We start from the raw sequence: 60,948 nt of genomic DNA on the forward strand, positions 1-60,948 counted from the left end.
AATTCACCACAAACTTGCAGCAGCACATTTACAATTCCACAATTCTATTATCTGCTATACAATTCCACGGCAGCAGCACATGTACATGTATTTGTAGTCACAAAACTAGCTAAAAACACAATTAAAGCACTGCCCCAGACTGTCCAGCTGTATTTCCAATCACCAAAACAAGTCATAACCATAATTAAAACACTGACCAGCTGCCCAGTTGTATTTCCACTCACAAAACCAGCCCAGAACCACAATATTATGCACAAATTACAATCTGCCTAATATACTACATCGAGTTATCAAAGTGCAAGGGGTGGGTGGCAACTTCAAATTAATAGCTCCTCTTTTAAAACCAAAGATACTTTCAAATTTGTACAAAAGCACTTCCATACCCACATCTCATAACAGAGTAAACCATTTCTCCCCACTCAAAACTCCTTCACCAACGAGATTACCATGTCTATCTCCACAATAATATCAACCATGCTTCCCATACAGGACTCTTAGAAATTAGAACGATTCTTCTTAATGAATCCACCAGCATATATAATCTTTTTAAACAGTAGCGGGCATAAACCATGTCTAAGACTCTAAACCACGATGTCATGAAGCTATAGTGGGCACAAACCAGTACTAAACCACAACCAATACTGTCAAGTGGAGTTTTAAAGCACAAACCACAACCAGAAGAACAAAGAAGCACAAACCACAAGCACACAGTGAGTATGAAAAACCACCAATCACGACCCAGCCACAACGCACAAACCACAAAGCACAAACCAGAAATCATTGAGCAGCCAGTAGTCTATCAAAATCACTAAATCGAAACTTCCCAAAACACACGGTGAGTATCAAAAAGAAGGAGCACGAAATTTTACCCAAGGGTTTTCGGTTTCAACAATCTCGCGACGGGTAGGGACTCTAGGGGGAAAACCAGAAAAGGAAGGCCGTTGCGTAGACAAGTTTTGTTGATGTCGGATCTGTGAATATGAAGATGAGAACACTATGGCGTGCGATGGACCACCAAACTGAGAGAGAATCAGCCCAAAATGGTTCAGCTTGCAAAATAATCACGCAAATCACATAGATTGCAGTGACATTGTGTGAGAGGGATAATCTCACAAATTTCTGGTTTAAGATCAGAGTGAAAATGCTGAGAAGAGGGATTTGGTGGCTGGAGCGAAAATGGTGAGAAAGAGAGAGAAGAACAGACAAATTTCAGCAAGATAGAGGGATTTGGTGGAGGGAGAGGAGGGAGAGGAGCTCGGTTGGGAAAGAAAGAGAAGCATCTAAAAAAGGCCTCCTTCCTCTAGAGAGAGAAGCTTTCACTTCTCGATAGATACCTAAACAGAAAGCCTCCCAAGATTTATTTTGGCTTGTTTGTTTGGTGTTTGAAAATAAGGCTCTCGGTGATGGTTTTGTTTTGGTAGCAGTAAAGCCGTGGCTCAAGACCGTGTGGTTGGGTTGCGTGGAGGGTATGCAGGGGAGGAGGAGGTGAAGGTGGCAGCGAAGCAGCTGGGCTCGTGCTGTCGGTAGCTGGGTTGTGACCTGCGTATGCCTGGCGTGCTCAACCAGTGGTAGTTCTCGGCGTGCTCAACCTGGAATGGAGGTGTTGAACAGGTGACCGGAGCGCACCTCAGAAACCTAGGAAAGCCCACCCCTGAAGCATCGATGAGATGCAACGGTCAAACAGAGCTGACCAGGTGCTCAAAACACTTTCTGGTTTTGGCTTGAGTGCATTCGAGAAGGTGGAGTCTTCTTGGGTGTGGTTCTGGGCTGGGGTGATGGGCTGTCGGCGTGTACACGTAGTGTTTTCTGCGCAATACACGCATGTGCAGGGATTCGGCGCAGTACACGCATGCGCAGCTCTGTTTCGGCGCAATAGCAGGAGGCAAGCATGGTTCTTGCAGGAGAAGGTGCAGGAAAATGCAGATGGGTTGGGCTGGCTAAAAGTCCATCACGACGGCTATTTGAGTGTGTTTTTTGTTTTAGAGCAAGTTTGAATTTTCCACCTATTTTATTTAATTATTATAATTTTTTAAAATTTTAATATAAAATATAATTAATTAATTAATTTTTTAAAATTTAAAATAATAATAATATTAAAAAATAATATTTTATCAATATTTTATTTAATTTTTAATTTTCATTTCAACTCAACTCAACATCTAAATTCAATCTTAATATTAATGTATACCTTGTTATTTATGCTTTCATTAATGTTTTGTTTAGAAAAATTAAAGAAAACCCAAAAAACTTGGTCGCTTGGACCATAGTCCATGGAGTTTGTCCTCTATCCGACTGTATATGAGGTTTGTCATATTGTCCCTAGACAGAATTGTGATGTCTCTCAACTGTTGGGTTTGTAGAGATTTGCAATAGGAACTAGATCATATCAATCACAGTTGTGTACTGGGACACTACTAATATTTGTAGTTAATTTGTAATGTATGTTTCGGGACTAGTGTAACGTTCCATTATCAATGAATGCACTATGTTTTTTATCCAAAAAAAAGTCATTATTTTCCATTTGGCTAATCCAATGTAGACATTTGTATCTAAAATGAGGTAAATTTTGCATTTTATTGGCACAGTGCACTTAAAAAGCCAAATTTTGCATCAGCACTGGAATATCCAAATGCAAATGCAAAAGGTCAAATAGCTAACAAAAGATGAAAATGTTCTACATTGGATTAGGCAAATGTAAAACCAAATGACTTTTAGCTACAGTAATTCAACTCCTCCAGCCATATTTGATTGAACACTATAGCTCAATCAAATATTTATTTATTATTTTCTTCCTCTAGAAGTGCTCTCTCTCTTCGCTCGATTTTTTCTCTGTCTATCGAAGTAGTTACTTTTCCCTCTATTTGCTGCTCCCACATTAGATTGTCTTAGTTTCCTTCACAATTTTCTCTCTATTTTCCATCTCGTGAAACTGCATATCTGTTTCTCCATCATTTCCATACATACCTTTTGCTCTCCCATTGTTTCCAACCCAAAATCTGAGATCACTTCGCCAGGTTTCCTTTGCACGGAAGCCACTCAAGTCATTTAGTCCAGATCTTTGCCCTAAAGTGTCTGTTTCCTTCACACAAAAGCCATTCCAATCGTTTCCTGTCAACCCAGCACCACTCAAGCCATCTGGTAAGTATGTGACCAATTTACAGGCTTCTCTTCTCACAATAGAAAAAGTTAAACAAATTTATGGTTCCAATTCTCTCTTTCAAACTAGGTTCCTATTGGTTCTCTTTTTCCTTTTTCTTAATTTCATTGTCTTCAATTTCTGTAAATACAGTGAATTTTTAGCCTCTAGTATATATTAGTAACAATTACTATAAGATTTGGCATGTCTTTGTTGTTCTGGTGCTATTACTTATTGTCGATCAGATGTTTGTAATAATTCACTCACATCAGTCGGTGAGAAGAAGGGATGATAGAAGACAATATTAATGGAAAAAAAAATATGGAGAAGGTTACCGAGGATAAAAATAGGAAGAAATTATTTAAACAACAGCAGGTGACGCTTAGTAATATAAAGAGATATATATATAAATCCACCAAATAAGAAGTCAGCTTTGATTCAAGTATGCTTATACAAGGATGAGTTATATGGAAAAATCATTTTGGTTATGCAAAAGTGGAGTGAAAACATTGGAGTCTTTCCTAGGTATTTTGTGCAATGATTCTTCAATATGCGGTGTGCGTATTGGGCCAACAATCAACCATGCTTATGTTGTTGCTATAATATTAATATTTTTTATCTTATTAATTATTATGTAATTAAAACTAATTATATAAACACTAAATATTATTGTCATGAGATTATCAAATAATTACCCACTTTCTAAACTTACAATTGAGGAGGGAGCGTCATGATAGACTTTAATTTATAGAAGCAGCTTTATGATAGACTTTAATCGTACGATAGGACCTTTCCACTATTGTTTTATGTGGACACACTACTTTGAGTAAAACTATGTAGAAGCTATTGTAGTAGTGCACACAATACACACAATACGTGTCATTTTTTTTCTCCTTCTAAAATGCTAGTTTCAATTACTCCTACACCATTTCAAAATTTACTTGAACCCATCCCGCGTTCACCCCTCTCTCAACCCAATGCCTTCCCTCTACCCAGCTATCTTGTGCCCCACAGTCTCCAGCTTGTGGATTTTTTTCCACGTTCGCCCCTCTTTCCCATTGCCTAACGCTTTTTCTTTCCCGTTTGGTGAGATCTCTTTGGCCGCCCCTCTACCAAGCTTCCCAAGTAACGTTGGAGATATTTTGGAACCCTTCTATTATGGTTTCTGGTTATGTATTGAGGAAGATTAAAGTTTGTTTATGTTATGAATTTTGTGAGACGGGGGGCTTAGGGTATTTTCCCTTATGTATTCTGTGAGGTGTGCATGGATGTTGGGGCTTAGGGGCTTTGGGTAGTATGGATTTTGTGAGATTTGCATGATGTAAAGAACTATAAATGCACCACTTTTGTGGCCACTGAAGCCTAAGTTATCTTCATTCCTTAAAAGGAAATATGAACAGCTTCTGTCTCTAATTCCATCTAGGACCCTATTGGTGGCAAACGAAAGTTGTGTTTTCTATAAAATTCTCTGTGGTGTTGGAGTGGGCAAGTTTTGAAATTTAATGTTTCTTTCATTTTGGTCTCCATGTTTTTTATTAAATCAATTATTTTTTTAGATTTTCTTTTGGTAGTGTTTTCAGAGTTCATGGCGGAACTTCTTCTTCTTTTAGAATTAAATTTTTTTTTTTATATTTTCTTCCTTTTTAATTTTAAAAATCACATTTGCTTGAAGCTTACTAAACTCAAAAAAATTCTAAACAACTAGAAGTCCATGTCTTGAAGCTTAATATCAGGTGAATTTGGTTTTGAAAATTGCGATCATAGGAGATTAATAATTATCGTTTATTTTCAAGTTCTTTTTTATGAGTAATGCATGTATTTGCTTGAGAATTATGAAGACAAATAGTTTTTGATGTTTTGAAATTTGTTAGCTAACTAGCAGGCTTACTGCATCCTTACTCGCTAGCTCCTATTTATAGATGGAGAACTGGGGTTGGCTTCTTCTAGTGCCTCTAAGATTCTTGCTTCTGAATTCTCGTTTGAATAACTAGCAAAGAGGAAATAAATTAATGTAAGAAACAAAACATAACCAAACATTGCCATATCCATGCAACTTGCTAATTTAGACTAACAAAAGCTAGCTATAGAAATCTATGACCTATTTAGGCAAGTTGAGGATTCATTCCAGGTATAGAAAAATACAAGCGTTATTTAACATTTATTGTGCTATCTCAAAATATATAAATGGTGTTTGATTTTATCTTTGAATTGATTCTATAATTATCTTTTTGATAATTAATTGCTTATGTGATTTTTAATTGTGTATGTTTACATATCTTCACTTGGTTGTCATGTTCTATGCATCTTGATCCAATAGTGATATAGAAAGCATTTGATTGGTGCACTTAATCAATAAGGCTAAATCTCATTTTATAGGCTTTGGGTCTTGCTATTCCTTTATTCCCAACCAATGTGGGACTAAGACAAATCAGCAAAACCTCAATAATCTCCAGTTTATAATTTTGGCTGGTATCACAATCAAGCTCTACCTCAATGAAGATCTTTATAACTTCCGCTATTATATTCCACCATAAAAGTATACACACTCAGAATAAATCAATTCCAAACATTTCACTTTAGCCCATGTCGAAAATAATCTTACTGAAAATTATGGTATAACTTTCACATTTGATTTTTCTGAAAGTTTATCGTCCATCGACATAAATTTTCATCACATACCCTACATCAATGTCAAACCAATGTCTGTGTGCAAACTCGTGGACCCGATAACATTAACACATCCTTTATTATGGTAACTTTGAAAATTAGCAACATGCCATAAGGATATACATGTCTATTTTTCTATGGAGAGAGACGCAACGTTGGCATCAATACTAGTATCTTCATTTATTGACTTGAAACTATTTGCCGAATCTGCTCCTTGTACTAGTTGTTTCACCAGTCACTAGTATCACTTCTGAATTCAGGGGTTGATATGCTCTGCAACTCCTTGTGTAATCCAATTTTTCCACCTCATTTCTGATATCGTCTTGATGAATTTTTACTGTAGAAATGAATATTACCTCACTAAGTAAGTTTTTAGGAAATGTTGGAGGGTCACAATGGTCCTGCTTAAATTTCAATCTTCTAGACAAAACCTCTTTAGACAGTACTTATCTACACTACCACACCAAAAGTTTTACCCCTACTAAAAGTACCTCTAAGCTCTGATACTACTTGTTGAAAATTTAGACCTTCCAAATTTACCCCCTAAGATCCACCATTTGCAGGAATATAAAAAAATAGAGAAATAATAATAACACAAGATTTTACAAGAAAAACTCTCAAAACAAGAGAAAAATTACAAGACTGAAAGAAAAAAATCTACTATGTGAAAAATTATTACAATCACACAATTTATCTCCTCACTACAAACACACTGACAAAACTTTTCCTACTAATAAAATTTTAACTTATACCCTTTTCTATTTTACAAAATTGACAACAAAGAAATTTAATTAGAGTAAGAAGTTACTAGTTCAATATTTGACTAGTGCACTTAATCAAGAAGACTAAACCTCATTTTATAGGTCTTGGTCCTTGCTCCTCTTTTATTCCTAACCAATGTAGGACTAAAACAAATGAGCAAAACCCTAATAGTTCTAGATTGGAACGGCCCCAACAACGTGATACCTCGTGTTCTTGTTTGTTATCCATGATAACCATATAACCTAAATTAGAAGCTCTAGGTGGTCGTGCTAAGAGATTTCTTGGGGCATTTTTGTACTCCGAAAGGTGCCTTGTCATGTACATCTCTCTACGTCTCATTTGCTAGCTATTGGCCGTTTGTCATGGGATGCGTGTATATATATGGACAAAAATCTTGTACGCATGCAAGATCATGCTGATAAACACAATGAAACGATGGCCAACCCAATATTGCACATCACTTGAAGCAGCTTCCAACCTTTGATGATAAGTTACTTTTTTCCAGGTTTTTTGGGAAAACGGGTTGGAATTTCGTTTGTTAACGCCGGATTGAACAGATGAGTGATGTAGAAATAATAAATAGATTTAAAAGATAAAAAGATAAAAAGGGTAACTTCTACTCTTGAGAGTATGCCTTATTTGCATATTAGATTGAGTTGAGATGAGTTAAAATTTTTATAAATAATAATTAGTTAAAATAGTAAAGTGAGTTTTGTGAAGTCTATCTAAGATAAGTTTATATGTATTTAAATGTTAAAATATATTTAGATGTATTTATAGAAAATTAAAAAATGTAATAGGTTCCGCATGTAAAGAGATTTTAAATTTAGTGATTTGAGAATTATGTGCCTAAATATTATATTCGACTTAAAATTAGACTAAATTAAGACTCAGATCATCTCAATGATGTAAATCTCAATTAACTTCCAAACGGAGCCTTAATTTTGTGGTTGGTTTTCTTGTTGCTGTCCTTACCCGATCTGTTCCGGCCATTTCCATCTTTTCGCATTACATTACATAGGAAAGATTTGATCAATACCAAAGCGTAAGATAATACACAAATGAAAAGTAAGAAAATGCCAACACATCTAAGTTCTCTACACCCACAACACATTACCGCCATGAACTGGGTCTGGAACGAAGTCATGACCAAGTATCTGCATGTTCATCAATGAAGTCATCCCAGCTGTATCCCCATAATCAACGGCAAATCTACATATATATATATATATAGCTTCCCTAGGCTCCCCTACCCTCACTTCTTCTTCTTCTTCTTCTTCTTCTTCAAAATTCAAAATAGTTTCTAAATTTTATTCATAAAGGATAATCATACACCATGCACCAACTATTCTATAATTCCAAATTTCAAATTATTTCTTTTTACTTTAATTCAAAATGATTGTCCTAGTAACAGTCTAAAGTACAAGAAAGAAAAAAATAAAAAAATAATTATTTAATACTTAGTTGTGAACCAATTGTAATATAGATGTAATTATATCATTTTCCCCCCAAAAAATTTATAATTTCCTTATTCCCATATGCTTTCTAAAATTTTGTAAAATTTCATATATATAGCAATGTCTCTTTCTAATTTGTTTCCTATAACCTCTAGATTTTGTATAATTTCTATATATTATTTATTTTCAAGTATGTGGCCACATTAAAATTTAATTAAAACTAAGATTAAGAGAAATAATAAACTATTAACATTGACCCTAAAGTTTTTTAACATACAATTTTAAGTTTCTTAATATAGAATTCAAAGTGAATATACTAGAAAAAATATTTAAGATTGATGATTTATAGGAAAAATAATAGAGATGATTTATCCTTTAAACTTTATTGAGCAATAAAAAGTTTATTTAAGATCTCAATTGTAGTATTCTATGTTTAATGTGACATCAAAATAGATAGATTTTATATAAAATTTGATAAACTAGCTTAGATATTAGATTTACATATGGCATTTTAAAAGATCATGTGATACTTTATACAAAGAAAATATTTTCTAAATATTTCATATTTACAAAAATAATAATGGATAAATATTATTCTATAAAATATTATTATAAAAATCTGAAACAGGCATTAAGTTATGTTTTTAAAATTTTATTTCTACATTATTTGACAACTTATTGAGATTTAATTTTATATATGCTTTATGATTTTGTAATATTTTTTTTTTATTTTACATAAATTCGCCACTGCCCATAATCATATACATAAACACCTTTGGTCAAGGAATTAGGACATTCGATCTGCGGTCTCAACTGCGGATGATAAGGACTTGCGGCATTACTCTGAAGCATGCTCAGATCCGAATTTCAAAGGTGTACTTTCACAGACCCACTAACATGATCAGCTTTTCCTCCTTTTACAGTAGTTGCTGATCAGGGAGGGAGTGCCAGAAGAAAGAGGAACTCTACCTCGATAATTTCCTCTTCTTCCCGAAATCGTGAATAATTATTTTTTATTTACCTGTTCATGTGTATCATGTTCTTGATTTTATTAAGGCATCTAATAATAAAAGACGTACCATCTGTCATATGTTTCGATAATCACAATCATTGAAGCATAATTTGCAATTGGATTGCAATGTTGTCTATTTTTTATTGCAATAGGTAGGAATTTCTAACTGTTAATACAGCACATTAGGAAACATTAATGTGCATGAACTTCTCCAAAACAGTACTCTATAAAAGAGCTCCCTTCGTAATCCAAATTAGGACAAATTAACAACCACATCATTGACAGCAAGATCAAAAGAAAATGCGAAGAGAAAGAAAATGGAAGTGAAGTCAATGGCATGAGATTTTATTTGGGGAGGGCTGGATCGATGAGCACCAAGATAGATTATTAGTTGCATTATTTGTTCGCTCCCACTGTACTCTTAGCAGCATCAACAGCCCCTTGCGCCTTGGCCTTCACCTCCTGAGTAGCCTGAAAAAGAACTCCATTCTTCAGCAAATATATATCACTGATGCGAGCCTCAAGCATGAGATTAAACAGGCTAGGCAGTTGTCTCAGATAATTAAGCATTTAATTTGATGGCTTATAAAAGGAAAATCATCTTGATTTGATTTCATGATGTGTTTATATATAAATTCCAACGTAGCAAAAACTTTGGCAAACCTCTTGGCATGATTCTTTGGCACTTTGGGCAGCATTGCCAGCCTTTTCCATCATACCGCTTGCCTTTTCCTGAACCAAACAGGAAAAACGCATCATAAGTACCATCGCTTTAGATGCATCGCGATCATGCATGCAGGTTTAAATGGCTCGAGTGGACTCGAAATATGGACAATAAGATATGCATGTATATATGCATACAAGTGTACAACTCACCTGACATTGGCCCTTGGTCTGCCCAGCTTCGTAACTTACCTTCTGGGATTGGTCCATGATCAGTAAATTTAAATGCTCTCTTTGGAATGCAAACACTCTGTATTGTAAATGAAACGAAACTCTGAGATTTCAACTTGGTACTGTAGCTCACAAAATGTGTGAAAATTTATAGGGTTTTCAGACCAACCCATTGCTTGACACGTACGTGATTCGTCAAATATATATTTTGTTCACAACCTCACGTGGCATCCTATGATTGAAAAACGGGCACCTTGGCCTTAGGACCAGGAACGGCTTTTGATGATACTTGCTATTCAGTTCAAAGCTGGTTACGACTTTAGAGGGATACATGGACTTTATCTTAATTAGTCAGTTTTGTGTTTTCAGAAATGCTAAAGGCACGCATGGGTTTTTCGACTATTATTTTTTTCTCTAATGATTAAAGAAATGTTTTTTAATAATATTGTATTTTTTTTAAATATTTAAAATCATTAAAAATATATCTTTATATATATAAAGTAGCTATCTAATATAATTTTATTGGTTTAACGATTTTTATTATTTTATCGTTAAAATTAACGCCGTTAGTTACATAAATAAATTAAAATGACATCTTTTCTTAAAAGTTCTTATTTTTTTATTCTCTTGCTCCCCAATCCTTTATGAATAAATTCATAATTATTTAAGTTTATGCAGCTAGCACGCATCGATCATATAAACCATACATTAATGATCATTTATTTAGGAGGTATATTAGATATATATCTTCTATTATATATATATATATATCTATATAAATATATATTCTATACAATAATTAAGTTTAAATTTATTTACCAACTATATTTACGAATTCAATTATTTTAATAAAATATTATTTATTTATCAATTTAAATTCATTATGAAACATTAAAATCAAATAATAATATTTTATAAAAACCTTAGTATTTTATTTCTTTACGAAAATTATATCATTTTTTAAAAAATAATCACTTTATTAAACTAAGAAACGGTTTTGGTTAAGGTTTTTTTTTTTAATGTATTTATTGTTTCTAGTCGTATTTAAGAATACATACAGTAGTAAATAATAAGATTTTAATTCTAAATATTTTAAAACCGATTTAAATCTATCTTACTATTTGATATTAAAAATTATATATTTTTTTTAAAATATTACATTATTAATTAAATTTTTTTAAATAAAAATAATATTTTTGTTTCTACGTTATCCAACGACTAATATATAGAAAAGAAGCAAAAGAATAAAAAAGTTTTTTACACTGTCTCGATCCCAGTCGGCATCTCCGTGGCTGAATAGCTACTCTTTATTAGACAACATCAAAGTAAGATATTATTCCTGACCATCGATCTGCCTACTCAGTTGCAATTTGCAACATTTAGAAGGTGGCATGGTCGGCGATAGGATTTTCTTCCTCTTGAGGTGGATCCACGTAAGCTGGACATACACACACCGACAAAATCTTCTGTACTTCTGACATTAATGAGTTGTGAATCGAAACTTTCTACTTTAAGTTTAATATATATATCTTTATATATGAAGAACATTAATGAGTTGTGAATTATAACTTTCTACTTTAATATATATATATGAAAAAAGATTTGTACGTTATATTATTATTTCATTTCTATTTTACTATATAAGGTGTAGAAAATTTATTATTATTTAATAATTTTTTATTATATAATTTTTTATTATCTAATAATAATAAATATAACATCTTATATAATAAAATAAAAATAAAATGAGAGTATAAAATTTATATATATATTTCTTTCGAACAAGAAAAGAAATATTTCAAGTTACTATTTTAAAGCTTATAATTTCTTGTAACATCGTAAGCATCATAAGTGTTGTCCAGATGACTAACATAAGAAGAGAGTGAATTGAATTATATTTAAAAAAATAATAATTATAAATCAAATATATAATATAAAATATAAACAAAATACGAAACAGTAATAAATATAAAGAGTAAGGGTAAGAGAGAAGCAAACTCAGTATGTTAACGAGGTTCGGCCCCACTGCCTACGTCCTCGCCTCAAGCTACCCCTTGAGGATCCTCAAATTCACTATTCAACCTCCTTCAGGTGGAGATAGAAATCTATTATACTTTTGAACAACACCGCTACAAAAGATCCGTGTAGAACACCCTCTACACTTGCAATCACCTTACATGTGGTGATTCAACTATTCTCTGTGTAGAACACTTTCTACACGCACAAGAGTTATACACACCATTTTTCTAATACAAGAGCTGATAGTGGGTAGATTATCAGAAAACACTCATCAATGAGTAAAACAAGAACAATATAGCACAAACTATATCTCTCAAAAAGAAAAAGAATTAAGGCTCAATGCTTAGAGAAGAGAAAATAAAAGTTTTGAATGAATGTTGTATGCTCTTGGTATTGTAAATGTGAAGCTCTCAAATGATTTATTTATAGGCATATGAGACTTCATATTCAAATTAAAAAAGATTCACATGTCAAAGACAATATCATTCACTTTTTCAAAAAATTCAAATAAAAGATTCTTCTTTTTCAATTGTCAAAGACAACATCATTCATTTTTCAAAAATTTCAAATCTAATCTTTTACTTTTGGCATATGACAAAAGGAGCACATTTTTTTTTTCAAACAAATCAAACCTAATCTTTTACTTTTTGCATATGACAAAAAGAGCACACTTTACTTTTCAAAAAATTCAAACCTAATCTTTTACTTTTTACATATGACAAAAGGAGCACACTTTACTTTTCAAATATTTCAAACAAAATCATCTACCTTTTGCATAAGTCGAAAAAAAGCATCAATCACTTTTGAAAAAATTCAAACAAAACATGCACATGCGAAAGATGACAATCAATCATTTTTAATATTTTCAAAGTTCAACCCTTTAATCAAGGTATGCACATTTGAAAGATGACAATCAATTATTTTTCAAAATTTTCAAATTTAATTTTCAAAATATTCATGCACATGAAGAAAATGTATTTTAATGCTTTATGATAAAATATTAATTTTGAGCATTAATCCTAATTTTGAATTTTGAAGAGATTTACAACATTACTCTATAACTTTAATGTGAATTTATTCCTTTCTTCCTCATGCTTGTTTCCTTGATGTGCTTGACTCCATTGTGTAGATAACTTGGACTTGAGACTTCTTTATTCTTCGAATTAATTTGTTATCATCAAAATTCATGTGTAGATATATAATTACACAAAATTTAAAACTTTGAATTCAACAATAAGTACTGCATGACTAAATAAAAATTGACAGATACTAAAGTATAATGTTAAGTATTAGGTAATTTTAAAATACATATACAATTATCGTTTGATCTTTTAATGACGCGGTGACATTTTGTAATAATCAAATGGACTCATATTTCAAAAACTTATAAAATCAATACTCAGTTAATGCATACATAGATATATAATAAATGATATTTGCAGCCGTGATTATGTAATCGGTGTGCAGTCACTTTTTTTTAAAGTAAATTAATATGAGATCTACATGAAAAAAAATTATTTTTATAATTTTTTTTTATTCATTCCGTACAATCGTTTACATCTCGCTTACATGTGCCGACTGTATCTAATAGTTCTGTATATATATATATATATATATATTTATATATGAGTTATAATTACATTTGGAGGGGGACCATACAAAATAATAAATAATTAATGACGTAGAAACTTTAAAGATTGTCGGGGCCATACTGCCCCTGGTCAAAGGTCAACAATATTCCTACACATGACCATGTTATGACAGTGCAGAAATTGTTTGGACGCAAAGATACTATCTAATTAAGAGTACGTAGTGAGGAATAAAATGTTCAAAATAGAAAGTTAGTATATATCTGAGATGATTTAATTATTAATATTTGTTATTGAGAAATTAAGTAAGAAGAAGATGATCCGCGTGGAGCCACGTAATGGTTTGACTACTCCATCTGCCAAAGTGCAGCTGTGGACCAGGTCACCCTCCAATTAATGAACGTAGATTTCACCGCCCCAATTATAACACGATCCTCCTTTGCCAACCACGTACTCTACCAAAAGCATTTTAAATTTTAATCCATCTTTTTCCACCCTGTATTTTCCATCTCTTTAATTTCTCACCGTTTTTTTCAGGAAACGCTAGCTCCCAAGTATCTCTGATTGTTGTGATTTCCATAATTATTAATAATATCCATTCCTTTCCTTAATCCTAGTGCTTAAATTCTGTTCTCAATGCATATAAGAAAGGTTCATAGGTTATTTTATTGTATTCATATATTGTATATATAGAGCCTCCCTCTCCGCCAAAGCCTCAAGAACGCACACATAACAAAGACAGTACTACCGGATCAGTGTTCGGTCCAAATTTTTTTGAGAGAGAGATACAAAGAGAGAGAATCATCCTTTCAATTGTTTTTTTTTTGGCAATTGGAAGGCTTTTATTTTGATGGCAAGCCGTGTAATAGTCTCTCCTCCGAAGCTCCTCAGAACTCTAAGCCACTTCACGAGGCCACTCAACTCCTCCTCCTCCTCCTCATCCATCGCCGTTCATCTCACCGATAATTCTGAACCCAACAGACCACCATCCGCAACAGCCTCCTCCGTCCTCAACCTCGACGATGCCGAGAAGCTCTTCTCTTCCGTACCCACCATGAAGCTCTTCCGCGCCTCTGCCAACCTCCACGCCGCTGCCATCGAGCCCATGGTCGATTTCGGGACGTGGCTCATGAAGTCCAAGCTCATGGACGTGGACGTGGTGCGAGGTGCCATATTGGGCGCCATACGACACACTTTTTACGAGCACTTCTGTGCTGGCGAGGACGCCGTCTCGGCTGGACGGACAGTGCGGAGGCTCGACCATGCCGGCCTCAGAGCCATGCTTACCTACGCCGTCGAATACGCCGCCGACAACGACTCTTGTGATCGCAACTTGGACGCCTTCCTTCATACCGTTGAGTCCTCCAAGTCTCTTCCACCATCTGTAAGCTTTCATTTTCACACCCTCCTTCCCCACTTGTTTCATTTGCTTCTAGAATCTCTTCTTCTTCTTCTTCTTCATCATTCATAAATAACTTACTTTATGCTACTCATCTATGTATAGATAAATATAACATATTCATTCAGGTTGGATTGGATCAGTACTGGATTGAATTCATTAAGAAATATATAACAGTGTTTCCAAGAAATTTATTCTCTCAAAAAAGGAAAGAAAATACAAACAACAAAGATCTCGTGACTTGTGAGGTAGAAATATTGAATTTCTTCTTTTCCTTTTTAGTTTTTTTATCATGTTTATTATGATCATAATTTGTCTTGGGTCTCCTACCAATTTGGGTAGGTTAGATGCAACCGATCCTACCTAGAACCGAATAGGCGTTAAACATTTTGGTTCAAGTTATGCTATAAAGGCGGATGAAACAGGGGAGAGCGGCCCTTTCTGGGTTAGAAGTTGGAACATATTTCGGCAAGTTTACGGTGCTGATTAGTTATCTAGCTAATAGTTTTTAGTGTACAACGTTTCCTTCGTTTTTTTTCAGAAAAAAATAAAAAGGTTAAAACTACATTTTAAGTTTGGCAAAAGCTATTAGCTCAAGAATGGTCTTAACTACATTGGATGACTCGAAAATTCTATATACGACTACTAAAACCGTATGAGTGTACAATTGTGCTACTTTTTCCTGCGAAGCTTGTGTTTTGAAAAAAAAGAAAAGTTCACACGACAATACTTTGACGTAACTATTTTTATTTCCTCTACTTTTCACCTTGGGAACGTGTACAAATTCGCAAGCTTGTCTAGCTTGGAGAAAGCTCTACTCCAATTTCACCATGCTATCCGTTGGATGCTATAGAAAATCCCTATTGACTTGTCAAAAGGATGGCTTGATTTGAGTTCTTCATTTCTTTCTCCGTGACTTTGGGCAGTTTGGTCTAACTTCGATAATAGAGGAATAATTGAGTTTTTTCTTTCAAAAGGTGAGCTTTGTCATTGTCAAGATCACTGCTATTTGCCCCAAGAAGCTGCTTGAGCGGGTCAGTGACTTGTTGAGATGGCAACACAAAGACCCTTCTTTCAATCTGCCATGGAAGCTGGATACCCTCCCAATTTTCTCTGATTCAAGCCCTACCTATCACACCCTCAGAAAGCCAGAACCATTAACCCCACAAGAAGAGCATGATCTCCAATTAGGCCACCAGAGACTGCAAAAGATATGCCAAAAATGCGTCGAAGCAAATATTCGTTTGACGGTTGATGCAGAGCATTCATTCGTTCAGCCTGCCATTGATTACTTTACTTACTCTTCGGCCATCTTGTACAACAGAGATGATAATCCAATAATGTTTGGGACTATTCAATGCTACTTGAAAGATGCAAAAGAAAGATTGTTGCTCGCATCAAAGGCTGCAGACAAAATGAGTGTTCCCATGGGGTTCAAATTGGTGAGAGGAGCTTACATGTCAAGTGAAAGTAAACTAGCTTCTTCTTTAGGCTTTGAATCTCCTATTCACAATGGCATAGAAGAAACACATGAGTGCTACAATGACTGTGCTTCTATCATGCTCGAAAAGATTGCCAATGGCCCTGGTGCACTTGTTCTTGCAACTCATAATGTTGAATCGGGTAAAGAATCTGAACTTTTAGTTTTTGCCGATGTATAAGTCATGCATAATGGGTTTTGAGTGGCATATCTAATTCAAGATGTTGATGGCAATAGGGAGAGTGGCAGTGGCAAAAGCTCACGATTTGGGTATTGGGAAGGTACACCAGAAACTACAATTTGCACAGCTATACGGTATGGCAGACGTGCTTTCCTTTAGCTTGAGAAATGCAGGGTTTCAAGTTAGCAAGTACATGCCATTTGGGCCTGTAGAGATGGTTATCCCATACCTTCTACGGAGGGCTGAAGAGAACAGAGGTCTTTTATCTGCTTCAACCCTTGACAGGCAACTCATTAGGTAAACTGTAGTTTTAAGAGCGAACTGAAAATTCTTTTATGGCTCGGAAGTTTGATCCGATGTTAATTCCTATACATGCAGGAAAGAGTTAAAAAGGAGACTAATGGCAGCTGTTTTCTGAGGAGCACAGCGTGGCTTTGAGCAATCGGTACAAAAACAAGAATTGTTATCATGCCAAACACTAAGCAGTCATTTTTCCCTGGAAGAAAGACTTCTAGGCACGAAGGAAGTTATTGAGAGTAAGGTTGATAGCATACTCTGTTTGGATACATACCTCGAAGCAATACCTTTTGCCTGTTCTGCCTCCACAAGTCAACACAATCTATTGATGCTTAATCGTGGTGTTTTTTCCCCGAGATTTATTGTCTATGAAAGTTCATTTTGATAGTTTGCTTGAAAGTTCTAGTTACTTCTAAATTTAGCAGGAATTAAACCAAGAAATGCATTCCGTATCGCCTTCAGTTAGCCTGTTCAATGGTCTATAAAATTAAAGTCTGTCCCATTGGTGGTGTAATCGTTATAAAATGTAGAGTATGGTCAATAGGAAAGTGCATGCTGTCATTTTATAAGAACTCGAAGTCTCAATCTCATACATTGATAGTGTATATCCTGTAGTTGTTTTAAAATAGGTGCGTGGTAGTATATCATAAATAAACCAAGAAGAAATGAAGAATGCTATTTGCGCAAGGGATAAGCACATACGTTAGAATGATGTGGCATCGAATTGTCTTTTTCTGCTACTGGTGCAAGCCATTGAAGATTTCAGAACAACGTGATCCATGCATGAAACTTCACAATCTTTGCAACTGAACTAGTTCAAACATTCATCCTTGTCTTATTTTATTCGCAATGATCTTTATTAATTTATAATGGTAGAACAACGATGTCATGGATTTGATATTTTGCTCTATCAAGACTAAAGAGATGGAACGTGTCTGTCTCACCCGCCACCCCAGTTCATGCATGTCTGACTCAAGCACACGTGATTTTCTAAAAAAAAATAAAAACCCTAAAGGAGAAACATTAAATTAAACAACATGCGGAGAACATAAAGGAACATGAAGCAACGATGTGCAAATTTTATAGATAATAGTCCACCAACTTGATCCAAAACTTCTTGTGGCAAAGCAGGTCCTTGTCGTGCTAAGCTCTCCCAATAATAACATCATGAGTCCATTATTGGCAAACACACTTATTCCACTTTGTGTGCAAAGGTTTACAAATAGTAAGCAAAGCACAAGTCTGGACGTTTCCGATTACCATTTCTTTGACGTGTACGTTTGTAAAAAGTATGATGCAATCATGCAGAGACTCTGAGCCTACGAAGGAGAAGAGTTATAGGCATTCAACCACGACATGGGGTGTAGAACATAACCATTTTGTATTTATCATCGCTATTGATATTTCTTGTGTAGAAGAATATAAATCGGCATTTAGTAGACATTCAAAAATTATAATTTCAAGAATGTTATGGTAGATAACTCTCAGTAAAAACAACAGGCGAACATACTTATCAGCTGAGAGTTTGATAGCCCAACGGACCTTGCAGTCCATCCTGTCTGGTGTCATTTCTTCCCACCAGAGAGGGAATCCACGGGAACAGTTTCCCAAGCTCCTTGTTTAATGTACTCGTTCTCAGTTGCTTATCATTGATGCCAAATTTTGCTCTTTCAATGGCTTCCATTATATCTGCCATTGATACATTTTCACCACCTGCGAAATCCAGAAATTTATATCTACATTTACAGTTTCATTATCCACTAAGAAGACAAATTTAAAAAATAAAAGAGAGAGAGAGAGAGAATGGGGAGGGATGGGCCACTTGAATGATACTGAAGATGTTTATTTTGACCGCACCTCTACGAGCAGCAAGCAAAGCAGCTTCATTGACAATGTCAGCAAGATCTGCACCTACAAAACCTGGAGTATGAGAAGCAACTAGATCACAGATAAGATGCGTGTCTTCTTCTAACGGAACTCCTCTCAAATGCACAGCCAAGATCTTTTTCCTTCCTTCAGCATCTGGTTCTCCTACAAGCACTTTTCTGGAGAAGCGGCCAGGCCTACAGAGAGCTGGATCCAATGCTTCAGGCCTATTAGTGGCTGCAATAACAATCACTTTCATCTCCGACTCAAATCCATCCATTTCTGTCAACAGCTACAAAAGCAGAAATGTTCTAAAAAGAATGAAACTTCCATTGTGAACAGTTGAAAAGTTCACTCTTGGGATCACGAAAGGAAATGATTAATAGTTCCTGATGTGCAGAAAAAAATGTATATACTAAAAAAAGCAGAGCAAGACTTCTGAGGATGACCAGGGATACTTATGTTTCTCTACCAAAAGAAAAATCAGAATAGTGATTTGACATAATAGTCATTTTTTGGATCATTCAGAAGGTTTGACAATAATTCAAATTTTCTGGATAATACAGAATCACGCCCTACAAAACTGAATTACAGCGTAATAATGCAACATGCCACTTGAAATAAGACATATAGTGATTTTAAATCAAATAAACAAGAACAACACAAGAGATGCTAGTACATTTGAATTCTTACCTGATTTAGTGTTTGGTCACGTTCATCATTGAAACTTCTACCACGCTTCCCTCCAACTGCATCAAGTTCATCAATGAATATGATTGAAGGAGCACACTTCCTTGCCACATTAAAAAGGTCTCGAATATGGGCTGCTCCTCTTCCAACAAACAACTCCACAAATTCACTAGCAGAAACAGTGAAAAATGGTACTCCTGCTTCTCCAGCAACCGCACGGGCCAGTAACGTTTTCCCTGTTCCGGGAGGGCCTACCAGCAATACACCTCTAGGTAACTTTGCTCCTAGCTTGTTATAGATAACATCTCCTTGCAGACATGAAACTATCTATAAACAAGAACTGCGTCAATAAACATTGAAGGAAGAAAATTACATGGCTAATCACAAATCAGATCCGGTGCGCTTAGTGCACTCAGTTCACGTTTCACCAGTCCATACATCAGGGAGAGACTGCCTGATATCTACCCCATCATTCTTTTTCTTGCTATATATTTTCATACAAATTAAGAAGCTTCCACAAGAATAAAAGAGAGCCAAAGGGAATGTAACATGAACATGAACTGAGTGCACTGTTCAGCAATTCCCACAATTCTTCTCATTAAAAATAGATTGAAGAACAGAACAGTTGATGAAGAAAAACAAAAGAAGAATCCCTTTCAACTCAATCTTTGACTGTTTTTTTTTTTTTTTTTAACTCAAACTTTATCTTCAATTGCTGAAGAATCATTCCTTGTATCCTTTACATGCCAAGAAAACTTACAAATCATTTAGAAGCTACAAAAGAAGAATCCTGTTCAACTCAAACTTTAAGTGTTTTTTTTTTTTTTTAACTCGAAGTTTTAACTTTATCTTCAATTGCTGGAGGCCTTTTTTGCAGTCCACATATATTCAGTCACTAGTCTAGACTTCACAGCAAAAGGATAGTAAGGCATTCCCATTCCGTTCTCTACAAAAAAATAGTCCATATCAATAATGCCACAACTTCTAAAGGTCCAAAAAGCAAATTATGAGTTAGAGCTTATCTGCCAAGGGTTTCCCTAGCTTTCCTGGAGTATATAATAGTTTTAACAGTGTTCTACCTCCTCTTATCAGCTGTGTTACAGTTATCAATGCAACTATGCCTTTTCAAATTCAAAATAGAATAGTCTCATGAATTTGATGTAACTTCATGGACGAAATATTACCTCCATAAGCTCCACCTTAGCAGCATCAACACCCTCGACTTCATCAAACCCAACCATCTGATTATTAGATTGCCGCTTTCTTGCTGGGCTATTAGCAGCAGAAAGTTGCCGATAAAGAAGCCACATCAAAGGAATCAGAGGAATCCACAGAGATATCACAGTTATCAATGTACTCCTCAAAGACATCAACATTGATTGAGGAGCCGAGCTATATGTAATTCCCTTCTCTCTCATCAAACTAAGGAGAAATTTTTCATCATGATCGATTTTTCTCGTGGAATACTGCCACTCCGGGTTAGAAGCTCGAGCTCTCAAAAATCTTTTCAATACCCTCAAATTTCGTGCTTGTCTACCGCTTGAACCATCATCTGTTGCAACCTTAGCAGATCCATTCATAGTAGCAACACTTACTGATGGGGATTCCTCATGCGATGTTCCAGTATTCACAACACTCTGCAAGTTTGTATTGTAAAATATCTGACGAGATCCCTCTTCGAGTAAAACGTTCGTAACTGACCCATTTTGAAGGCTCAATATCAAGTCTGAATATGGAACAACCTTTGGAGCCGGCAATGCAGATAACTTCAAACACAAATAGCAGACCCCCAATGCAATAGAAATTGAAGTTGAAATCGCCACTTGTCTTATATTCTTCCGCAAAAAGGTTCCAATATCATTTAAAATTGACTTAATCGAAACCATTTTCGGTCTTCTGCTTGATAACCTTAACCTCGGGCGTAATCTTAATGAGAACCTCTTTCTTAATCTTTTACCTAAGTGGGTCTGCTTATCTCCAGTGTTTCCACTTTTCAGTGGCTCAATTCCATGCTCAAAAGAAAACCCACGTTGATATTTACAACTATAAAACCCAAAGCTACATTTCTTATCAATCGGTGAACTAAGTTCATTGTTCCAGGACAATCCATGCTGATATTTGCAACTAAGACGCAATGCTAAACACTTGGTTTTTCCACGACGAACTCCAAATTTTTCCAGAGAAATAAGAAATCCATTGTTGCAAGTGACAGAAAAACAAGCCATGTATCATGTATGTCTGTTAGACAGCAACAGCTATCAATCAAACTAGCATTGCAAACTAACTGTCTGAATTTATTATACGAGATGCTATTGCCATTGAAACCAAAAGGCCAGACAGACGGTTGAATATTGGCAAAACAAGAAACACTTGCTAGAGTTGTGACAGACCCAATAAAGTGAATAGCTTTTGGGTATTACCTGGTTCTTTCGGCATCTGAGAACGGAGATAGAGCTGATAAGCGTGACATGATTGTTTAGTCGGATCAGTCGGAGAAGAGAAGAAACAATGTGGGCTTTCAGATTAGAAGATCTTCAGGCTTTGTAAATTGTAATTCATGGGCTAAGGGAAAGAGATACCCACGTGTTAAGCCGAGGACGGGGCTTTTGGATTCTCTTGGGCTTGCCTCCGCAGAAAAGTTGCTCAAAACGAAGGTGGAAACTGAATGGTATTCTCAACTTCTGAGTATTAAAATTCTCAAATAAAATTTCAAAGATACGAATTCGTAAAATTGAAAGCAAAATTAAAATTCTCAACTTCTGATGTTGACGGGATTCTGTGTCTTACATCCAAAATTGATCAATTTTGAAAAAAGTGAGACGATGGTCTTAATTGGTAGGGCTGGCGGTATCTACAATGAAGTTCTGAAAGTCTGGAAATCTATAATTGCATGCTGTTGTTTCTTCATATATTTTATGGTTTGTCTGTTGATATCATTGGTGTTTCAAACAGCAAGAAAATAAGTTCCCATTGTCAATGCTCAACAGCCAACATTATATCTAACTTGAATACATGTTTTCTTTTGTACGTTTCATTGATAACAGCTCTAGGCTGTGTTTGGGCAGTAGAGATCACTTTACTATTTAATATTTTATTATTATTTTTTACTAATTTTTATTACTATTTAATATTTTATCATTATTATTTTTTTATATTATTCACAGACAATTTGAGATCACATTACTATTCAAACGTAGCCTTAATTTCTTTCCCACTAAGCAGATGATAAGAGGTCAAATGAAATCAATTACCTTCGACTGTATATATATACACATACACATACAAACCAGCTCATGATCAGAACTATTTCAATTGATATATCATCTAATTAATTTTAATGGAATGATTATTTTCAACTAAAATTAATTATAAACAGTCTTTTGATTGAAATAAATTAGTTATAAAAGTCTATTTTTCCTCGTCCCACTTTCGTTATGCGTAAGAAATATAAATATAAATAATGATAGAATCATCAGTTGTACGTGACTACGTACGTACGTACGTACGTACATGCATCACAAAGATTAGAGGCATTAATAACGAACATGATGTCGTGAGGATGAAGATCATGATCATGCGTATCAACTTCATATATAAGTTCGAATCCTCGTAGAAACATGCAATACCAATCGAATAATATATTCTTCTTGACACGATCTCATTAAGAACATGAAATTAATTATCCTATTTTTCCTTCCAAAACTAAAAAGAATTGTATTCGATTCTCAACGCACTAACATCATGTGTTTCATTACAGATGAAGACAGCTAGCTGTTGATCAGGATACAAATATTCAAGCTACATATATATATATAATTATTTAATTTAGCTTTTTATCCCCAAATTAACTGATTATTAATTAATGTCGGTCGACTGAGAGCTCTTAATTAATTAAATTAGAGGCAGGCAAATATAATATATATATATATCCAAGAGGATGCATATATGCATATGCTGGCCGACATTTTAAGTGGACTACTACATCATCACTACCTACATGAACGATTGCATATATATATGCTGGCCGACATTTTAAGTGGACTACTGCATCATCACTACCTACTTGAACGATCGATATATATATATATATATATATATATATATATATATATATATATGTGGAATTACGTGTTGAATTCGTACAACATATAATTGGCCGATCGAACCATAAGATATCACCCATCCATCCAGCCAATAATTGCATGCATGTGGCCATGATCATGACTAGATCAACAAATATTATCTTAATATATTACACGTTGGCCTTTAATTTTAACACGTTGCTGCATGCATGCGCTTTCATTTCTCTGATCTACATGCATGATGATGCATCATGTATTTATATTATATATATATTAGCATGCATGCATGCATGGGTTGGGGTTGAAAACCACATTAATTCTTGCATGAAACGATCGATGTTAATCACGACAAGTACAGTAGTACTACTGCTGACATGATTAATTAGTTGGTAATTATAATTTGGATGTGATCAAACGAATTGATAACACAATCATATGTATATATATAGATATCTTTACAACATATGAGATATGCATATATAGATGATGATGATGATGCGAATCTGATTCCAATACATGCTGGCAGCTCCAGTCCTAATTAAGATAAGCCACATTTTTTTTAATATATATAAATAAAAGCATTATTTTTTATATCTGTCCGTGCATCAAAGAAACCAACACCAACATAAAATAATAAAAGCATTTTTATAGCTAATCGTGTGAATAAAAGGAAGTTGCATGAAGAAAAGTTAAAAAAAGAGGGGAGGAAGGAAGGTATGGGGACCATCATATATACTTTATACTTTGATAGCTAGGGTACTGGTGGAGGAACTTTTATTATTATTATTATTATTATGAAAAATAAAATATGGGCAGGCAGGTCAGCCATGGAAATGAAGCGTGGAAAGGAACAGAAGAGGGAGGAAGAGCCAACAAAGAAACAGCTCACACACATCTGTCCATACATATCCAAAGCCCTTTAAAATCGCATCTTATCTTAATATCTTCAACGAGGCCCACTCATCTTTTATATAATTACATATATTCACTCAAAAAACTCTGAAAATCTCACCTTTGTCTCCGTTTGCTTAAATTATTAGATGATTGAGTTTGGTGGGTATATGGGTAAAGGTAGGAATGATGCCTTTCGTGGCTATCACTCTTTACGTGACCCAATCACCACTTCTTTAGCTACCAAATCTGACCTTTTATTCCACCTTCGAATCTCTCTGTTTTTTTTAACGGATAAAAAAAAAAAAAATCAAACCCTAAATTTCGAATATTGACAATTTCAAAACAAAATCATAACTAAAAAAAAAAATGACTAACCTATACCTAAAAATATAATAATTTTCTTTTTAAATATAATTTTATTATTGATCCAATATTGAGTGTAAAAGAATATAACTACAAAATCAATCTTCTAATACTTAGATCCCGTTTAGAATTTAAACCGAATCTAACATCTAAATACATAATTCTCAAATTATTAAACTCATTTCAACTCAACTTATTTACACGTAGAACATACAATTTGTTTAACTTAACATCTATTTACACTTGAGACCTATAATCTTTTTTAACTTCCTATAAATACATATAAACTCATTTTAATATCTAAATATATTTTAAGTGAATCCCACAAAACTCACTCAATAATCTCAATTCAATACTTTTCTTAAATAATTTAACTCAATTCAACATCTAAATGAAGTCTTATTAGAATTAAAAATAATAAAGAAATAATAACAATTTTTTAAATAAATATATATATATATATATATATAATATTGTGACATACACTATTGATTATATATCTCTATTTTCCTCCTAATTTAGATCTCAAATAAAAGCCGTTCAAACTTCAAAGTTTCCTAAATTATAGTAGACGAGTAAAATAAGGAAGGTTACTATCGTCGTTTTCAAATTTATCAACGGCCGCAAATTTCCGAGAAAATCCCGAAACCATGTGCACTGCACAAAAGGAAGGGTGGTACTGTAATTCTATCTCCTCATCCCCCTATTTAAATTTCCCTCACCACGCTTCCCAATCGTATCGAAACTCTCAAGGCTATCGCAACAATTTTCCGTCTCTCAGTCTCTCTCTTCCGCTTTCGTTTCTAGCCTCAGAATTCTAGGGTTTCGTTCTCATTCCAAAGCGCCGAAACTTTGGTTCGTTTGGCTTTTCTCAGACTTTTCTTTGGCTAGATCTGATTTTCATAGTTAATTTATATTTTCGTGCCGTACGTTTCTTCGAGACTTAGTGTTTTCGTTCTGTTATTGATTTGACTCCCTTTGGTACCTAGGTTTTGATCGGTATTTCGGAAGAAGAGGGGTTCCGAGGAGTATATACCTATTGTTTACAATCTTTATATTATTGTAAGTATTCCATTCTTGATTTGTTCTATGTCATATATTGTTTAGGATTGATTATTTTTGTCTTTTTCCTTTAGTATACGATTTGAGTTAATTTTTGGTAATGGATGCGAATTTGACATATGGCTTTTTTGTTTCTGTGAAAGCATGGAACTTTGCCTATAATTAAAATCATTTGCGGGTTCTATCCGATTTTTAATCTGTCAAGCAATTCTTATTGACTTTTTTTTTTCGTCATGATTTCATTTGTATTTGGCGCTATCTTTCTTTCAAAGGAAGATTTCTTTCCTGGTCTTCTGAATCATGTTTTTTCCCTAGAATTTATGTTTTGGGGAAGTTTGTTTATTGATTTAAGGAGTTCTAGTTATTGTTGAGAGACGTTTGTAAGAATGGTTATTTTTGTTATATTCGGAATGTGTTATTACTTTTGCAGTTACATTTTAGCTTTCGGCAAACACTATTATCTTCTATTTGTTTGGAATTGTATAGTTTTTCATCGTATTGGATATGGATATCTCATTTACATATTATTATTCCTGGAATAGTTCAGCCCGCTCTGTGCAGATATGGCTGCTGCTAATGTCTGTTCCGAATGGTTTTCTCAGGAAAGACTGAATGAACTAATGGAGTCCAAAGGTGGTAAAAAGAAGTCTAGTAGTAGTAGGTCCTTATTCTACGAAGCTCCCCTTGGTTACAGCATTGAAGACATCCGTCCTGCTGGTGGAATCAAGAAATTCAGATCTGCTGCCTACTCCAACGTAAGTAGCATATTGATTGATGTTCATAATTCCTCGTTTTTTGCCCAAATGATTCTTTCCTGATTCTACTGTATGTTGCATTATTTGTTTGCAGTGCGTGCGCAAACCATCCTGACTCTACCGACAGGAGATAACCCCCTTAGGATCTTAATATAGCAAAATACCTGTAGTCAGTTTTATTTTCTTCTTCACTTGTTCCCTCGTCCTTGCTTGGAAGGTTTCTTTTTGTTTTGCCCTTGACACAAGATGGCCTTGCCGGTTTCTGCCATTGGATTTGAAGGCTATGAAAAGAGACTTGAAGTATCATTCACTGAGCCAGGCATCTTTGCTGACCCCGAGGGCAAGGGCCTCCGATCTTTGTCCAAAGCCCAATTGGACGAGATCCTAGAACCAGCTCAGTGCACTATTGTTGCTTCATTATCGAACGATGATGTTGATTCTTATGTCCTTTCTGAATCGAGCCTTTTTGTGTACCCTTACAAAGTTATCATCAAAACTTGTGGGACAACAAAATTGCTTCTCTCTATCCCGGCCATCCTTAGACTAGCCGATGCCCTATCCCTTGCTGTGAAATCTGTGAGATACACTCGTGGAAGTTTTATATTTCCTGGGGCTCAGGCATTTCCACATCGTAGCTTCTCAGAGGAAGTAACTGTCCTTGATAGTCATTTTGGCAAACTCGGTTTGGTCAGCAAGGCATATGTGATGGGTAGCCCTGACAAATCTCAAAAATGGCATGTTTACTCGGCTTCGGCAGAGTTGGCTGGTCGGTCAAGCCCTGTTTACACTCTAGAGATGTGCATGACTGGTTTGGACAGAAAGAGGGCATCAGTTTTCTATAAAACTCATGCAAGTTCAGCTGCTCTCATGACTGAAGATTCTGGTATTAAGAAGATCCTTCCTCAATCTGAGATATGTGACTTCGAGTTTGATCCGTGTGGGTACTCCATGAATGCTATCGAAGGTGCTGCAATTTCTACAATCCACGTTACCCCAGAAGATGGTTTCAGTTATGCAAGCTTTGAAGCAGTCGGCTATGATTATGAAGTTGTGAATTTGACCCAGCTAATTGAGAGGGCTTTGGCTTGCTTCCAACCTATGGAGTTCTCTGTAGCTCTGCATGCTGACAATGCCGAAATAGAACTTGGAAGCAAGATCCACCTGGACTTAAAAGGATACCATTGTGGAGAAAGGAGCCATGAAGTGCTTGGGTTGGGCGGGTCTGTCATTTACCATAGCTTTACCATGGCGGAAAGCACTGGATCTCCTAGATCGATCCTGAAATGCTGTTGGAGCGAGGACGAGGACAACGAAGTTGAAGAATATAAATAAGTTCTATTTTTAGTTGTTGTAGCCGAATAAAAGTTGTGGGTTTATGTTGCCTGACTTAAGTCTCTCGAGTTTTTTTTCTGTATTGTTGCTGCATACATATTCTGTCATTGGATTGGCAATGTATGTCGATTTCCGGATGCTAAAACTTTGAATGAGCGTCTTAATAATAAAAGTTTGCTTGTTTTTGGTCTTATAATATGATATTTGATGCAATTATATTGTAATGTTTTCAACTTTATTTTTTTGAATTCGACCAGATATCGGATTTGTAACATCTGATAATCGTCATCAAAGCTTTTATTCTGCTCTGTCTCTCAAATAGTCTCTCTTGCTCGGATGTTACGACCGCCAACAGTGGTGGGTGGCAAATCGCTTTGTATCTCTATTTTTAAACATATCTCGTAAGTTTTGTCAAAATATAAGCAAACATTTTCGGTTACGTTGCTTATGTATTTTTTATTTTTTGAGTAATGATATTTATCATTCTAATTCTATTTAATTAAGAATTATTTATTATATTTTATTTATAAATTTATTATTTAATAAATAATGAGAATTAAGATTGAATAAATTTTTTTTATTTTTATTTTATATTCTATCAACAATAATAATACAGCTTTTAAATGTCATGTAAACGAAAAGAGATCACGTCTCCCACTCTCCTTCGAGAATCGAGATATCTGTGTTTCGCATGTATTGGTAGGTGATCCATCCATAAAAGCACACGTTACTCGTTAGTTGAAGCGGGGAATCCGTCTCTCTTGCAGTTTCCACACCCTTTGCGGCAAACACGACTTATGCCTCCCTTTTTTTTTTGTCTCTCCATTTTAATACACTTTTATTTTTTGAAGGAAAATTTATGAATAATGATAGCCTTACCACTCTTTTACCACTCTTTTACCACATTTTTTAATTTTTTATTTTTTTAATTTTTTATTTTTTTACTTAATAATTAAGCAAGTGACTATCATTAAAATTATATATTTTTAAAATTTTTTCTTAATGGTTAAGGATGTTAAAAAAATACTTAAAAGAAAATGATAAAAAAATAAATACACTACAAGTAGTAAAATAGTAGTAAGAAGGTGGTAAGTGTATCATTACCCAAAATTTATATGAGATGACGTCAGATGAATTATTTTCCTTTTTCTTTTTTGGTTGTTGTAGTTTTTATAACAGGCATGGCATCTCTTGCCTTTTCTTTTCTAGGAAAAAAGTGTTAGGCCCTTTTGTCCTGATTCCAATGAAATGCTTTTGAAATTTGAAGTGGAGGAAAAGAGTCAAGCTGCCGAACTTGAACTAAGGGCACGACGAGCGTGAGCTGGATTTGAAAAGTACAATAATGATTCAACGAAAAAGAAGGATGTATGCCACACGCAAGAAAATAAATAGGAAAGCATTTAAAGCACTTTTCATAGCCTTGATGCTCACGCTTTCTGCACAGGAAGATGCCTGTGAGGACTGCGGCACAATTTACATGGACAAACCAGAGCCACAAATGACACCAAGCAAGCACAACCACAAAATCAATGAGTGGCTACAACACCACTCAAGACAATCTCCACGGTGAAAAGGATTGTGTACATGACACGTTTGATGAGGCAGTTGACATGATATAAAATGTTTTAAATAATAATAAATAAAATATTATTATAATATAATTTTTTAATATTAATTTTATATTAAAATTTAAATAAATTAAATTATTTTTTATATTTTATATAAAAAATTTTAATAAATAAATGATATAAAATGAAATTATTTAATTTTTAATCATCAATCGGGTCCAAATGGCCGACATGACCTCCCATAAAACAATTTGACTTTCTACATATGTTTTCTTCCCCTCAATCATTGTCCGTTCATATAGTTTTCATTGAACGTGTTCAACTGATGTAACTGCAATGAAAAAATCTTCACAACTTTACAACAATCCACACTTCACATTTTTTAATTTTTATTATTTTATTTTTTATCAAATATTTAATATATAAATAATAAATAAAAAATTAAATTAATTTTAAAAAAATAAATTTAAAAAAAATATTAAAAAATTAAAAAAAATAAAGTATGAAATATTGAAAGGTTGTATAGCACTCCTCAAGTGCAATATTACACAAAATTCGTACTTCAAATCACCTCCTGTAAAAGTAAGTTTGTTTATTCAAAACATTTCATTTTTATTTCACTTTATTTTATTATTATAATTTTTATATAAAATATAATAAAAATTTAATTTTTTTAAATCTAAAAATAATATTAACATTAAAAAATTATGTTATAATAATATTTTTTCAATTTTTTTTAAAAAATCTCATATCATCTTCTTTCATCTCATTTTTATAACTAAACAAGGAGGTTCGATATTCAACTCAAATCAATTCAATTCAATCTAATTTTAAATTAAATCTAACATCCACATATCTAATTTTTAAATTACTAAACTCATTTTAACTTAAAACCTCCTTACACATAGTCTTACAACTTTTCTTAACTCAACATATCTTTATATGTGAGACCCACAACATTTTTTAATTTTTCATAAATAGTACTAAACTCATTTTAATATCCAAACACATTTAAACTCATTTTACATGGGTCTCACATAACTCACTCCACTCATTATTATTCATAAAAAACTTAGCTTAACTCAATTCAGCTCAATATCTAAAAGGAATCTTATTTTCTTGTGCTTCAATACTCTTTTTTTTTTCTAGGCAAATTAATATCATATTAATAAAGGTAGAGAATACAGGTCATAAATTCATGCAAGTGTTTAGAGTTGGTTTGAATTCAGAGATAAAGTGAGATGCGACGGTTTTAAATAAAAGATAAAAGTTGAATAATATATTATTAAAATATTATTTTTTAATATTATTATTATTATTTTAAAATTTAAAAAAATTAAATTGTTTATTATATTTTGTGTAAGAATTTGAAAAAGTTATAATAATAAGATGAGATGAGATGAGATGAAATAATTTTCAAATCCATTGTGAAAGTCTAGTAGATATTGAGGTATTTTGATAAGGGGTATGCTACCAAATATATTGTTCGTAGCGGCTCATTGCACCATTTGATGCCCCCATCTATTCTAATATCTAAGAATTTTTTGTGCTAACTAACTTCTAAATGACTTTAGAGGGTATGTGATATCAGTGAGGATGTTGTGGATGGACCAATTTAGTGAAGATGAAGGGCATGTTATAGCATTGGTTAGCACCTGACTGTCTCCTTTGATAATTATGTTTGTTAAGATGGATTGCTTCTTTAATGGCTAGCTTGGCAGCCATAGCTTCTCCGAAGTTGGGGTCGACAGAATCAATTCTTTGAGTAGTTGCAAAAATGATTTCACCAGTGCTTGATTTGTAGATAGCTGCTATTATGGAGTAATTATTTCTGGTAGCTACATCATAAGATAGTGAAAAATGTTCATCTAGAGGGGGTATCCACTCTGGTATTGTGGGTAGAGGTTGGATTTTTGTACTCCACGTCAAATGGTGTTTTTTGAAAATTTTTGTCACAAAATTTGAAAACATGATAGGTGGTTGACATGGATGGTTGTGAACGATCTGGGTTCTAAGATACCATAAAGAGTCCATTACTATGATAGCAAATAGTTAAAAGATGTGGGACATTTCTCTATTGACACATTGTCTATTGACATATATGGTTTGACATATTATCTACGTCTACGAGATGTTTGGAGAGGAAAAATCTATTATAATATGCTTGTTTTACAATCTCTCGAATTTATTGTATAATGAAGTTCTAGATAATGTGCTGGAGTGAGTCATTTCTTTGGATCCCCTGTTGCAAGGTTGAAGTAGTTGCTAAAGGAGAAGTCAAAGTCCTATTTTATCTTACCTCTCTTTCTATATATTTGTTTATAGTGACAGTCATGGTCACCTTTTTATTTGCATGTTTGACACCCTTTCCTCTTTTTCACTTTTTGTCTCATCTTCTCTCATTTTCCTTGTCTCTGTTTCCTCTCTCTTTCTTTATCGTCTAGTGATGGGCGTTTGGTAAGTTGGGTTTAGTCTACCTGGGCCAAAATATTTTATCCCCTTCAGGAATCATTATGAGAAATGGCCAAGTGAAGATTTAATTTGGACCTTGTTGTGTGATTACTTGTAAATGTATAAATAGTAATAAAATAATTTAAGTTAAAATGTTTTTTAGATTTTAAAAAATGAAATATAAAAAGTGGAATGAAAATATTATAATGTTAAAATATTATTTAAATATAATTTTTATTTTAAATTTTGAAAAAATATTATTATTTTTTGTGTTTTTTTTAAGAATTTGAAAAATAAATTGTAATTATTAGATTTGAAATAAAAATATTTTATATTTGAGTAAAATTTAGAAAAAAAATATCTAAAATTCCTTGAGAATAATTGTTTTGTCATACAGATCCTAAACCTCAATAAATATTGTAAAACAAACTCATTTTAGATCTTAAAATTTATTAAATGCAAACCTGCCTAATTTGGTTATATAGTTTAGATGAGATAAGATGTTTTATTAATAATTAAATAAAATATTATTATAATATAACTTTTTAATATTAATTTTATTTTTAAAATTTAAAAAAATTGAATTGTTTATTATATTTTATATAAAAATTTAAAAAAATTGTAATGATTATATAAGATAAGACGAGGTTGTGATTTTTGTTAACTAAACCAGCCTAAAAGACAAATGAGAAAAGAAGTCCAACTAAAGAACCCGATATTCTACACACGGGGTGTAAATTTCTAACGAGTGAGAGTATTGACAATAGTTTCTTTATCTTCATATATAAAATTACATGTTTTGAAAATTGATTTTGAATATGAAAAAAATTTTCTACATTGGATTATGTATTTTTTGATCAAATAATAATAAAATAATAAAGAGAGGAGAAAAAAGAAAAGAGAGAAAAAGAGAGAGTTGGGAGGAAAGAGAAAAAATAATAAAATAATGTTTGAAGAAGGAAAAGGACATCTTCAAACATGAATAACAACTATTCATGTTATTTAAAATTATGAAGATAAATAAACCAATGTAGATGAAATTGTGACAAGTTTATTCAAATTTGACTTCAAAAATAAAGATGAATAAATCATTGCTAGTGCTATGAACGAGTCAATTTTCAAAGTGGCAAATATAAACTAATTCCATGTTAGTGCCATGAAACCCTGTTACCTCGAACTTCCTTAAACTCAAACTGCAAAGTTCGATCGGCATTAAATTCTGGCATGACAAAGATTACTGAAACTGTATGCTCATCAAATAATCACAACATGTCACGCTAGCTGATTTCTCCAGAAGGGGCCACAAAATAGAATAGATATTCGGGGCAAAATTTCTAATGGTTCGGCGGCTGGCTGTTCTTTCAACCGTGCAGTGTTTAGTAAGGTCGAAATTTCCTCGAAGCTCTTAACTGTTGTATCCTTTTTTTATCCTGCTCAAACTTGCTCTGCAACATCATAATCTCTGCAATGAAACAACTTCATGCATCAGTATCTGCACCACCCCAATCAACAAAGGGAACTATAGCTTAATTATACAAGAATCATCCATTACTTCTTGCGAAAACTGAGGAATGGAGAAGAAACTAATATGAAAAATGTGCATCACTGGCCTAGACCATAGTTATTTCGCCAAGTAAAAAGAAAATAAACGCTCCAACCAATTAGTATATACACCTATATATATACATATATATATACACACATGTATGAATGCACTCAGTGGGTGATATAACTTCCTCCCTTGCCTGCAACAACCAATTAGTCGCATAATCAGGAACCATAGCCTTGCAATGACATATTCAGAAGGAGTGTTTGTACTGAGTCCGTATATAGAGTGAATTTTCCCAGAAACCACCTTTAGATACTTCTTCAAGAAAAGCAAGAATGGTCTAAGAAGGGATTAAACCTTAATGTAAAAGTCGGACTCACTTATAAAAAAAAAATGTAAAAGTTGGACTCAGTATATTCTATATCACACACATACAAACTGGTACAAGGACACTCTGGGGCCTAAAAGGCTAAAAGACAATTGAAACACAGTTTGCAGGTCTTAGATGGCATGCGGCTGCCACAAACAACTAAAATTTGTCCCTCGAATTCACTTACAAAGAGAAACATGACATCCATTTGATGTCCAATCAGAAACCACAATTAAATTTACAAGCTCTAACCATATGGTTTCTGTACTTGATCCCTACAAGAAATTGTTGCACAGATATTTTTTTAAAAACACTATGTTTTTTTTTTTTTAAAAAAAAAAGGAAACTAACAAGCCGAAACAGAATAACCATAAATGAAGTGAGAAAAAATTCCTTAAACATAATAAACTTATAGACGCCAATGTACAGACTTCTAAATTCTATTTTCGTTTATCAAATTCTCAATCACATGTCATAGCACATATGCAAAAATTGGTTTTCAGGAAAATAAAATGAAAATAATTTTTTCCAAAAAAGATTTATCATACCATTCCTCTGGGCTTCTCTTCTTTGAAAGCGGTAGAAATTTAAGCCAACTTCTTTATGCTTCTTCTTGACCATCTTATCCTCCACAGCAGCCTGTGCTATTGAGCCCACAGTAGTTCCACTTTCAGCATCTGTTGTCTTTTTCCTTCCTTTATGATGTACAACAACTGTCCAACCCCCTTCAGCAGCTTGGGCTTCTCTTTCTTTCCTTTCCTGTATATAACATAACATGATATATATATATATTTTTAATAAGGGTGACATAACAAGATAATCACAACACAACAACTAAACTAGTGAGCCTCTTAGATAATATCTGGGAAAAGGATGGCCGCAAATTTTTTGCAAGTGCTCAAGACCAATTTTATCAGGACTAGTCATGCACCTGCACGATGTGTAGCTAAATGGAGTAATCTGAATGTGGCATTTGCACGATGAAGGTAAGAACTACAGACGTTACCTGTTCTAGTTGTGCCTCATGTGAAGTTATAAACTCATCAATTTTTTGCTGCAATATCATCAGTCCTGGTCTACTTTGGTGGTATTCTGTAATCCATTCTGCAATTAAGAAGCTTTCAGTAAGAAAAACCATAACATGAACCATGCCCTTCAATTGAAGCAAACTATTCTTAGAAATATCCACAAAATAAAATAAACTATGTCTTAACTTCAGTCAATAGACTGTTCCAAGATTTTTTCTTGTGTTTTTGGTTGGGGGGAGGAGGGACCAAAAAGTCAATATACATGTCTGAAGTTAAAGGACAGTCCTACACATTATTCAAGAGACATTCATGACGGAGATATGCAGCCAAGCAAAAGATGCTGAACAGTACAGGTTCTCATGCATGCATATTGGCATCATGGTAATGAATGGTGGAACCAGTTATTGTGGATACCCCTAATATCTGATATAGGTAGATGCTGGCAATCTGTTATTATAATCTTCATTCTTAGGGGTTTAATCTTCTGTTACATTTCTGCCAGTATTTTAAATCTGGCACATTGACCTTTTCTCTCTCCACAGGAGTAATTATTTTTTTTCACATTGTTTTTCTCAAATAGGGGCAAATATCCTTATTCGGTAGTGTATTTCTTTCCACTAGATTATGAGAAGTCAAAAGCACACAGATAAATGTTCCAATTTCAGTAATTTATACTTCGCATTCCTTTCGTGCAGTCCTCGTCCCCAGAAGAGATTTGATAAACATCATCTCGATCAACTTCTATAGCCTTTTCCTGGGACTTTTCAACCTCCTTGGATGAATCCTTATCCCTCTTTCTCTTTATCTTCACTTTCTTGGACTTACCTATAAAAAAGGCTTCGCTTGTTTATTGACATATCATTACTGACATATTGTCACTAGATTGTGGGCAGTCAAAAACATAAAAACCAAATGTTATCAGTTCAATGATCCATACCTTTCATCGCTTTTGAGCAGTCCTCGTCCACAGGAGAGAGATGACAAACCTCATCATGATCGGCTTCTCCTTTTTTCAGTGACTTCTTAGATTTTTTTGATGGACCATGATCCTCCTTTTCCTTTCTCTTAGCTTTCTTTGGCTTACCCACTAGGGAAAAGGAGAAACCAATAAAGTTCATGAAATTTAAACTATGATTGCAACAGCAATATTAGTGTCAATTTTTTTCATAAATCAAGCAAAAGACAACACATATTTACAAGTTTTTATCTCTCTTTCAAAGTCAGTCTCTCTGTGCCCTTTTGAACTGTTTCTCTTTCCTTCGGTTTGAAAATTCCTTCCATTTGCTACTCCATCATCTAATGAACAAAGAATCAAGTTAATGATGATGAACAGTCACAATAATAGTACGAATGTCGACTATACAGCTTTAAGGCATTTTGCTTTTAGGACTCGAGTAAGAACTGGAGAGTAATGATCTCTGTTAACGAGAAAAGATCACACTCAAGGAATAAAAATAAAGTAAGACACTGCAAGCGAAGGCATTAATAATTCACGAGCATCTCTACAACCGTTATATCTACTGAGTACCCAAGGATGGAGAAAATGCAAAATCATATAGTTCTAGGTGGCAATAACCCATTGAGAAAATGATCTATTTATGATCTAATGTTGACACACCAAAGTGGTATAAACTTGCTTAGTACTGGCACACATTAGTCAGCTCTTGCCTTTGGCCACTCTTGTTGTTTTTCCTCCCTCTTTCAGTGCTATAACTAATGTTTATTTAAAAGTAGAAAAGATAACTATAGCCTCCATTTGGATAACATATTTAAAAGAAGAAATTTCGTACTTAAAGAAATGCCCAAGTTAATAGATTCATGCTACATGGTTTCATGGACTAAGTCTTACATAGACGTAAAAGCCGTGCTTAACCTCAGTTCCAATTAATAAACTAAACATTTTTTTAGTAGTAAATTAATAAACTAAATACTGTTAACCTCCCAAGATGAACAAACCAAGAAATCAAATTTCATGATGGTCACGACCATAATTGATTATATCAAATATGAAAGAGCAATTAAATGCTTAAGAATCACTAGGCCTAAATCTATAAAAACATCCCAAATTCATACTAGATGCACCAGTAAATTCTGTAATAACTTGGATGGTCGACACTTAATATTACAAAAACGATACTCAAATAATAGCTGATAACTGCAATCTTCCCGGCCATGTGATGGAGATCCAAGAAGAGCCATTCGCAATGCCACTAGGAGGGCTAGATGTGCCGAGACTAAGAGGGCTGCATTGGGTTGCATGCATGGCTCAGGTGGTGAGGCGATGGGCATCCAAGACAAGTGCAACTAGAAGAGTTTCACGTGTTAGCCAATTCCTTGATTTTAGGGGTGGATGACAAGATGAAAAGTTCCTAAAAAATAGGGGTGGAGGCGCCATTCATGGTGGTGGCTGGCCACGATCCTTTTATTTAGGGATTTATTTAATTTTAATATGTTTTGTTATTTCCTATTTTAATTCCTAATTTATTTCCTAGTTAATTTCCTGTATTTTAGGCATTTGATGTTGTTTCTTTGAAGCTAGGATTCCTAAAACTAAGGAGTGGAGCAAGAGTGAGATCTAGATCTAGGGAAGAGATGGGAAGGCATGTGGTGCCAACCCTTTGGGGGGGGGGGGGGGGGGGAATTCCTATTTATAGTTTGCTTTGCATTTTTATTTCATCAATTATGTTATATTATTCAATGAATGAGAATTTTCTCTTCAATTCTTTTGAGAGTTAAGTGCTAGCCCAAGTTAGTCTTAATTTTCACCAACAAACCAACTTGAATCTTTGTGTTGCCTTGAGGTAACCCTATATCTAATCACCCATCACGCCAAACACAAGTGAGTGAGAGTGAGGCTTCCATCACCATGTCAAGTTCATTTAAACTGAAGCACTAAAGCTTTAAAAAAAAAAAAAAATCTAAATGCATGTCAGAAGCTATCGATCTCTCTATATGCAATAGTATCCAATCAAAACTAGATACATTACCAAAATTACAGTGAATAGGGATAGCATATTTGACATTCGGAATCACATTCCCATACCAAAGAATACGTATTGCAAGATGAAAACATCTTCATTGTGTTAGGTTTACCTAATCTCAATCCTACCTTCCTTCACTTCTTAGATATGCTCAAAATTTGCCAAGCCCAGCCGAGAGCACCTTGCATTAATATAATAAAATAGAAAAAGAACCATGTGGAAAAGAAAAAAATCCAGCTTCGGAAATCAAGAAGTCTAACTAAATAGAAAAAGAACCATGTGAAAGCAAAAATATTCACCTTCGGAAATCAAGAATTCTAACTAAATAGACTCCAGAAGCCATTTCAATGAACGGAAATACAAGGCGAAGAGCGGAGTTATAATCAAACTCGAAACGTAAATTAATAAGGGCATAAAGGCAACAAACCCTTTTCTGGCAGCTCAGCGTGTCTCCTCTGAAGCTTCTTAGTCCTTTGCTTCTTCTTCTTCTTCTGTTCCATCTGCGAGTCCATGGCTCTCTGTCCAGCGACTATGGAGATGTCTCTTTGAGAAAGAGAGAGGAGATAGGGCGCCACTGCGTATGCGATTGTTTTTCTTGTAATAATAGTAATCGGGTCGTACTGTTTTTTGTAAATTTCTTTTAAAAAGGAAAACAAAAGAAAGAAAAATTACTTTAATAAATTATTACCCTGTAGGGGTGTACGGTTTGATTCGATTCGTTTTGAATATTATTTAGAACTGAACTTTATAATTTAAAATTTTGATATTGCACCGATAATATTTTTAAATTGATATTTCTGATTTTATTGATTTTGGTCTAATTTTTCTGGTATCTTATATAATATATTATATATGATAGACTATAATGATATATTATAATCTATGGTAATATATGATTTAAAATTTTAAAATTATATTAATTAATAATTTATCATATAAGATAAACTTTCTTTATATATAATATAAAAATTATATAAAAATATTTTATACAATATAAAAAATTAAAATATATATATGAATTGATTTGGTTTGATGTTAAAAAAAAGAAAATCGACATGAGATCAATTTAAAAAAAATGAAATCGATACCGTATTGAACCGAATCAAACTTGATACTAAACCAAACCCATTAGTGATTTTTCAGTTTATCCATTTTTTTCACCCTATTGAAAATCAAAATCTACTAGAGTTTAAATTCATTGTTTTTAAGCACAATTTGATAAAGAGTAGTGGTACAATTCAATCACACTTTATTTATAATATTTTTTAAATAATTAAAAATATAATTATAAAATATATTGCAAAAATTACTGTATATTTATCATTTTATAATAAGAATAAAGCTAGGTTGCCGCCTCTATTAGACCGCTCCCTTGACCGATTACAAAAATAATTTGTTTATTTTTTAATTTTAATTAACGATTAAGAAATTAATTTTTAATGTATTGATATCTTTAAAAAATATTTTTAAATGATAAAAAAATATGAAAAAAATTGAAAATAAATAATAAGATGAATTTATAATAATATTACTTTGTAGGTATAAACTCACGAATAAGTACGTTTATACTCGACACAATATAATTGGTAGCTGTTAATAGAAATGCTAAAACTCTCCAATTTGGGAGCTAAAAAATCCATTAAATCATCTGTTTTTTTTTAATTTTTTTTTATTCAGTGATTAAGTAAATTTTTTTAAATGGTATTGTGAATTTTTTATAAAAAAATATTTAAGAAAATTAAAAAAAAGAAAAAGAAAAAAAAATGTTGCATTCCGTGGGAATTCGGGCTATCTTTGGTGGATGTAGCACCGCTGAACTGTTAAAACACATTGTACACTTGCAACCGTACGCAATCTTTCACCTCTCCGGAAACCCCAATTCCCCCTTAAACCCTAATCTGCGTACCCACCCTGTCTTCCTCTCGCATACCAAATCGTGGCCTCTCTATTGCCAAAACTCTAACCCCTAACAACATGAGACACCAATGGCGATTGCTTCTTCTCCGACCCCACCACCTTCTCCGCTCCCAGCTCCGCATCGCTCAATCCTCACATTTCCAGGTGCTCTCCAATCCCAATCTCCCACCACTTCACTCTCTCACTTCATTCTTCCACTTCACAGCTCCACAACCCATTTCCGATTCGCAATTCAAAAATCCTACGAACCCCATTTTCCGTAGTTTCTCGTCTGAACCTGCCCTTGAAGAGAAAAACTCGGATCACATGGTTTTAGCCGATATTTTTGCAAGTGACAAGGGTTTCGATGACATTAAGAAAGATTTGGCGCTGAGCGAGGTTGTGGTTAGTCATGAATTGGTATTGGGGGTTTTACGGAAGCTCGAATCGAGCCCTGGTGCGGCGAAGAGGTTTTTCGATTGGGTTTTGGAGAGTGAGAGTGAAAGGTTGAGCTCTAAATCTTTTAATTTAATGCTGGGCATTCTTGGTAATAACGGGTTTGTGAAGGAGTTTTGGGATTTGGTTGAGGCTATGAAACAAAGGGGGTATGGGATATCGAAGGGCGTGCAAAATAAAGTCTTGGAGAAGTTTGAAAAAGATGGATTCGGTAGTGATGTTGAGAAATTGAGAGATGTATATGCATCTGGGTCAATGGATAATTCAGTGGAGAAGGTTTGTTTAAGGGTCTGTAAAATTGTTAGGAGTGAGGTGTGGGGTGATGATCTGGAGAGGCGATTACAGGAATTGAGTGTTATATACTCGAGTGATATGGTTAAGATGGTATTGCAGAAGGTCGGAGTGGAATCAATGAAAGCATTGATGTTCTTTAGGTGGGTGGAGGAGAGTGGGTTGTTTAAGCACAATGAGCAGACTTATAATGCTATGGCCAGGGTGCTGGGGAGGGAAGATTGTATCGATAGGTTTTGGAAGGTTGTTGATGAGATGAGAAGCAATGGTTATGAAATGGAGTATGAGACATATGTTAAGGTTTTGGGGCGGTTTTGTAAAAGAAAAATGATTAAGGATGCGGTGGATTTGTATGAGTTTGCCATGGCTGGTGCACATAAGCCTTCAGTGAATTGTTGTACCTTCCTATTGAGGAAAGTAGCAGTTGGTAGACAATTCGATATGCACCTATTTTCTAGGGTTGTCATGATCTTTACTGAAAGTGGGAATGTGATGAAAAATTCTATGCTTGATGCAGTTCTCAAGTCTTTAGCCAGTGTTGGTAGATTTAGAGAATGCAATAAGGTTCTAAAAGCAATGAAAGAAGGTGGGTTTGCGGCCAACCGTCATTTACAGAGTAAAATTGTGTTCAGACTTAGTAGTTCTGGTAAAAAGGAAGAGGCAAGTGAACTTATGGAGAATTTGGAAAAATCTGGGTCCAATCTAGATCACAGGACATGGGCTTCTTTCATAGAGGGGCACTGTGTAGCTGGCGACCTTGATAAGGCTTATGATTGTTTCCAAAATATGGTTGAAAAAGAGGGAGTCTCTTCTTCTGGTTATGCATTTAACATTTTGGTAAATTCGTATTGCCAAAAGAATAGGGCAATAGATGCATGCAAGCATCTGGTTGATCTGGTCAGTGTAAAACAGTTAAAACCTTGGCATACTACATATCAAGAGTTGATAAATAAGTTGCTGGTTCAGGGTGGGTTTAAAGATGCTTTAAATCTTTTGGGTTTGATGAAAAATCAAGGGTTTCCGCCTTACGTGGATCCGTTTATCAAGTTTGTATCAAAGTCGGGAACTGGTGATGATGCGATTGCCTTTCTGAAGCAAATGACTTCAAAGAGGTATCCGGCAACATCTGTGTTCCTCCACATGTTTGAAGCCTTCTTCAAGTCTGGAAGGCATACTGAAGCCCAAAATATGCTTTCCAAATGCCCAGGTTACATTCGCAACCATGCAGATGTCTTGAATCTCTTCTGTTCCTCTCAGTCCAGAAAAGGTGCGTCTATGGCTAATGTGGCTGTTTAGGCATTTGTTGGGCTGTATTTTGTGATTTTTTCATGTGAGGATAATGTAGCATCGTATTTCTTCAAGAAATTTTGGTATGCTGTTTTCTTTTCTCTTCTAATCAGAATTTTTTACTATTGGGACATGATAACCCTTTTAGCGGTTAATAAAATTCATGGTGTTTTACCGATAAAAATAAAAAATATAATTCATGGTGTTTGATTTACCAAGGTTTCTCTCTTTGTGGTATTTGTGTCATGGATACAATATTGTGCTTACCATGACAAGTCAAGTGCTTAGCAAATGAGGAGACTATTGAGGAGGTTTATAGTTTTCCTTAGTGGCCTAGGGAATGTAATGTGCTGGTATCTAAAGCTTCAATTAGGCCTTTTGCAATTGTAACTAGTACAAAAGAGGCGGCACCCAAATCCACCTTTGCTCAAGGAGACAATGCAGTCGGTATATTAAGGGAAGAGTAGATGAGCGACTATGCCGATCTTTTGGCTCCATCTGTTTCCTGGGTGGTCCGTGTGTTTGTGTTTGGCTCCATCTGTTTTGGCTCCATCTGTTTCCACGATGAAAAAAAAGCTAGAATGCCATTCCTGGGTGGTCCGTGTGTTTGTGTTTGGCCAGCCACCCAAGCACTTATATTTTTTTCAAAATAAATAAATAAATAAAGTTGTGAAAAATAGGAGTATCTAAAAATATGTTACTCCAATGCTCAAGGAGTAACTTTCCTATCATTTTTAAAGAAATCAATGCTCCTCTTTTTCTCAGGACCCTATTTCATGAAATAGCTATTCCATTCTAGACTCTATTTTACGAAATCAAACATAGCGTTGATCTCTTATTGATTACCATCAGCAACAGGAGTTAGTGGTTCCGTTGTTTAAACTGGATTACAAATGGTGGCTTCTAGTTGTTTGTGGCTGCCATTTTTCAGTTAATATTTTGTTGAATCACAAATGAGAAAACCTCTTGCTTTATAAAGCAGTTGTGCGTGCATTTAATAGAGATTTTTAAGGTTTATTTTATTGGTTGCTAACAAAGTGTCCATAAGAAGCTTAAATCCATGGTTGATATTAGCGCTTCAACCATTCTTCTTAAGCTGGCCTTATGTGCTGCTAATTCATAGGGCACATTTCCAGGGGGAACCAAACTGCAAACAGGGAAAATTTAATTTCAGCTGTAATTTGGTGTAATGTGTGTGATTTAAGAACCGATTAAATAGCAGTTCAGGGTCGAAGAAGAAATCAAATTCAAGAAGAGAATGGTTCATGAATTGCAAATGGAAGCGACAAATGTAAGTTGGCATGGCATTCAGGTTTGAAATGACAATGTTAGGGGACCAAGAAGAAGAAGTAGAAGAAGAAGAGGAAGAGAAGTAGCTATAATTCTGTATCTGTACATGCGTGGTTTGCATATTGAATGGGCCTTTCTTCATTCTAAAGAAACTATGACATGGTGGTTGTTGGAAGTAAGGATGTAATAAAGCAACTGTTTAATACGTTAAGCAGGTGCCAAACCATGTGGTTTCTGTCTTAACAATCATCTGAATGAAGAACAATTCGCACTTAAAAAAGTAAAAATAGATAGCGGAGCACTTAATCATTATGATCCTCGCTGAATCCTCACGTGCCTTCAACGCAATTACAAAGATTTAGATACACGTTTTTGAACTTTTAAAAAATTAATCAGAACATTCCATTCATTTTATGAAATAACTCAAAAATTGTGCAGTAATTATTCCATATTTTTTTTTTTAAAACTTCCAATGGGAAGGAGGGATAGCTTAGCACCAAATGCATATTTTCTATATAAGTAATAAAAAAAGAAAAAAGAAAAAAAAAAAAGAGGACGATATATAGGTTTAGGCCTGCTTCATGGCTTTACAAGTGGGTAATCCTAGAACCAATTTTAGAGAGCGCATTGGGCTATGCTTAATAGTAGTTGCACCCCTTGCTGGACCTTGGATGACCCTCAGATGGCCCAGAACGAAAACTGTTTTGTTGTTTGATCATCAAAAACAGTTTTGTCGAGGATATATGCTCATGTTGGGTGATTTCTTTCCGAATAATGATAGCATTGATAGGTATAAATTTTAAATATACAAGTTTAATGTAGATTTTTTAAAAAAAATTTGAATTTTATTAAAAATAATAATTATTTTTATATTTTTTAAAAATATGATCTATTTTTTTATAAAAATTTGTGTCAGATTTGTTTATTTAGAGTTTATATAAATTATTTTTTTATTGATATTATCATTTAAAAATTTTCTTATGCAATTCTGAAAAGCAGGGTGGTGTGCAGTGACCTGCATTTGTCGGACTCGTCGTCACTTCATACCTGGTAATATATATTTGGGCAACCTTTATTTGTTGGAAGTCTTTTACTAATTGGACCACATAGATAAGCTCGAAGTGGGGGGGCTAAATGACTTCACTGCCGACATGTCTATTATCTGCTCGGCTCGGCTGGCTTCCGCTTTTAAACATTCTTTCCTATTCTAGTCTTCATATTAAGATTAATAATTATCTATCTATTTAAAAGCTTTATTCCTCTTCCCTCGTATCTGATTCAATTCCCTTTTTGTCTCTTTCCATTTTTCTACATAAATCTCAGAAGCTTAAAGATCATATGTGCTATTTTGGAATGATTTCTCTTATAAATTTTGAAAGTTTTATTTATTTTTAAATTCTCATGAGAGTTGTTGTTGGTTTTCTCGTCTTCAAATTAAATAATTTTCCTATCTCATTATTATTTTTTTATTTTCAACGGAGTGGAATACAAACAACCAAAATTCGTTTCTATCTGAAAATATCAGTTACTCACATCATATTCTGTACAATTGAAGAAAGACAAAACATCGAAGCCCTGTTGAAGCTCTAGTCTATCGCTATTATACAGCATAGGCTTTTAATCTTCATTACCTTTATAACTATAACCTGTTCCTTCAAAATCCCGACTTTCATAAAAAACAATATTAATTAAATCAAATTTGTAATTTATTCACCTTGGCCCAGAGAGCTCCATTGCTTGGACTAGTAGGGAAGAGTCATCAGTTAGATCAGAATATCTATCTGATGCAGACAACTCATGGGGTTTGCACTTGGTTGATTCAACTCTTTGAGAAGCTTCCCATCTTTCTGCAAGCCCATCTCCTTCAAGCATTCTAACCACTTCCGACATTTTGGGTCTGTGCCCTGGGAGGTATTGGGTGCACAAGAGAGCCACTTGGACCATCTCCTCCAGCTCAATTCTGTCATAGTTGCTTTTAAGATCCCTATCCACAAGCATTTCAAGCTTCTTCTCCTGATGAATTTTCTTTACCTGCAATCATAACACAATGCTGCCGCACATAAATGAACATCCAAAACAAATATGCATTGGACTAGTTACACAAGTAGTAAATTCTATGAGAGAGGAGCTTGGAAGAATTTGTGCGCACCCAATCGAGCATAGCCCCTTTCTGGTTAGCTGCCTTGCCGAATTCTAGTGCTCTCTGCCCAGTTATTAATTCAAGGAGAAGGATTCCAAATCCAAAGACATCTGTTTTCTCTGAGGACTGGCCGGTGGAAAGATATTCCGGGGCTATATGCCCCACCGTGCCTCTCACTGCTGTGGTAACGTGTGAATCTTGGTGATCCAAAAGCTTTGCTAAGCCAAAATCTCCCACCACAGCCTCACAATAGTCATCAAGCAATATATTTGCAGCCTTCACATCCCTATGAATAATCTTCGGGTCACACTGCTCGTGAAGGTATAGTAGTCCCCTGGCAGCTCCTAAGGCAATCCTCTTCCTAGTGCACCAGTCCAAGACTGGTTTTCCTGTGAAAGATCAATTCGAGGCTAATTTTAGAAAACAATATGCATTTAGCATGACAATCAAGCTTGCTTGTGTTTTAACAAGTTTACCTCTGAGACGAGAAGCAACACTGCCATTGGACATGTATGGATAAACTAGAAGCCTTTCCGTAGGCGTCACACAAAACCCATATAACCTTAGGAGGTTTCGGTGTACTGCTAGGCTAATCATTTCAACTTCAGTCTGGAATTGGATCTCTCCTCCGATGGCACTGCCATCTTTAAGCCTCTTGACAGCCACAATAGTCCCGTCTGGGAGAATTCCTTTGTACACATTTCCGAAACCACCTTTCCCAAGTATGTTTTTGCTGCTGAAATTGCTCGTCGCAATTTGAAGTTCCCTGAAATGGAATCTCTTCAAGTTTCCAAGAGAGATCTCTTCGTGATGCCGGTCTGAAATTTCAAGTAACGTAGCCAATTATTATCGAGTACACGAACACGAACACGTCACATTAATCATAAATGCTTTAGTTTATGTAGTGTTCTCATTCATCACCAACCTTTAACATCAAAGAATATCTGTTTGTGGTGCCTTTGCCTCCACCATAAAAGCAATCCAAATCCCAGAACCATGAGACAGAGGCATCCGAGGCTCAAGCCAAAGGCAAGGGCTACTTTGTGACGGTTAGTTCTGCCAGGAGGTAGAGCAGCTGAAGGAGCAAAGAGCTTGAGGTCAGAATCAACACGAGAGTACACAAACATTGAAATTTCAAATTGGGGAAAGGGGAAACAGTTTTAAGAAGATATTTCAGCCAAACCAAATATGTTCCATACTTTGTGAACTATTCAAGTTCATGGACATCGGCATGAGTGTTGTCCCATTGCAGTCTGGTTCAGAACCTGTTGGGCAAATCAAAGGGTTCCCAACAATACTGCAACAATAAAATAAAATAAATTAATATCTAATTCTCTGTTTTTCCACACTTGCTCAGGCTCAGAGAGAGAGAGAGATTTACTTGAATGTCTTAGCAGGAAATCTGGGTATAGGTCCGCTTAGATTGTTGTAGGACAAGTCACTGAATGATAAAAACTTCTTCAGATACTTATTCCAGTTATAAGAATCAAAGGAATGCGCATAGCGAAACAAAAAGAGGCCAAGAGAATTACAGAAAGGCAAGCTGAGTCATGTTCCCCAATGACATAGGAAATGCTCCTGAGAGACTGTTATTGTTAAGTCTCCTACAGCCAATTCGAGTAAATCGTATCAGATAAGAGACCCAGGAAACTGCTTTCATAGTAATTGTACATAGCTTTCGAGCATCAAGTCTTAACTCAGAAAATCTTACATGTATTGGAGGCCTCTCAGGTGTCCTAGAGAAGGAGGAATTTCCCCACTGAAGTAGTTATTCGAAAGATCAAGTGTGCGTAGTTTTGAGAGCCTTCCAAGCTCTGCAGGGATTGGCCCTTTAATATTGTTGTTCTGTAAGAGCCTGCAAATCAGTGCGGAGCATAATATTTAAACCCCATTACATGCAAGAACCGATTCCGTTAAGGGATTTTAGTATCTAGTATTGGGAACTTACACACTCTGAAGATTTTTTAGGTTGCCTATACTTGAAGACAGAGTACCAGATAAATTCTGGCTAGGAGTACCCCTGCAACAAGACCATTTCAAAAAATTTACAACATATTTCCGTTGTTTCTCTTATATGAAATGTTGTCTAATTTTTCATTGAGCAGAATGTTTAACATCATGCTTTTTCTTTATAACATTTCTTTTTCCACCCTGGTGAAACAGAACTGCAATATGACTTACAGGCCGATGACTAGACTCTCAGAAGAACAGGTGACCATAGTCCAGCTACATGGATCAACAGAGGAGTCATCCCAATTATCAAGGACACCATGGGGATCCTTTAAATTAGCTTTTATTGCCATTAAAGCTTGCACTGGAAAGAAAACACCAGGATGAAATTCTCCAGCCATACTTGAACATAAAGAACATCATTGTTGCAGATTTCAAAAGGAAGGAGGAACGAGATTTTGGAGTTACCTTCAAAGTTTACACCTTTGGGAGACAGTAATCCATTTACAGAAGCCCAAAAACAGAGACAAGCCAGAAAACGTAGATAAACTTCTCTTCTCGTCATTGCCATTCAATTGAAGTTCACTTCGACCAGAGCTCAGAGATACTAAAGCCTGCTTATGGTGGGTGATGGAACTACTAGGAAGACTAGCCCTCGAATTGGTCTTTTTGGTTTGAGGTAATATCCAGATCAGAACCCCACATCCTGCTTTCCATGCCAGAATCCCATTCACCGAAAATCTTATGTCAGACCCAAATTAAAAAACCAGTTTTTGGGTTGCATAAAGGAACTAGCACGCTTGTCATTGAGTCGGGAGGTTGCAAAGAGAAGAATATATAATAGCCTTAATCCTAAGAGAACACATATAATCAAAGCTAGAGGAGGAGAGAATAGGAAATTCCCCGAAAGAATAATCATTCATTGCGTAAAAAGTGTGTGCTAGTTTTGTATCCACACTGCTTCAATTTAAAGCAAAAAGCACTTAAGCCTGTTAGTTTTCATAGTATTATACATACTGAATGCACGTTATCTCGATACCAAATTCATCACCAGTCAGTCATGAGTCATCTTGATGCCCAATTCTGTCAGTATATATCAGTAGATTTTTTTTTTTTTCTATATATGTATGTATGTATGTATGATTGGATTACTCGACACAAAATGGTCAGTGTATGCATGGGTTTGGATGAATTTGCCTTGCTTGGGACTGTGAGGAATCCAACATTCCTTGAGTTTGGCCACTCAGTAAAGTCCTAAATACAGTCCTTTTCTTTCTAAGGGATTGAGAATGTAAGAATCTCAAGGTATGGGGCTCGAGATTGATGATGGATTTGGTCACCCACTATCTATGACCCATGAGGATCTTTGTTGGCTTTTTCTTTTTCTTTTTCTTTATTCCGTTAATTTTGAGTATAATTTATATACAAGTATACATTACATATTCATATCTTTTAGGCTGGTGAAATGTTGGTTGTGCTTTATAGATTCCCCAAACCACTATCAGCTAACAATCACACATGCTCTTGCTTTATATATACCTTAAGCAGACAGTCATTCTTCAGACACCATTCAAAAAAGAGTGAAACTTTAAAAAGCAAAAGCTGCCATTCCTCTTTTTTCTAGGACACACACACCCTCTCTCTCAATTATGGGAGTAAGTGATACTATTTCCAGCCGTTGCCAAGGCGCGTTTTAACAGATTACTGCCTTACTGGTGATCCCCATAAGACAAGATTAAATGGGTTTAGTCCTTTGCATTTTGCAAAACATAAACTTACTCCATTCATATTACCACCAAGTCCCGGACGATGAACAGATCCAGACAAGTTCCCTTTTTTTTTCCTGACCAGATCCAGACAAGTCATTGGCAACAAATAGATTAGATTCAATGATTTTGGATAGTTTAATATAATAATAGGATTAAACCCACGAACTTTTGACTGCTAACCTTTGCACGTCCTTCAGTTGCGCGTGGAGCTAACTTTCCTGGTGAGAGTAATTCAAGTTACTAGACACATGTATGCACAACATATGTGGATGAAACAGCATGCTGGCAGGCCCGTAAGTTTGCAGATGGACGATGGACGGGGACCTTCACCTAACGGGCAGGTCATTTGGAAGTATAGATTTTTTATAACATGATTATCTCTTCTGGTGTCATCCTATCTCATCATATATCTTGAGGAAATTGGAACTGCTCACTCAAATTCCAATCCTTTCTTAACCGACACTAAAATATTAGACAAATATGTCATTGTTAAACAACGAAAATGAAATAAAAGCATGGTTTCAAACATTGTAGGAGAAACGAGATGATAGCCAAAACCATTCGTTCACACAACTAGTTCTATCGCTATATCTGATCCAGTTATCGGCTAGTTGATTAGAAAGAGATGTAATGGAGGAAGGGACCCGCTGCATCTTGATTGCCAATCAAACTCCAAGGTAGAGAAAGATAAATTGACCGAACATACAAATAAAATAGGGTTATTTATCACACAATGACAAAAATGTCCAAGGATTACAGGCCAATGTTACTGATAACAGCTTTGCATTGTTGTCCCTTTCGTCATATATATCACCTCAACCAATCCCAAAAGGAGGATCTTCGTTAGTTAGATGCTCACTACTCATGACCATAAGCTCAGATTTAGGATCAAATTGTCCAAGATAAAGCTTAACCCACCATTTGTCCGTATTGGATGTCTTTTCTTCCCTTTTGTCCATGGAAACCAACAATAATATATAGGGTGACTGCATGCAAGAAGAACATGACTATTGTGGCAAGTAGTTTTACATTGGACCACTTTTCGCACACGGCTTCCTGTGATTAGTTTGGCTTGATTGTTGTATCTTGACAGTGGCCGGCTATTGTCAAGGGAATACTACGCCCATTTTATAATGAATTTAAGCTTCCATTTGATCCGAACATACTTAGGAGATTGTGAGTATGAGAAAATTATGCATACAAAATTCGTTAGAAGGGTCACATACAAGATCGTTTATGCCTCACTTGAGCATAATAATAAACCATGAACAAATGAAACAATTAGGGGTCCATTCAACAGACCTCAAAAGTCAAGAAAAGATAGGCCCCAGTAGAAAGTTGAAAGGAGTTGTTACTAGCATATTTTAACAAGCTGACGTGATAGGGAGAGCACTAATTGAAATGATTATTCCTCGTGTTCTTTTTCACTCATTGACAAGGTTGCAAAATGAACAATGATGTTAATTTGGCTTTAGTTCAATAGCCAGGTGGTAACAGATATATTTACTCTTTTGGATAGTGAGATAAGATGAGATGGTTTTGGATGAAAATTTAAAATTGAATAAAATATTGTTAGAATATTATTTTTTAATATTATTATTATTTTAGAATTTGAAAAAGTTGAATTGTTTATTATATTTTATATATAAATTTAAGAAAATTATCATCATAAGATGAAATGAGATAAAACCGTTTATATATCCAAACCCTACTTAATACTTATATCAAAAGGCCACACGGGGAGAGAGAGAGAGAGAGTGTGTGTGCATTAAGTGCATGCAATTATACGTTCAGCTGTGGATTAGGACCTAAGAGGGAGTCAAACCAGTGGGATAGGCAGCCAAATGAGTAGGAAATAATGTTCTTTCTCACTAGTCGTTTGAGTTTTGAATGGAGGGACGAGCCATCCTCTTCACTTTTACTTGAACAATTTAAGTATATGAGATCCCCATGACACCATTTTTTTTTTTTTTTTTAGATATCCATGACACTTGCTTTGGCACTATACTAAAAATTTTGACTTTAGGAACTGCTCAGAAATTATAGGCCCCATCTTGTCCCCGTATCTCAGAACTCACTCTGAAAGTCTTCGCTCCACAAAATAATATACCTGCTATACGAAGAATACCGATATCTATCATCATACCCTCGGATTTTTTATCATCGTTTTTGGTTTTTTGGGGCTCTATTTAGTGCATTAATTGAGAGTATCATATGCCCTGATTGTTTAATTGGTGATATTAAAAGAGCTGGAAACATCTCGATGATATTTGTTCGTTATTCATAATGTTAGTGATATCATGACAGAGGAGCTTTCTGCGGGAGTAGGGATAATGGGCATCTTTTGTGCGCCCATAATTGGAGAACTTCTGGCCTTCGTTCAAAGTTTGAATTCGTACTGTGTCTAAAAGTGAGATCTAAATACATTTTTATGGAAGGAGCATTGAAATCCAAAAGGTTTGAATCAAAGCCATTCATTCATTGTGTTCTATTCATCATTCCATCTGCTTATTGGAATGAAAAATACCACTATCAGAGTATTCCGGCATGTGGTTTCAAGTTTGCCACTGTATGTATATAAATATAGAGTAATATAGCATAATTGTACCAACCATATTGAGCAAAACAGACCAAAGTGCTGTCTTTTTGAAACTGGAAGGTTAATCCCTCACATTTAAGTGAATCGTGTAATAATATTCTAAATAGTAATAGAGATAATCATGGAAATACAAGAATATTTTCTTCAACTGTGATTGGTTATTAGGTACCATATAAAACATAACAAAGAAAATCAATTTCAGGATGAATGTAAGATACAAGAACTTAAGAAGGGATTTCAGGTAACTATTTTACCTAAATGGGCATTCCCAGCCTATTTGGAGATGAATTGATAAGACTTTCAAACAAGATGGAGGAAAAGCTGGTTAATTATTCGAGTAAAGAAAGGAAAAGGGAGAAAACCATTATTGGTGGTTTAAGTTGAAACATAATGTGACAAAGGCGGGTCATTGACAGGAAAGCAACAGCAATTGATCATATGTTCACACGTTGAAAGACAGTCATTGTACCAAGTTCTAACATGGCTTAGATAGAGGCTGTTTTAGGGAACATGATGATCCATCTTCCTACTTCGCAGTGGATGATGTTTTAACATCACGAAAAGGACCCAAACACTCATCACCTCACTTTTTAGCTGCATAATAATTTGACCCAGGGCCCCATTCTCTCCTCTTTTACATTCCAATAACTGCACAACAATAATAGCTCTTTCTATTCTCTCACCTTGGCTTCTTTTTCTTTTTCTCCCCCTTTTTAGTTTCCATCAAGAAAATCTGCCTCCCAAAGAAAATGGATCTTCTCTAGAATATTTTTGGCACTGTATCAACAAAGTGATGCTAGTGTGGTGGTCTATAGGGGATTTTTGGTAAATAATTCAAGATATTTGTTACTTTTTTTTTTCTTTCTATTAACATCAAGGTTAGAACCTTCTTTCTCTGCATTCATATCAGCTAAAGAGGCTTTGCAAGAAGCTTGTTTAAAAAAAAATGCCAGCTTTGTGTCATTTAAAAACGTACTCCTTCAACTCCTCCACCCATATCATGTGTTTCATTAGCTTTGGGTTCAAGCAATGCTTTCGGCTTGTCGTAGCTAACTTGTCAGCAAACTTGCCTTAAAGTTGAATATGATTTTAGATTTGAATTAGAAGTTGGTAAATCATGATGCATTACCCAATGCTATTTCACACAAAATACATGAAAGTATTTCAGCTGGCATTTTTTTTAATAAGAAGGATGATACTCCAATTTTATTATTTCAGTTGGCAATTTAAATCGAGTTTTTCTTCCCATTTCTTCTAACAAGATATCCAGATTTTTTTCCTGACTAATTCCTGAATATTTTTTTTTATGAATCCTCTTTTTTCCAGGGTGTACCGGAAATCGTGGAACTTTGGAGCGACCCCAAAATCATAGCTCTAATGATATAAGGGAAACATAAGCCCAGGAAAAGATTCAGATTTGGTAACTTTTTGGTCCCCTATGAGTTCAACCCGTTGTGACAAGAAGAAGATGCGCAGTAAGCGGAGGAGAAACAGGCAATAGGTATCATCGCAAGGTAATGCCACTTTCGTCACGCTCTCTGTCCTCTTAACCATATCTGTCATGGTTTATTAAGCAGATGTCGCAGAGAAAGAAAGCTCCAAAAAGAAGTTTCATGTCCAATATTCTTAAGAAAAATGAATATACAGATATCACAAACGCGATGAAGAATGGGGGAAGCTGCCCATTTCATAATAATATATGGATTGTTTTGTCACGCTCATTGCGTTTTGCTCTATCGATAGGTCTTAGTCGGTCTATTTGGCCGACACATCGGCAATGCTGTCTTGGCCTGGAAAAAGCTGCTATGTACATATCTTGTTTCATTGAAACGATGAATACAAAGAGCTAAGAGATAACATCTATATATTATTAAGCAAATGAATGAAAGAATCTTTCCAAGGGAATAATACAAGAAATATAAATCACGCCAAAGAGACATTGATGTATCAATTTTTTAAGGTACGATTCAATGCTAAACACCAAAATAAAGTTGGGAAGTAAGGCTGAAAATTGCATCCTCTGCTGTAGGAAAGTAACAAAAACAACGTGCTATCCTTGGACTAGTGCGCGGTGTAAGAGCTAAGAGGTGGATCTTGATAAACCACCTCTTCTTGTGGGATTCTTTTAAAGTTGGGATAGACTCGTATAAAAATGTCACTAACTCAATTTTAGATTTCACTAACATGAATCTTGTAACTTTAAAATCACAACGAGCGTCGAACCGTTTGTGGATTCACTCAATCAACCGATATTAGTAAGGACACATTCAAGTTGTTTATGAAATTCGACATTATTGCACTCTATAAACCCGTTTTGAGAGATGTGATGATGATTGTCCACGTCTATGATTTGCGCTAAAGTGGCCAGCCCTGTGACAAGTTTAGTTAAACCATTTTGAAAGTGAATGACAAAGGATTAATACATGAAACAAGTCATTAAATTGTTTTTCAATTGGGGACCTACGATTTTCCATAAGAAAAATATAGGGCACATCAATTTTGATTTGATTTTCCATGTAAATTATTTCTTGAGACATACCTTTTCATGTCAATCGATTCTTCAGAGGGTCAATGGGCGTAGATAAAATGAATTTACAAGTAGAAGAATCAAGACGTGAGGACTGATGAGCTTGACAAATCAACTACCAACCAACATTCGGAAGATTTTTAAGACAGAAACCACATGGTTTGGCACCTGTTTAACGTATTAAACAGTTGCATTATTGCATCCTTACTTCCAACAACCACCACCATGTAATGTTTGCAACCACGAGAAAGTTTAAAAGTCATAGTTTCTTTAGAATGAAGAAAGGCCCATTCAATATGCAAACCAGCATGTACAGATACAGAATTAAAGCTACTTCTCTTTTTTTTTCTTTTTTTTTTTCTGGTCCCCCAACATTGTCCTTTCAAACCTGAATGCCATGCCTACCTGCATTTGTCGTTTCCATTCGCAATACATGAACCATTCTCTTCTTGAATTTGATTTCCTCTTCGACCCAGAACCGCTAAATCAGGCACATTAAGCCAAATTACAGCTGAAATTAAATTTGCCCCATTTGCGGTTTGGTTCCCCTGGAAATGTGCCCTATGAATTAGCAGCACCTAATCCACCTACATAAGGCCAGCTTAAGAAGAATGGTTGAAGCGCTAATATCAACCATTGATTTAAGCTTCTTATGGACACTTTGTTAGGGACCAATAAAATAAACCTTAAAAATCTCTATTAAATGCATGCACAACTGCTTTATAAAGCAAGAGGTTTTCTCATTTGTGATTCAACAAAATTAACTGAAGCCACCATTTGTAATTCAGTTTAAACCAAGGAAACATAACTCCTGTTGCTGATGGTAATCAATAAGAGATCAAGGCTATGTTTGGTTTCGTGAAATAGAGTCTAGAATGGAATAGCTATTTCATGAAATAGGGTCCAGAGAAAACGAGGAGCATTTATTCCTTTAGAAATGATAAGAAAATAACATATTTTTATGAGATCAACCTGAAATGGCATTCTAACTTATTTTCATCATGGAAATAGATGGGGCCAAAACATTTTTTTTGGCACCGGGTGTCCGGGAACGGCATCCCGATTAATCTTGGAGGTGTACAGGCCTTCGGCAAGAAGTTTCCGGCAAATGCACCTCAGGTAATTTAAGAGAAAAATCTCTCAATCCAATGGCCTCTAGAGATTGTTTGCACCTAGTGGGATTTGAACCTCGGACCTTGGAGGTAGCATACCAGCAAGACCATGCATTTTGAACTTGAGCCAACTCCTAATGGTTGATGAGGCCAAAACATATAAAGATCAGTATAGTCGCTCATCTACTCTTCGCTTAATATACCGATTGCATTGACTCCTTGAACAAAGAGGGATTTGGGTGCTGCCTCTTTTGTACTAGTTACAATTGCAGAGCTAGTTCCATTCAATCGGTATTTCAAGAGGCCTAATTGAAACTTCAGATACCAGCACATTACATCCCCCACGCCACTAAGGAAAACTAGTTCTATAATCTCCTCAATAATCTACTCTTGCCAAGCACTTGAGTTGTCATAGTAAGCACAATATTGTATCCATGACACAAATACCACAAAGAGAGAAACCTTGGTAAATCAAACATCATGCATTATATTTTTTGTTTTTATCAAAACAGCATGAATATTAACTGCTAAAATGCTTATCATGTCCCAATCTTCAATAATTTCTGATTAGAAGAGAAAAGAAAATATGCATACCAAAATTTCTTGAAGAAATACCATGCTACATTATCCTCACATGATAAAATCACAAAATACAGCCCAACAATGCCTAAGCAGCCACATTAGCCATAGACGCACCTTTTCTGGGCTGAGAGGAATGGAAGAGATTCAAGACATCTGCTTGGTTGCGAATGTGACCTGTGCATTTGGAAAGGAAATTTTCGGCTTCGGTATGCCAGCCTTGAAGAAGGCTTCAAACAAGATGTTGCTGGATACCTCTTTGAAGTGCTTCAGAAAGACAATCGCATAAGGCGGAAACCCTTGATTTTTCATCAAACCCAAAAGATTTAAAGCATCTTTAAACTCACCCGGAACCAGCAACTTACTTATCAACTGTTTATATGTAGTATGCCAAGGTTTTAACCGTTTTACACTGACCAGATCAACCAGATGCTTGCATGCGTCTATTGCCCTGCCCTATCCTTTTGGCAAAACGAATTTACCAAAATGTTGAATGCATAACCAGAAGAAGAGACTCCCTCTTTTTCAACCATATTTTGGAAACAATCATAAGCCTTATCAAGATCACCAGTTACTCAGTGCACCTCTATGAAAGAAGCCCATGTCCTGTGATCTAGATTGGACGCAGATTTTCCCAAATTCTCCATAAGTTCACTTGCCTCTTCCTTTACAGTGCCCTAGGAGGAAGATGCTTGCATCTTAGGAGGTAGCAAATCTTTTCTCCGTCACCTCATTACTAAACTGGCAATGGCCATTATTTGCAGCACCTTCAATAAGAAAGCAATCCAAGAGGCAACTTAGAGAATACCAAAATGAGGTTGATATCACAGCTGAATTGGATGGTGTTCCATGTCAACTTGGAGAATACTAAAATCACGTTTTGCCTAGCTTTGCCTGCAACGTTAAAGAATAAGCGGTTGCTTCCTTGACTAAAGAGCTCAAACTGATGGCAAAGAGAGTTGGCCTAAGATGGTTCTGTGATGATGAAGAAATTACTGTTGAAATTTGGAAATAAACTCCAGTACGTGTCTGCCAACAAGAGATGAGGAAGCATAGAAATTCTGGATGGCAAGCGTATTTGCATTCCTCAAAATGATAACCTTCATCATATTAGGTTCTCCACAATGATGCTTGGCGGGCAAACATTATAGAGACCAGTTATCAGGGTGTCCAGTCAACAGATATTACAACAGGCTGGAACCAGGAGAGGTTTCTGTTACCATCTTTTCTGGGATGAAAAAAAGTTGTCTTCAATACATAAACACCTCCGAGGTTCCTTCACAAAGCTACACTCATCTGCCGCATTTCTTTAATAATATTTTTGGACATTAACCCTCTCTCAACCACATGATCCCAAAAGAGAGGTAAGATATTGTTGTCACCAGCACTAGAAGCATTGAAAGATTTATATATCTTAAGTGTTATCATCAACCTCCTTCTAGCCATTTCATCTAACATTTTGGAAGCTACGTTTGCCTTCCCAGCTTTCAAGCAAGCATATGCCAGACTAGTGTATACAACACTGTCTCCCAATATACCCTTCCCTTGCATAAGAACAAATATTTTTTCAGCACAGTCAACCCTTTCTCTCCTGCATAACCTTCTTATCAGTGCCCTGTACACTGAGACATCAACACACAGACCTCTTTTCACCAGCTCATCCAGGAGTCTTATCACCTCATCTTCATTCTCTTGGTTGCAATAACTGTCTACAATCCAAGAGTATGTGCAGTAACTTGGAGAAAACCCTGCATCAAGCATGCGAGACAAGAGCTCTTTAGCACTGTTCATCTCCTGCACTTTGCAAAATCCATGAATCAACGCTTTGTAAGTAAACTGGTCCAGCTTTAGTCCACCCTCCAACATCTTGTTCTTCACTTTCAATGCAGACCTCATATCTCCTATCTTGCAGTAAGCATTGATCAGTGTGTTACATGTAACAGTGTCCGGTTCAACTTTTCTCTCACTCATCTCATTCAAGAGCTTATTAGCATCCCTTATCCTGCCATCCTCACACAACTTGCGGAGAATTGTATTATATGTAACAACTCCAGGGTACAACCCCGTAGCCTCCATCACCTTGCGCAATCTTAAAGCTTCTTCAAGGTCATTTACTCTGAGATACCCATCAATTAATGTAGTGTATGTTACATTATTAGGAGTAGCATCTTTAATGTCATGGAAAAGCCTTACAGCCTCTCTCATTCTACCTTCCCTCGCCAACCCATAAATAAGAGAATTAAAAGTTATGATATCAGGACTCACTCCTCCTCTTTCCATTCTATCCTGTACAGCCAAAGCCTCATAGTGCATGCTCCTCTTGCAATATAATGAGATCAATGTATTATAGGTATAAATGTCAGGAAAAACACACTTCAATTCCATCTCACTCAAAAAATTTTCTGCATTCTCCACATCCCCAGACTTGCAACAAGCATGAATTAACACATTATAAATGTGTATATTGGGAACAACCCCCATCCGAAGCATCTTCTTGTAAACTTTCCAAACCATATGAGTCATCCTATCCTTAATCAAACAGTTCAAAAGCACAGTACAAGCATGCAAATGAGGCTGAAACCTATGTGCCCTCATGTGCTCAAAAACTTGTATTGCATCCTGGGTCATCTTCAACCTGCCGTAAGATATCACAAGCCAGCTCAAAACGTGCGAATTCGCATCCAGGTCATCGTAATCTTTCACTAGAGCATTCAAAACTGATGGCGACGACAGAAAATCCTTACGCGCAATTTTCTCAAGCAAGTCTTGTGCAGTTTTGAAGTGCTTGTGCTTGGTGAGGATGTGAATCATAGTCCATGAACATTGCAAAGAGTGCTTATAGTTGGGAACTGATTCAACCCACTTGAAAAATGCCCAAGAAAGAAGGGAAGGACCACAACTATAAAGGGAGAGCTGCAGGAGTACCTGGTGGGTGGCGGTTGAAGTGAGAGTGGAACTAATCTTGGGTTTTAAGAGGTTATTCCAATGACCCTTTACTACAATTGCGCATATTGCTTGAACCAACTGGTTCTCGTTTGCTAAACAAACTATGGCTGCCATTCTGTCGTAGTACAGTGTTGTGGCCGGCTGTCTAGGTCTCGGGTTCAAATCTTGATTTGATCTGAGCAAATATGAATGAAATTGTGCTTAAAAACAAGAATTTAAACTCTCATAAGAATTTAAACTCTCATCCCTATTTGCATCATGTGGTGCTTGTGGCAGGAGCACAATGCGAGGACGTTTGAAGACAGAGAGAGATCATTAGAGGAACTTAAAGCTCTATTTTACACTACCCTATGTACATGGGCCATTGCTGTTGATTTCAATGGCATGGACCTACATGACTTTCTTTTTTCTTTGGCGCCTTCATAATTAGTGCACACTGTTTTCCATGTATTGTTTTCGGGCTTTGCCTTATTCTTTGATAATAAAGTTTTGTTTATCTATTAAAAAAAAAAAAAAAGAATTTAAACTCTCATAGATTTCAAGTATTTTGAAAACAATCATGAAATTGTGTCAAACCTGGGCCGGTACCTGGAATAATCTGGATTTTTTAAACCTGGATTACCAGGTACCCAGGTTGTACTCGGATTTTGTAATTTGTAATTTTTATTTTTTAAAAATCGTATATTTTATTAAGATTTATGGCAGGACAGGTTTGGGGAGTGAGATCATTGAGATAAGAATTTTTAGTTTTAGATAAAAATTTAAAATATTATGTTTTAATATTATTATTGTTTTTAAATTTGAAAAAGTTGAATTAGGATTTTAAAAAATTAAATTATTTATTATATTTAGAATTTAAAAAAATTGTAATAATAAAATAAGATAAAAATAGAATTTTATGTCCCCAAACCTGCCTAATAATCTTCTCCAGCATAAAACTGGGAACTTCAAAGATTTGGCAAACCTGTGAAATTCACGTTGTATCAGTCCAATAAATTGAACTCTACTGCTAGTGTATTATCCAGCCTATTCAAGCACGACTGAATAGGTTTGGCAAACCTCGTGTTTTTCTTTGACCTACTCTCTTTCCAGGCAACCAAACAAAACAAGCTAGAATCAAAACGGATATAGAACATCTACCAATCCGACAGACTCTTCCAACAGAGAGAGAGCATGAAACGGAGAGAAACTAACCTTTGGGTTTGAAGTCGACGACGGAGAGGCTGTATGTACGACTCGCGGAGCGAAACAGAGTGATGAAGACGAGGGCCATGAGCAACGAAGCTTCGATCGGCAGATGAAGAGTGGCTAGGAGCCAAAGGTATCGGTGAGAGAGAGAGAGAGAGAGAACGATCGCCGGGGGGTGGGTTATCGGAAAATTTAGGAAATATAAAGCCAACAATCAGAGCATTAAACTAAGGCTTTCTCTGATAGTAAATCGAATCCTATAGGTTTGAAGTTCTCTAGTCTATACAAACCCAAATCGGGGGTCGAAGAAAATTTGACAATTTATAAGTTTTTTTTTCCTGCACAGTTTCAAATAGATGTTCAGGACGGTGTGATCCAGCAAAGATGTAAACATAAAACCAATTTACCCACAGCCATCTTTTCTCCTGCTCTTCTTGATTAAAAATTTAAAGGGATGAAAATGGGGGACGAGGATTTACAGCCCTGGCTCGCTCAAGCCTATCCTGCAATTCAATAGAGCAATTGATATCCTCCACCACAAGAATCGATCGGTTAGCCATTGAGATCAGCAAATTTCTGAGCTCAGAATTACGTTTTACGTCGGTTTCCGAGGCTAGGGCCCCAAAATCCAAATGAAATCCTCCCTCCCTCTCGGTTTCGGTGTTTTGTTTCCCTTTTTTTTTTTTTTTTTACAAATAACTCCGCCACGTATAGTGATTAATTTTGTAAAACGACGTCATTTTGTTCTTAAAATTAATTTTTTAAATAGAGACCGGGTAACCTATTGTAAACTCGGTACTTGGATCCCATACCCGTAACCGGACTGGGTACGGGAGGGTGTGGTGATCATTGAAACAGTTTTCCTTCTGGCCCATGTGAGGGTAGCCCAAGGTCCAACAAGGGATGCAACTTCTAATTAGTTCGGCCCAATGAGTTATCTAAAAGTGGTTATTGGATTACCCACTTGTAAAGCCATGAATACCTGTCCATCGTCCTCTTTATTTTTATTTTTTTTAATCCGTTATATAGAAAAT

The 60,948-nt window shown here is 35.2% G+C and overlaps 9 protein-coding genes and 1 long non-coding RNA gene across 13 annotated transcripts in view; 4 read left to right on the forward strand and 6 right to left on the reverse strand.

Annotated features, from left to right (window-relative positions):
• The window catches only part of LOC122302271 (tryptophan synthase beta chain 2), a 9,601-nt gene extending 7,674 nt beyond the window's left edge, over positions 1 to 1,927 (reverse strand). For both annotated transcript variants that reach the window (XM_043113454.1, XM_043113452.1), the window contains exon 1: positions 870 to 1,927. The gene's annotated coding sequence lies outside the window, so the exon portion shown is untranslated. The remainder of the gene's footprint in view (positions 1 to 869) is intronic.
• Positions 1,928 to 9,132: 7,205 nt separating this feature from the next.
• On the reverse strand, positions 9,133 to 10,072 carry LOC122305656 (late embryogenesis abundant protein 2). The gene is made up of 3 exons (XM_043118232.1): positions 9,911 to 10,072; positions 9,698 to 9,766; positions 9,133 to 9,505 (listed from the first exon to the last, which is right to left on the reverse strand). The coding sequence occupies exons 1-3, from the start codon at positions 9,965 to 9,967 to the stop codon at positions 9,431 to 9,433; spliced, it is 201 nt and encodes a 66-aa protein (XP_042974166.1). The 5' UTR covers positions 9,968 to 10,072; the 3' UTR covers positions 9,133 to 9,430.
• A 4,007-nt stretch (positions 10,073 to 14,079) lies between these two features.
• Positions 14,080 to 17,465, forward strand: LOC122302274 (proline dehydrogenase 2, mitochondrial). The gene is made up of 4 exons (XM_043113460.1): positions 14,080 to 14,920; positions 15,913 to 16,558; positions 16,653 to 16,893; positions 16,975 to 17,465. The coding sequence occupies exons 1-4, from the start codon at positions 14,387 to 14,389 to the stop codon at positions 17,012 to 17,014; spliced, it is 1,461 nt and encodes a 486-aa protein (XP_042969394.1). The 5' UTR covers positions 14,080 to 14,386; the 3' UTR covers positions 17,015 to 17,465.
• Positions 17,466 to 17,705: 240 nt separating this feature from the next.
• LOC122302272 (probable inactive ATP-dependent zinc metalloprotease FTSHI 3, chloroplastic) lies at positions 17,706 to 22,384 on the reverse strand. Of its 3 annotated transcripts, none has more exons than XM_043113459.1 (5): positions 20,634 to 22,384; positions 19,453 to 19,776; positions 18,751 to 19,051; positions 18,482 to 18,606; positions 17,706 to 18,255 (listed from the first exon to the last, which is right to left on the reverse strand). In XM_043113459.1, exons 1-5 carry the CDS (start codon positions 21,672 to 21,674, stop codon positions 18,229 to 18,231), a joined length of 1,818 nt encoding a protein of 605 aa, XP_042969393.1. In that variant the 5' UTR covers positions 21,675 to 22,384; the 3' UTR covers positions 17,706 to 18,228. The 3 variants fall into 3 exon arrangements, with proteins under 3 accessions (XP_042969393.1, XP_042969391.1, XP_042969392.1); XM_043113457.1 differs by having other exon boundaries at positions 17,944 to 18,212; positions 18,404 to 18,606; positions 20,634 to 22,383; XM_043113458.1 differs by lacking the exon at positions 17,706 to 18,255 and having other exon boundaries at positions 18,258 to 18,606; positions 20,634 to 21,687; positions 21,870 to 22,382.
• A 2,880-nt stretch (positions 22,385 to 25,264) lies between these two features.
• On the forward strand, positions 25,265 to 25,851 carry LOC122302276. Its single transcript, XR_006240427.1, has 2 exons — positions 25,265 to 25,643; positions 25,778 to 25,851. It is a non-coding gene; the product is annotated as an uncharacterized LOC122302276 (long non-coding RNA).
• An 856-nt stretch (positions 25,852 to 26,707) lies between these two features.
• LOC122302275 (S-adenosylmethionine decarboxylase proenzyme) lies at positions 26,708 to 28,130 on the forward strand. The gene has a single exon (XM_043113461.1). The coding sequence runs from the start codon at positions 26,852 to 26,854 to the stop codon at positions 27,935 to 27,937; it is 1,086 nt and encodes a 361-aa protein (XP_042969395.1). The 5' UTR covers positions 26,708 to 26,851; the 3' UTR covers positions 27,938 to 28,130.
• A 4,857-nt stretch (positions 28,131 to 32,987) lies between these two features.
• LOC122302278 (ribosomal RNA-processing protein 7 homolog A) lies at positions 32,988 to 38,499 on the reverse strand. The gene is made up of 6 exons (XM_043113463.1): positions 38,312 to 38,499; positions 35,841 to 35,990; positions 35,579 to 35,728; positions 34,882 to 34,979; positions 34,424 to 34,634; positions 32,988 to 33,418 (listed from the first exon to the last, which is right to left on the reverse strand). Exons 1-6 carry the CDS (start codon positions 38,394 to 38,396, stop codon positions 33,333 to 33,335), a joined length of 780 nt encoding a protein of 259 aa, XP_042969397.1. The 5' UTR covers positions 38,397 to 38,499; the 3' UTR covers positions 32,988 to 33,332.
• Positions 38,500 to 39,691: 1,192 nt separating this feature from the next.
• On the forward strand, positions 39,692 to 41,923 carry LOC122302277 (pentatricopeptide repeat-containing protein At3g02490, mitochondrial-like). The gene has a single exon (XM_043113462.1). It carries the CDS (start codon positions 39,859 to 39,861, stop codon positions 41,821 to 41,823), a length of 1,965 nt encoding a protein of 654 aa, XP_042969396.1. The 5' UTR covers positions 39,692 to 39,858; the 3' UTR covers positions 41,824 to 41,923.
• Positions 41,924 to 44,585: 2,662 nt separating this feature from the next.
• On the reverse strand, positions 44,586 to 48,170 carry LOC122302279 (protein NSP-INTERACTING KINASE 1-like). The gene is made up of 11 exons (XM_043113464.1): positions 47,663 to 48,170; positions 47,426 to 47,558; positions 47,193 to 47,264; positions 46,956 to 47,099; positions 46,777 to 46,848; positions 46,626 to 46,685; positions 46,444 to 46,541; positions 46,170 to 46,319; positions 45,721 to 46,062; positions 45,254 to 45,633; positions 44,586 to 45,135 (listed from the first exon to the last, which is right to left on the reverse strand). Exons 1-11 carry the CDS (start codon positions 47,763 to 47,765, stop codon positions 44,815 to 44,817), a joined length of 1,875 nt encoding a protein of 624 aa, XP_042969398.1. The 5' UTR covers positions 47,766 to 48,170; the 3' UTR covers positions 44,586 to 44,814.
• A 7,498-nt stretch (positions 48,171 to 55,668) lies between these two features.
• Positions 55,669 to 60,608, reverse strand: LOC122302280 (pentatricopeptide repeat-containing protein At5g38730). Its single transcript, XM_043113465.1, has 2 exons — positions 59,921 to 60,608; positions 55,669 to 58,901 (listed from the first exon to the last, which is right to left on the reverse strand). The coding sequence occupies exon 2, from the start codon at positions 58,838 to 58,840 to the stop codon at positions 57,059 to 57,061; it is 1,782 nt and encodes a 593-aa protein (XP_042969399.1). The 5' UTR covers positions 58,841 to 58,901; positions 59,921 to 60,608; the 3' UTR covers positions 55,669 to 57,058.
• Between the last annotated feature and the right edge of the window lie 340 nt (positions 60,609 to 60,948).

The sequence above is a fragment of the Carya illinoinensis genome, chromosome 3, assembly GCF_018687715.1.
Source record: "Carya illinoinensis cultivar Pawnee chromosome 3, C.illinoinensisPawnee_v1, whole genome shotgun sequence".
Classification (NCBI taxonomy): domain Eukaryota; kingdom Viridiplantae; phylum Streptophyta; class Magnoliopsida; order Fagales; family Juglandaceae; genus Carya; species Carya illinoinensis.

What these genes read in the sequence shown, in the direction of transcription:
- LOC122305656 (XM_043118232.1), bottom strand. Translation starts at nt 9,967, where the DNA reads ATGGACCAATCCCAGAAGGTAAGTTACGAAGCTGGGCAGACCAAGGGC. An exon ending in AGACCAAGGGCCAATGTCAG is followed by an intron (nt 9,767 to 9,910) that starts GTGAGTTGTACA and finishes TGTTTGGTTCAG; the next exon opens with GAAAAGGCAAGCGGTATGAT. An exon ending in CCAAAGAATCATGCCAAGAG is followed by an intron (nt 9,506 to 9,697) that starts GTTTGCCAAAGT and finishes GTTCTTTTTCAG; the next exon opens with GCTACTCAGGAGGTGAAGGC.
- LOC122302274 (XM_043113460.1), top strand. Translation starts at nt 14,387, where the DNA reads ATGGCAAGCCGTGTAATAGTCTCTCCTCCGAAGCTCCTCAGAACTCTA. An exon ending in CCAAGTCTCTTCCACCATCT is followed by an intron (nt 14,921 to 15,912) that starts GTAAGCTTTCAT and finishes TTCTTTCAAAAG; the next exon opens with GTGAGCTTTGTCATTGTCAA. An exon ending in CTTGACAGGCAACTCATTAG is followed by an intron (nt 16,894 to 16,974) that starts GTAAACTGTAGT and finishes CTATACATGCAG; the next exon opens with GAAAGAGTTAAAAAGGAGAC.
- LOC122302272 (XM_043113457.1), bottom strand. Translation starts at nt 21,674, where the DNA reads ATGGCTTGTTTTTCTGTCACTTGCAACAATGGATTTCTTATTTCTCTG. An exon ending in GTGACCAAACACTAAATCAG is followed by an intron (nt 19,052 to 19,452) that starts GTAAGAATTCAA and finishes CTGCTTTTGTAG; the next exon opens with CTGTTGACAGAAATGGATGG. An exon ending in TTTGCTTGCTGCTCGTAGAG is followed by an intron (nt 18,607 to 18,750) that starts GTGCGGTCAAAA and finishes TGGATTTCGCAG; the next exon opens with GTGGTGAAAATGTATCAATG.
- LOC122302275 (XM_043113461.1), top strand. Translation starts at nt 26,852, where the DNA reads ATGGCCTTGCCGGTTTCTGCCATTGGATTTGAAGGCTATGAAAAGAGA.
- LOC122302278 (XM_043113463.1), bottom strand. Translation starts at nt 38,396, where the DNA reads ATGGACTCGCAGATGGAACAGAAGAAGAAGAAGAAGCAAAGGACTAAG. An exon ending in CGCTGAGCTGCCAGAAAAGG is followed by an intron (nt 35,991 to 38,311) that starts GTTTGTTGCCTT and finishes CCTTTTCCCTAG; the next exon opens with TGGGTAAGCCAAAGAAAGCT. An exon ending in ATGAGGCACAACTAGAACAG is followed by an intron (nt 34,635 to 34,881) that starts GTAACGTCTGTA and finishes TGTTATATACAG; the next exon opens with GAAAGGAAAGAAAGAGAAGC.
- LOC122302277 (XM_043113462.1), top strand. Translation starts at nt 39,859, where the DNA reads ATGAGACACCAATGGCGATTGCTTCTTCTCCGACCCCACCACCTTCTC.
- LOC122302279 (XM_043113464.1), bottom strand. Translation starts at nt 47,765, where the DNA reads ATGGCAATGACGAGAAGAGAAGTTTATCTACGTTTTCTGGCTTGTCTC. An exon ending in TGTTGCTTCTCGTCTCAGAG is followed by an intron (nt 45,634 to 45,720) that starts GTAAACTTGTTA and finishes GATCTTTCACAG; the next exon opens with GAAAACCAGTCTTGGACTGG. An exon ending in AAGGGGCTATGCTCGATTGG is followed by an intron (nt 45,136 to 45,253) that starts GTGCGCACAAAT and finishes TTATGATTGCAG; the next exon opens with GTAAAGAAAATTCATCAGGA.
- LOC122302280 (XM_043113465.1), bottom strand. Translation starts at nt 58,840, where the DNA reads ATGGCAGCCATAGTTTGTTTAGCAAACGAGAACCAGTTGGTTCAAGCA.